The sequence below is a fragment of the Manis pentadactyla genome, chromosome 16, assembly GCF_030020395.1.
Source record: "Manis pentadactyla isolate mManPen7 chromosome 16, mManPen7.hap1, whole genome shotgun sequence".
Classification (NCBI taxonomy): Eukaryota; Metazoa; Chordata; class Mammalia; order Pholidota; family Manidae; genus Manis; species Manis pentadactyla.
In genome coordinates, this window is record NC_080034.1 from 35,828,484 (window position 1) to 35,900,572 (window position 72,089).

The window sequence follows — 72,089 nt, forward strand, 5'->3', positions numbered from 1 at the left end:
ATAAAGTCAAAGAGGTCTTGCACAGGCTCGGGCCTCTCCAGGATCAGCACGAAACTGTCGGCCCTCTCGAACCAGTCCAGGAGCCTAATGACGCCGGAGAAGCCCGAGCTCACTTTCTTCAGCAGGACCACTTCCATGGGGACTCGGGTGCCATTGGGCTGCAGGGCCGAGGGAGTTGTGTTAGGGCTGTCGTCGGAGGATGCCCCCCGCCCATCCTGGGGGTCGCTCCCTCCAGGGTACACTCACCAACTCTCCCCAGTCGGAAATCCGGTCCTTCTCCACGTGCTTGACGGCCACCTGGAAACCCCCCAGTCTCCGTTAGGTCCCCTCGCCGGGGCCAAAACACACCCGTGCGCCCTCCCCACGGCAGGGCGTCCACTCACCGGCAAGTTGTCGGCGACACGGATGCCTGAGTAGACCGAGCCGAAGCCGCCGCTGCCCAGTAGCGGGCCCACCTGGTACTGCGACTCCAGGGGCTCCTTCTCCTTGCCTAGGAGAGAGAGGAACAGGGAACTCAGTGCCGGCCCTGAGCCCCCAGCTCCCACCCTGAGGGGATCCAACCGCTCCTCCATCGCCGGGTGCGGGGGGGGCACTCACCCGGCGCCAGTTTGGTGGCGTGCAGGTCGTTGCAGGGCGCGGCGCGCAGGTGGGCAAGCGAGTTGATTTTGGACAAGAGCATCCCAACCCCTAGGGTGTCGGCGCAGGGACTGTGTCTGGAGGAACTGCAGCAAGAGCTGGGGCCGGGGTTGGGCGGGTAGCTATGTCTATGGCCGGGGCTGAGGCTGCGGGTGGCGTTGCGGTTGCGGCTGCGGCTGCGGCTGCGGCTGGCGAGGAAGGCCGAGGGCAAGTCGGAGGACGACTGGGGGCGCTGCCGGAGCTGGCGGCTGGCGGGCACGCCGGCGGGATCAGGCAGCGCGGAGGGCGGCGGGGTGGGAGGCTCGTGGGGCTCGTGCGGCAGCGCCGCGACACAGAGAGCTCGTAGCTGCTGCTGCCGGTGCCGCCGCCGCCGCCGCCACCAAGTCCTGTCGGGCCTCCTCCGCCACCGCCGCCGCTGCAGCAGACGCCGGGCTCGCCCAGCCGCCAGGAGTAAAGGGGCGGAGCGCGCCGGCGGGGAGGGTAAGCGGGCGGGCGGGGACGGGGCGGGGCCTCTCCGGGAGGCCTAGGTAGGGAGCTGGTTTGCCTGGCAGGCCGTGGGAGGAGAGGGGGTGGGGAAGCGGCGGGGCAGGGCGACTCCCCTTGGCCTCCGCCCCGCGGGCTCTGTCGCCGCTCCCCGGCCCCGCCCCCGCCGGCGTGTCTCCAGCCAACCAGAAGCCGGCTGATCTGCATAAAGCGGCGCGCCCCGCCCCGCCCTCGCGGCCAGAATGGTCTACACCGCCACGACGTGGCGGGAAGGAAAAGGCGCCAAAATGGAGGAGGAGGGGCGCGGGGCTTAAGGGGGGGCGGGAGCTGGGTGTCGAGCCGCGAGGGAGGAAGGATGGGGAGGGGCGTATCGATTCAAACCCAAACAATAACAAAGCCATCAAAGGCCGCCGGAGGCCGGCTCTGAGGCTCTCGGTTGCTGGGAGGTTTTTGGGTCAAGGGCTCGAGCTGGAGCATAACAAGTTGCGCACAGAAGCTGGGCCTTTGCGTGTCAGGCTGGGAGGCCAGGCAGCCGGCGCGCCGGGATGTGAGGGACTGTGTGGGGATGCCGACGAGGGTGGTCTTTCTGTGTGACTCAGACCCGAGACCTCCAAGTCGGCTAGGGCGGGCTGACGACGCGCTGTAGGCTCCGGATGGATCGTTGGGGTTTGTGTGTTGGGGGCGCGTAGGGGGCGAAGGCTGTGCAAGATGTGAGTCACAGCGGTTGCATGGAAGGAGTGGAGGTGTCACAGGTCTGGAATAAAACTGGGGGAGAACAACGCTTATTTGGGGGAGGGGTTCGGATCGCGGTACTTATAGCCGGTGAAAAGATCGGTCCCCAGACTCAAGCAATTTTTTATTTTAAAAATGCAGAAGGGTACCGGTGAGTCCGGATTCCTAAGAAGTGATGTGTGTCAGAGTGCCCGGTAAAGAGGAAATCACGAAACAAATGTTACTGTTAGGATGCCAGATGCTCTCTCAGCCCCTTCTGTGAGGGCGGGAGAGAGAGGAAAATTCCTCATCTAAAACGAGGGTGGGAGAGTGGGCTTGATTTAGTCAGCTTTCGCGTGGTATTCACCTTTTCGTTAGCGTATTATTACCAGGCAGGCAATACTGCCAATTATTGGCTGCCTCGACTCTTATCTCAAAGGAAATCCCCCTCTCCCCCACCGGGCCATGGAAACGACCCGGAAAACTGACCAATTCGACTTTTCATCCTTTGTCCTTTTAAACTTGATGTAGAGTTGATAACGACATGTGCAATGAGTGAATTAAAATTATATGTAATCCATAAATTGAATTGTCAGTGGCCTAAGTAATTGAAAGCTAGGTACTGTGCATCCCATTTAAATTTTTTCAAGTTCCTGCCACTAAGAAAAATGGGGTTCCAGGATCTGTAGAGCTGCAGTTATTAATTAATTTAAATGTTTCATTAAAAGTTTTCTATAATGATTGTTTTATAAAGATGCCCAGATATTTTACACCTTTTGTGAGTTTATAAAATATTACATATTTTCCTTTTGTTTGTGTACAGTGGTCCAACTCATTTTTTGATGACTAGGAGAAAACCCAAGGGAACAAGAAGTGTTGGGAGCCACACAAAGACAACAAGATGGCCACAGTTCATGAGGTTCCTGCTTCACTTCCTGGAGATTAGCTGCGAGCCCGCGCGCGCCAACAAGAAAGCCCGCGCGCGCCAAGAGATACTCTTCTCCCCCTCCTTCCCCATTATCATATGCCAATCAGAATAACTCGCTGCGCCATCCCTGCTGTGCAGCCAATCCCCTGCTTACAAGTATCCTATGGCCCACTCTGCCCCTGAACATTAGTATATATGTACCCCCGTCTTACAATAAAATTTGAGGGCTTGATCAGAATACTGTCTTGCCTTCGCTCTTCTCTCGCCCCCATTTTCTTTCAGGTCGGATCCCCCTCGTCCCCACAAATAACTAGGTCCCGCTGGACGGGACAAGTGGCGCCCAACGTGGGGCTCGAGGCGCGGATCCTTCGCAGGCGGACCCCCGAGTAAGATATCGTCTGGCCAGACCCCTTCTTGATGAAACAATAGGAGACGCCTTTCGCCGCTCACGGAGGTCGTCGTCCCTGGTGAGTACCGGCCGCCTTACAAGAAAATGGGAACTAAATTAAGTAAAGAAGCGGTCTTCATAAGAGACCTAAAAAGTTCACTTAGGGAGAGAGGAGTTCGAGTTAAAAAGAAAGACTTGGTAAAGTTTTTTATTTTTGTTGATGAAGTCTGTCCGTGGTTTATCATTAATGGCCCCGAAATTCATCCTAAAAAATGGCAGAAAGTAGGTAGAGATTTAAATGATTATCTTATCAAAAACGGCCCTGACTCTGTTCCTGTTTCAGTATTTTCCTATTGGGGTCTTATCAGAGATATTGTTGAAAATACTGACCCTGATAAACGTCAACTCTTGTCAGTGGCAGAATATTGCCTCCGCCCCCTATCTCGGGCGGCCTCAAAATCGTCTCTTTCGAGTGATCCCCCTGCCCCAAAATCAGCTAAATCCCCCTCCCCTAGCCCGACACCATCTTTGCTCGGTGCCCTCCATGATACCCCTCCCAAATGTTGCATTTATCCGCCTCTCCCTCGAGATTCGGACTTTGTCGATACACAAAAGGTTTTTCCAGTCGTGACTAAGAGCCAAAATGGCGAGCCTTTAGATCCGAGAGACGCGGCTGAACTAGAAGACGAAGCGGCCAAGTATCACAACCCAGATTGGCCTCTTGCCGCCCCGTCGCTTAACCCCCCTTCTTACACACCCCCAGTTTTGAAAAGAGCCTCTTACACTCCCTCTATTCAGCCTCCCAATGTTTGCGCCCCGGCCTTTTTGCCCCCGTCGGCCCCTCCGCTACCCCCTCCGGCTCCCGGTCCTGTTAGCCCCCCTACCAGCACTGAAGACCTAATAGCACAGATAGTAGAACAAAGAATAACTTGCCATCTCCAAAAATTAGTTGTCTCCCAACCAGTTCGTCCCGCATTATATTCGCAAAGGGGCCTCTCTAAGAAACCGCTTACAGCCACAAAACCTAAAAAACAACCTAAAAAACTGCTCTTTCCTGTTCTTACCCGGGCCTCCGCCCGCTCTGGCCCCACCTCCACAACACATAGCCCGGAGGAGGGCGATCTTGAAAGCGACGGCGAAGACGCCCCTGCTGCTCAGGAAATAGAAAGTGAGGGAGAGGAGCAGGCTGAGCCAGAGCCGGCCGAGCCTGCTGATGGCCCTAGAGAATTTCACAAAATCCATTTCAAAAGCTTAAAAGAGCTGAACGCGGCCGTTAAAGCTTATGGCCCCAATGCCCCTTTTACCCTTTCTGTTCTTGATTCGCTGTCTCGAAGAGGACATTTACTCCCAGGTGAATGGCTGCGTATAGTCCAGGCTGTGCTTACCCGTGGTCAGTTTTTAACTTGGAAGGCAGATTTTGCTGACCGCTGTCAGACCATCGCTGCTGCCAATGTAAAAGACCCTCATTCCCCAACAGCGTCCTAGACTTTTGATAAGCTTACGGGACAGGGCAGATATATCTCTGAAACCAGGCAGCAGCGCCTTCCCCTTGGTCTTTTATCTCAAGTGAAAGATGCCGCTTTGGGCGCTTGGATATCACTTCCTGCTTCCAGGACTGCTAACACTCCTCTAACTAAGATCACTCAAAGCTCGCAAGAAGACTATAGCGAATTTGTTAGCAGACTGTTAGAGGCCGCCGAAAGGACCCTTGGTTCCGCGGCTGCCAATGATAAGATTGTAAAACAGCTAGCCTATGAAAACGCCAATTCGGCATGTCGAGCCGTCCTCCGCGGTAAGACTCGAGACAAAACTCTTGATGAAATGCTGAGAATGTGTAGAGATGTCGATCCTTTTACATCTAAAGTCCAAGCCCTTTTAGCTGTAGGTGCCGCTGTTCAAACTCCCCCGGCTTCTTATCCTCCTTCCTTCCCCAGGGGCGCACCGCCTATGCGTAACTGCTTTAAATGTGGACAGCCAGGCCATTTCGCTCGCCAATGCCCTACCACAGCTCCTCCTCCTAGAGTTGGGTCAGTCCCCGGTATTTGCCCTCGCTGCCATAAGGGGCGGCACTGGGCCAAAGAGTGCCGTAACAATCCAACAAATCCTTTTTACAGTACCACAAATCCTTTCACCCCCCCTTTTCAGGGAAACGGGCTGAGGGGCCAGCCCCGGGCCCCCCAGCCAATTCCATTTCAGCCGGCCTCGGGGAACAGCCTAGCTGTAGCACTCCCGCCCTCTATCGGGCCACACCCGGGAGTGCAGGACTTGACCTCTGTGCCTCCTCCTCAACAATATTAACGCCTGAAGAGGGAATTACAATTATTTCCACAGGAATTTATGGCCCACCTCCCAAAGATACTTATTTTCTAATTTTAGGGCGAGCTTCCACCACAATAAACGGCCTTATTGTCCACCCTTCCTTAGTTGACAATGACTATACTGGAGAAATAAAAATTCTTGCTAGTGCCCCCCAGTGCCCTGTCAGCATTATGAAAGGTCAGCGCCTTGCGCAGGCGCTCCCCCTCCCTTTAAGTACATCTCACCCTGCTATTCATAAGCAGCGAGGCTCCTCTACCCCAGGTTCTTCAGACTTATATTGGATCCAAGCTATTACTAAAGAACGCCCCACTCTTAAACTTAAGATCCAAGGAAAAGTATTTGAAGGAATTTTAGATTCAGGGGCCGACTCTACGGTCATATCTCAGGCTTCATGGCCCTCCAGCTGGCCCTTACACGCTTCCTTGACCCATCTACAAGGAATTGGGCAGTCAAGAAACACCTTACAGAGCTCACAGTTATTAAACTGGGAAGATGAAGAAGGAAATACCGGATTCACTCAACCCTTCGTAGTTCCTGGGTTGCCGGTAAATCTTTGAGGAAGAGATATCCTTTCTCAAATGAAGGTCATCATGTGTAGCCCTAATGAAGTTGTAACACAGCAGATGCTTTCACAGGGTTACCTCCCTGGTCAGGGGTTGGGCAAACTAAAACAGGGAGATCCCAACCCGATACTGGCCACGCCTAAGATAGACCGCTCAGGTTTAGGGTTTGAAAAACATTTTTCGTAAGGGCCGTTGCTCCTCCTGCACTCCAGGCAGACAAGATTACTTGGAAAAGTGATGTTCCTGTCTGGATCGATCAATGGCCCCTTACCACTACAAAATTAAATGCAGCCATAGAGTTAGTGCAGGAACAGCTGGCTGCTGGACATATTGAACCTTCTACATCCCCTTGGAACACCCCAATCTTTGTAATCCAAAAGAAATCAGGCAAGTGGAGGCTCCTACAAGACCTCAGGGCAGTTAATAAGACTATGGTCTCTATGGGCGCATTACAACCGGGAATTCCCTCTCCAATAGCCATCCCTAAAGGGTATGTCAAATTAGTAATTGATCTAAAAGATTGCTTTTTCTCCATACCTTTGCATCCTGATGATTGCAAACGTTTTGCCTTTAGTATACCCATTACCAATTGTGTAGGGCCTTCTCCCCGGTTTCAGTGGAGAGTTCTCCCACAAGGAATGGCCAACAGTCCCACTCTGTGCCAAAAGTTTGTAGCCCAGACTATAGACCCCTTTAGGTTGCTCTTCCCCACTTTGTATATTATCCATTATATGGATGATATTCTTCTTGCCGGTCCTGACCAGCAACAGCTCTATGCGGCCAGTCAACAGCTAGTCACTGCCCTCCGAGATCGAGGACTACAAATTTCCCCAGAAAAAGTCCAGGTCCACCCCCCCCAACTTTTTTTAGGCTTTGAATTATTTTCTAATAAAATCCTCACTCAAAAAATTCAGTTAAAGAGAAGCTCCTTAAACACTCTTAATGATTTTCAGCGTCTGCTAGGAGACATCAACTGGCTCAGGCCTTATCTAAAGCTGACCACCGGAGAGTTAAAGCCCTTGTTTGATGTCCTACGTGGAGACCCTGATCCTTCCTCCCCCCGCTCGCTTTCATCAGAAGCACAAAGGGCATTAACCATTGTAGAGCGGGCTATTTCTGAACAGACCATTAGCTACTTCTCTCCACATCTAAGTTTGTGGCTGCTCATTTTCCCTACCCCCTTCTCCCCTACAGGAGTCCTTTGGCAAAACCATCCACTATTTTGGGTTCATTTGCCAGCCTCCCCCCCTAGAGTCTTAGCTACCTATCCTCAATTAGTTGCTGCCCTCTTACGTTTAGGCCGAGAGGCAGCTCTCAAGTTGTTTGGGAGAGACCCTGAAGTTATAACCCTCCCATACAATACATCTCAATTACAATGGCTTATTCAACATGATGATGATTGGGCAATTAGCTGCACCTCCTTCCAAGGGACAATAGACAATCATTACCCTGCAGACAGATTAGTCCAGTTCCTTCAAAAGACCCCGGTTGTCTTTCCCAAGAGGACTAAAACCACGCCAATTGCTGGGGCCGTAATGGTGTTCTCTGATGGGTCCTCCTCCGGTATAGCCGCTTTCAGTATTAATGGGCAAGTTACTCGAATACAGACAGACCTCTCTTCTGCACAACTTGTTGAACTAACTGCAATAATTAAAGTTTTTGAGCTTTTAATAGATGCCCCCTTTAACCTTTACACTGACAGTGCCTATGTAGCAACCTCTGTTCCCCTATTAGAGACAGTGCCTTACATACGTCCCTCTACAAATGCTTCCCCCCTATTCGCAAAATTGCAAAAATTAATTCTAAACCGCGATGCCCCTTTTTTCATCGGGCACATACGCGCTCACACTGGCCTTCCAGGGCCGCTTGCCAAAGGCAATGACAGAGTTGATCTGGCGACTCAATTAGTAGCCTCTGTCACGTCAGACTCACCCTTGGCTGCAGCCCAACGGGCTCATGAACTACATCATCTCAATGCTCATACTCTTAGACTCAAATTTTCAATCACCCGAGAACAGGCCCGCCAAATAGTTCGGCAATGTCAAGGATGTCTAACTCTCCTCCCAGAGCCTCATAACGGAATCAACCCCCGGGGGTTGGTTCCAGGAGAGATATGGCAAATGGATGTCACTCATTACCCTCCCTTTGGTAAATTAAAATATATCCATGTGTCTATTGACACATGTAGTGGTTTCCTATGTGCATCCTTGCAAACGGGAGAGGCAACTAAAAATGTTATTACCCATGTTCTCTCATGCCTGGCATATCTACCACAACCTAAAATCTTAAAAACTGACAATGGGCCTGGATACGCCAGCTCTAGCTTTAAACAGTTCTGTGCGCAGTTAAGTATTAAGCACATAACAGGAATTCCCTATAATCCCCAAGGCCAAGGCATTGTTGAAAGAGCCCACTTAACCCTTAAAAACATGTTATTCAAACTTCAGTCGGGGGGAGAAGTACTCTATCCGAAAACAGGTAATGCAAAGACACTCCTAAATCATGCACTGTTTGTTCTTAATTTCCTTACTTATGACTCCGCGGGTAAAACCGCTGCTGATCGCCTTTGGCATCCCTCCACGGCAGATAATTATGCACAGGCTATGTGGAGAGATCCGATGACCAACGCATGGCACGGGCCTGACCCTGTGCTCATATGGGGGAAAGGACATGCTTGCATATATGATGCTAAGGCACAAAATGCCCGATGGCTCCCAGACAGGCTCATTAAACTTCTAGACACAAATAAAAGCAAAAACAATAATTCTAGTCCAGGGCATATTAACCCCTGAGAAGCCTTCCCTTTCTGTTTAATTTCAGGAGGCAAGGCCAAAAGACCTCTCAGTGTCTCACCAGTTCCAAGCAAGAGACCTAGTCTCTGTGAAGAAAGCGCCTCAACCAGACCCGGACTGGCAAATAATTTGAACTGATAACCCTCTTAAATTTCGCTTGTGTAAAAATGATTGTGTCACTAACAATTCTAATTCTAATGACCCAGTTACTTCCCACCTTCCAGAACCCTAACCCCCATGAACCCAAGATACTCACATGGCAAATCATCACCCCGGCTTCCCAACGAGTAGTAGTCCAGTTAACAGGACAACACCCTAGGGGAACTTGGTGGCCTACCCTCACTGTGGACCTGTGCACTCTCTTCAAACAAGACCCTTGGCACGAAGGTAGAATAGGGATACCAGGATGCGGTTCCCAGAATTCCATGAAAGAACTCCAAAAAACCTGCTTCTATGTATGTCCAGGCCCCCAAGCTGGCAGTGCCAAGATCTCACAGTGTGGTGGGTGGACAGATTTTTTCTGTAAATATTGGGGTTGTGAACAAACAGGGACATGTCATTGGCTGACAGGAAGTGCAAAGAGATCTCCTCTAGGCCTCATAAATATCCAGCGGAAGACCTCGCAGAATACCGCTTGTACCCAATACCCGATCTGCAACCCTATTGACATCTCTTTCACAGATGCAGGAAAAAGGGCAACAAACTGGGAAAACGGGCTTATGTGGGGACTGAGACTCTACCAGAGTGGCTATGATAATGGAGTCTTGTTTATGCTCAGGCTTAGGGTAGAGCCTCTTCCGGCTGTCCCAGTAGGACCCAACGCTGTCTTGCGAGACCAGCCGCGTCTCCCAGCCCCACCTGCGCCGACCCTAGCCCCACCTGCAGACGCTGCCACCCCTTCCCTCGTCTCCACTCTTAACCAAACCGCCTTCCTTCCTAGCACCGGACAGCGCCTTCTCAACCTCCTTGAAGGAGCTTTCCGAGTTCTAAATACCACCAACCCAAATACTACCAAATCCTGTTGGTTATGCTTTTCCTCTTCACCTCCTTACTATGAAGGACTAGGATTGTTAGGCAATTTTAACAATACGACCAGCCACGAAGCCTGTAGCTGGGGCATGCAGAAGTTAACCCTGACTGAGGTAACTGGAAAAGCTACATGTTTAGGAACAATTCCCTCAACCCATAAGAGTCTGTGTAATAACACCATACCCATAGTTACCTCGAGTGAATCTAGATATCTAGTCCCTCCCCGTCAAGGATGGTGGGCTTGTAACACTGGACTAACACCGTGTGTTTCCACCTCTGTTTTCAATTTCTCCCATGATTTCTGTGTTATGGTTCAACTAGTGCCGAGACTTATATATCATGATGATCCCTCATTTGTCACTGAGTTCGACCCTAAAAATAGGTACAAGAGAGAATTAGTCTCGTTGACCCTAGCCACATTAGTGGGAGTAGGAATTGCAGCAGGAGTAGGAACAGGGACAGCTGCCATCATCCAGGGGAACCAAAACTATGAAGGGCTGAGAACCGCCATTGACGACGATCTAAAAACCATAGAACAATCTATTACCAAACTTGAAGAATCTCTGACTTCCCTTTCTGAAGTCGTCTTGCAGAATAGACGGGGGCTAGATCTACTGCTCCTAAAAGATGGAGGACTGTGTGCAGCTTTAAGAGAAGAATGCTGTTTTTATGCAGACCACTCCGGAATAATAAGAGATTCAATGTCAAAGCTTAGAGAAAAGCTAGACCAGAGAGAGAGCGAGAAGCTAGCCAAGGTCCCTTTGAGTCCTGGTTCACTAAGTCCCCATGGCTCACAACTCTGATCCCCACCATCCTTGGACCCTTGGCAGGACTCCTCCTTTTAGTGTCTCTTGGCCCTTGGGCCTTAAGAAAACTAACAGCCTTTATTCGAGAGCAGGTTGACCAGCTCGTCAAGCCAGCGGTTGCTGTTCATTATCACAGACTTACAGCCTGTGATGAAGAGTCTGACACCGAACCAACCAGTGCTCCCGGCCTCCAGTTCTCAACCTTACAGACGCCTCAACCATGGTACCATCAATTCTGGCATCGTAATTAATGTGGCCCATATGCTGGTCGGCCAGAACCAGACAGACCCCTAACTATGAGGGTATGGGCATCGAGATGAGTGCGAGACAAAGTACCGCAAGGGAGGGTTCTTCCTAGAACCTCTCTGGTCCTCCCTGAGAATATGCCTGGCTTGCATAGAGGTTGGTATCCATATGTACATAAAGCCTTGATACATTAAGATCAATTTGGCTTTCAGCTCTGCCTCTCCTCCCTAAAAGATACCGAGAGCATTTGCGAAATGTTACCCTGCTGGAGGAGCCAGGCCTCTATTCCCTCACTCGATTAAGGCCCACCTTTCTGAAATAAATAGAAAGGGAGGAGATGTTGGGAGCCACACAAAGACAACAAGATGGCCACAGTTCATGAGGTTCCTGCTTCACTTCCTGGAGATTAGCTGCGAGCCCGCGCGCGCCAACAAGAAAGCCCGCGCGCGCCAAGAGATACTCTTCTCCCCCTCCTTCCCCATTATCATATGCCAATCAGAATAACTCGCTGCGCCATCCCTGCTGTGCAGCCAATCCCCTGCTTACAAGTATCCTATGGCCCACTCTGCCCCTGAACATTAGTATATATGTACCCCCGTCTTACAATAAAATTTGAGGGCTTGATCAGAATACTGTCTTGCCTTCGCTCTTCTCTCGCCCCCATTTTCTTTCAGGTCGGATCCCCCTCGTCCCCACAAATAACTAGGTCCCGCTGGACGGGACAAAGAAGTATTCCCTTTTTACAGATAGGAAAATGAAACATAAGTAGAATGACAGGGTCATACAACAGCCAAGGGAGGAAGAAGTGAAATGACCTAAATTCAACTCCTGAATAGTCAAAGTTTTCCTTTTATCAAGCTCTAAAACTGTCCTTGGTACTAAGACATCAAGTAGAAATGTATCTGACCCCCCTCCTTTCCTTTCTCAAGCTCTGCTAGACTATTCCCCTTGTTCCCAACACCTAACACTTTCCAGACTTTTTGTGTTTACAGTCAGTCCATCTATTCTGACAGTGCCCTCATCGCTTCGCTTTTATTTAAAGCCTTTCCTGCCTTCAGCACACAATTGTAGTTCCACCCCAGATTGCTAAACAAAATTCAAGTATTCGTTCACTGTCCGCTGTCCAAATATCCATTGTCATTTGACAATCATGGTATTTTTTTTTAATCTCCTTGTTGGTTAATTTTTAAATTATTTATACCTTGTATTCATTGACTATATACTTTATCCAATATTTGGTGATGAAGGGGAAGACCAAAATGGGTCCCAACAAAAGATTAAAAGACTAAGATTCGGGTCAATTTATACCAAATTTAAGTGAATAAGTGGGCTTAGGCAAGATAAAGTAAAGGTTAAACAAGGGGTTTAAACTGAGCCTTATTTCAAGTCTGGGTTCTCACACCTACTAGTTATGTGACATTCGTAAAATGACTTGGCCTTTCTAAGCTTCAGAATCGGAAGGAGATAGTAATAGCACCTACCTCATAGGGCTGTTTGTACGACGCAAATAAAATTCTGCATGTAAAGCACGTAGCTTAGCACAGAGTAAACTTCTAATAACTATTAGTTGTGATGACAATAATGTTGATTATGATTATGAGAATGATGATGAAAAAGAAAAATTTTGGAATCATCTTGCACGTTGGAGATCCAAAGGCTGAAATGCTGGATAGTTTTATTTTAATCATCTTGAGAAAGAATTGGATTCAAAATCCGAACAATTGTATACATTAAATCAAGTTCGACCTTTTCCACTTTCTCTAGATCTTTGTAGGATTAAATATTTAATAAGTTAGAGCTAAAGTGATTAACATTTAATATGTCAGCTTTTTATGGTGGGTGCTTCACAGCTGGAAGTTACAGAACAGGGACCTTGCTTAGCAAAGAGCTTTTATTTACTTTAAACTGCTTTTAAAGGTAATTACTAAACATTCAAGTGTGTTTTGCGATAGAAATTACACTTCCAGGGTAGGGAACTTGATGTTTTGATTCATCAAAATGTAGTTTGAATAATAAAGACAAACATTACCTGTGCTGTCTCAAAGAATCTAACAAAGAATCAGAAAAATCATTCTAATAATTCAATGGCAAGTGCTTTTGGAAGGATAAAGGTCACGATTATGCTAACCATTCTCTAGAAAGGGGAGAATTGTTAATGTTAATTTGAACAATAGCCACATTAATCCTTAGGTGGTTTCCATATTCTACTTCAATGAATTTAATCACATCATTGTCAAAAGAAACTTCTGCAATTTCTGTAATCACAGAAGTTTAGAAGTTTGAAAGGGATGCCTTGTACACTTAAAGTTCGTCCAAGTCTAGTTGATGCACTTATATGACTAGGTCTGTATAGCTTTTTCTCTGTAAGCTATTTGCAATTAATTGAGTGGAAATAAAAGAAAGAATTACCGCCCTTTTTAAAGTCTAAAGTTTAATTTAAAAAAATTCACGATCAATTTTTTATCTTACTCTCTTCTTGTTTGTGAAAGTGAAATAAAAAGGGGAATATTTGGAGAAAGCCAACTGCAATGCACTTCTTTCTATACCTTAAAATATCCCAAATTACCTTAAGAGTTGTAAGTTTATTTAGAAAAATTTTAATTTCACATATATTTCATATGAATGGAATATATGTGACAATCCACTGCAGACTTTAAGACATGAAACAGTCTAAGTTTAAAATGACTAAAGCCTTTTTTTAAGTTGTGTTCATTATGGTGGTGGACAGCTAGGAAATCCAGTGTCCCAACTTTAGAATGGTCAGGGGATCTATGTAGCCAAGTTAGAACTGGTTCTTGTCCTTGGTAAGATGTGATATTTGTTTAAATCTCTTTAGCCAGTTTTCAGTTTCCTTAGCAAGGTTGGAGAAATAAAAGTTTTTTTTTATTTTTCAGTAAAGCATATTTAAATTCATTACCCAATTCATTAATTTTCTTTAAAGAAGTAAAAATAACCTAGATTTATTTTTGGAATTTTACATATTCAGCACTGACAATTTGAGTAAAGATAATCAATATTTACTGAAAGCACTATACCCAAAGATTTTATAGTTCTAAGTAGTTACTGGATAGGTAAAAACAAAAAGGAGTCAAAGTATACAAAGTCTACAGAAAGCCTGGAGACTGCTGTAAAATACCTTAACAGAAGACTAGGAAAATGTATACCTCAGATAAAAAAGACCAGGCACAAGAATAAAAATCCTACATGTCTAACTGATAAATGTTTGGGAGTTGTTGAGGGAATTGTCTGTCGTCTTTTACAGAGTAGAATAAAATTGGAATTTTTGTTGATGTGAGACTTGGAAAAGCCACAAAATGCAACTAGGTAAATGGGAAAAATTCACTCAAAAAAATTTCATGGAACATCTTACTAAGCACTAAAAAGATGCTAATGAAAACATTTGTTAATTGTAGATCTCATTGGTCATTTAATAATATACAGCCTTACTTATCTGTACTTGTTCAGTCTCTACAACTAGATTAAAAACCTTCTGAGGGCAGAGATCACCCTTCAATTGAACAGAAAGCTTAAGTGCTGAAAATGGGTCAGGTGAAAGGGACAAAAGAGACACAGCAGCCAACATCAAACTGAGCATCAAAGATGTGGTAGGCATTCTTCTAAGCACTTAATATGGATCCTTATAGATCTTATGACATGGGCAGTTTTACTATCTTTACTGGATTTCAGATAAACTGAGACAGATAATTTGCTCAAAGCTATATAGCTAAGTGGCAGAGCTGTCTCCTGCTCACCATGCCATTCTGCTTTCCAAATAACACATGATTTTAAGGGATTTAACAAGATATTCCATGAACAAGTTCTGAGTGTATCATCTACAAGGGCAGGGTTCAAAGGAGGCTGAAGGAACCAGGAAAGGCTCCATGGGGGATGCAGACCTTAACTTAGATCTTAAAGGATGAGTAAGATATGAATACACAGAAAGGAGAGAGGGGATGGGGTGAATAATGTCAGGAATTGAAGCAAAAGATGCTTTGTGTTATGTTCTTTGTATTCCCCCAAAACACAGGAAATAAATGAGTAAAAATTTCTTTAAATAAATGAAAAGCAGAAAGTCAGAGAAATAAGAAGGACCTCCTGAAGTCATGATGCAAAAGGTGAAAGAAAGAGATGAAAAAGATGGTAGACTTTATTTCAGCCTTTATTGAAGAAGAAACTAGGAAGATTTTGTATCCAAATAATCTCTTGAAGCTTATGGTTTAGGAATAATAGCTTATATTGTGGTTAACACATAGGGTGTTCAAGATCCAAATGACAAGATATGCATTAACATGATTGCATGATATCCACTCAATAATTTGGAGAAACTTACATTTTCAACATATACTTCCTCTTTTCCAACTTTGTTTTAGTTCTCTTTTTTAGGTTGGGTGCTGCTAAAACAAACATGGACAGCTCACCACAGCCAGAACTAGAACGATTGTACTATGAATATGGAACCATTTTTTACAGCCTTCAGTGTACAACTTGGTCAAAGATTCTTTGAATGTCAAAGTACAATCTTGCTCACTCTGGAGGATTAGTGAACTGTGTTGTCCTCTTTATAGAAATGGTGCTACTTTTTCTTGGATAATTAAGCTTGCTTTGGTGTTCAGAAATGCTGCTTTATTAGGGGACACACCCACTCACTAGATGAGAATCAAACTTACCATTGGCAGTCATCAAAATTATCTCTGAAGTCACTGGTAGGACTGGGCGTTATATTGGCAAATAGCCAGTCCTTTTGTGCAGGACAACACAGATTAATACTTCAGCCCAAATTACGTATATATCCCGAAGTTTAGTTTGTCCTTTCAGAGCAACTCAAGGTTATTTGGACTTCTTGCAGATTTTCCTGATCATTCCAGCCAAGTTTGTAAACCTACAGCCATTATTTGTACTACTAATCTAACACAATCATATTCTTTTGTTATCTTAAGTGTTCACTGTCATCATAGCATCATCTTTAGGAGCAGCAAGCATTAACTGAGTGGCCGTCACTGGTCCCCCAATGAGACCATAGATCTTCAAGTGCAGAGACTGTATTGTAAATTTTAACACCACATAGATCCCTTTGGCAGGTACTAAACAGATAATTTTTAAAAGCTGAATTGAATTAAAACCAAAAAGAACATATTTAAAATCCTCTGAATTTCCCCTGCCTTAACCTTTGCCCCTTGTCTCTTTTATTATTGTATTCTAATGAAAAGACAGGTGATTGATTGCTCTTTTAAAAATACAGACTTCAGAGCAAATTTTTGCCTTTCTCAAAAAAGCACTTTTATGAATTAAGATTGCCAGTTCCTAAGCTAAAGGCTTACAAAAGTTGGTCCAGTCTAATTTATAGAGAAAATACCTAATATTAATTGGGCGTTTACTTTATGCTAAGCACTATTCTAAATAATGACTTATGTGTCATATATCTGGCACATACGTATTATACATACGATATTCATATGGCACACATATTTATATACTTTTCTTTAATCCTTTTAATTATCATTATACCAGAGAAGATAAATAACCTGTCCAAGGTCCATAGGTAAGAGAGGCCCAGCCCTAATTCATGGAACATACCCTGATCAAGAGATAAACAATGTATGGGGTAGCCCTTTGTGTGCTAGAGGTCACACTCAGAGCACAAAGGGCCACGAGCCAGATTACATAAAATCAGGAAGCAAGGTAATGAATGGAAAGACAATAGAGTCAGTGGATAATTTTCTTCAATATTGTGCCCAAGAGACATGAATGGAGATTGGAACAATGTTAAAACTTAACAGTGTAAGTGAGTGTAAGAGGAATGGCTGCTGAAAATGAGAGGCTTTGGCAGCAAAGCATATGGGGTAAGGGTTAGCCTTCGGGTGAGGGGAAGCTATAATCTATAGCAGTAAAACAAGAATCTTTTGTATCTTACATTGGTATTGACTGATTTAGTCAATTAATAAACATTTGCTGAATAGCTACTATGTTCAAGGTACTGTGTTAAGTACCATGGAGATACATAGAGGCAAAAAACATAGTCCTTGTTCCTGCTTAAGGATTTTTTTCCTGATAAGACAAGAAATATATAATCACAAAGACCGAGGTGGAAGGAAACTTAAGAGATCTTCTCATCTAATCTCTTTAGTTCTAAAAATGACCAAAACCAAATCTCAGAGATAATGATTTGCCAAAGATCCCACAGCATTTTCAGAGCAAGGATAGAACCCAGACTTGATTGCTACCCCAGGCTCTATTTTCTCATAGAGACATAATTAGTAACGAGAGATAATGGTATAGGTAATGCATTGCTGCTTACCATAATATGTCTACAAGGTCAAAGTTTAAATGCTAAAACTTTTTGGGGGGAATTTTCAGGTGCAAAGGGACTTTCCCGGTTGTCTCCTCAGCTGCTTTAGCATGAAAACAGAAAACGGCCACCCCTCTGTGCTCTCTGAGCACCTGTGCCACCTCAGTCATATGCATCATATGTGATCTTGATATGTCTAACTCAGTAGTTCTGAAAGTGTGTGGTCTCCAAACCACCAGCACCTGGAAACTTGTTAGAAATGCAAATTCTTGGGTCCACTCCAGACCCACTGATTCAGAAACTCTGGGGGTGGGGCCCAGTGAACTGTGTTTTAACAAGCCCTCCAGATGACACTGATGTGCCTTTGCACTTGAGAACCTCTGAACCTCTGGTCTCTCTAACTGAGCACCTTGAAGGCAAGGAGCATGTCCTCCAGTTTTTGTTTTCCTAGCTTAGCACCAAGCCTTGAACATAGTGAATGTTCATAAATATTTTTTAAACAGCCGTAGGAGTGAACATAGTAAGGCACAGCATCCCATTATCCAACTTTCTTCATGTGATTAGCACCCTATGTCCACTTTACGTTATGGGCTGAACAGCATCTGCCCCACCCCAAAATTCATACATTGAGGTTCTAACCCCACAGTACCTCAGAATTTATATTTGGACATAGGATCTTTAAAGAGGTCATTAAGGTCAGGCAGAGAAAGACAAATACCAAATGACTTCCTCATTTGTGGAGTATAACAACAAAGTAAAACTAAAGGAACAAAACGGCAGCAGACTCAAAAACTCCAAGAAGGGACTAGTGGTTATCAAAGGGGAGGTGTGTGGGAGGGCAGAGGGGAGAGAGGGGGTTGAGGAGTATTAAGATTAGTACACATGGTGTGGGGGGATCATGGGGAAGACAGTGTAGCACAGAAGACAAGTGGTGATTCTGTGGCATCTCAGAACACTGATGGACAGTGACTGCAGTGGGGTATGGGGGCAACTCGGTAATATGGGTGAATGTAGTAACCACGTTATTTTTCATGTGAAACCTTCATAAGAGTGTATATCAATGATGCCTTAATAAAAAAATGAAGGAGGTCATTAAGGTAAAATGAGGTCATAAGGGTGGCCCTAATCCAATATGACTGGTGTCCTTATAAAACGAGGAGATGAGGACACAGGTGCAGAAGGAAGGCTATGAAGGCCAATGAAGACAAGAGCTGGTAGCCATCTGCAAGCCAGAAGAAAAGCTTCAGAAGAAACAACCCTAGCAACACCTTGATCTCAGACTTCCAGTCTCCAGAATTGTGAGAAAGATAAATTTCCATTGTTTCAGCCACCAGACAGTGGTACTCTGTTAATGACAGCCCTAGCATACTAGCGCTTTATAAAAAGTTTTACAAAAATACCGGTTCTGAAATCTAGGAACTCCTATCCAATCCTGTGACAAGATGATCTTATTTCTAGATGACTCTATAACCATCTTTAGATGTTAACCATTAAACTGTTTAAGAAATTACTCTCATGCTTAATTTTGGAGTTAGAGGTCAGTTTGAATCCTTAGCCACTCAGAAGCTGTGTAATCTTTGTATTATTTTTTTTTATTTTTAAATTAAGGTGTAATTGATATACAATCTTACGAAAGTTTCACATGAACAACATTGTGATTTCAACATCCTCCCATATTATCAAGCCCCCCACCCCTCCCTGCCGCCCCACTGCAGTCACTGTCCATCAGCGTAGGAAGATGCTATAGGGTCATTACTTGTCTTCTCCGTGCTGTACTGCAGAAACTGTAATCTTAACCTCTGAAGACTCAGTTTCCTTTTCTGTAATCTGGGACTAATAATAGTTTCCTCCTAGACATAACTCAATAACTGGCAAGTATATTATAGGCACTCAGTATAGAGTGACTTAAAAATGATAATAAACCAAATTATTCATATTGGCTTTTTCTAACAGATGGAATTACTTTGAAATTTTACTGTAATGCTTGAATTAGTTCAACATAGTACTGTGGTGACTTTTTAAAAGGCTATATACGATGACAGATTAAGTATTTTTCAAGAAAAATGAATTGAAGAGTCAAAAGGGATAAAAGAATAAGAATGTCAGAAATGTAGTAGAAAGCTGCAACACACAAGGATAGTTAAATGTCTCCAATTGATGACTAATTGGACTGCATGAAGGTAGGCATGGCTGATTTTGTCTTGTGTCCCTAGAGCCTAATACAGCACCTGGTATGCACTATAAGCTCAACGCCTTTTGGTTGAATGAGAGAATGAATGGTCTTCTAACAAGGGTGATTATACAAATTACACAGATATTTCAATCCAAGTATATTTACACTCCTGTAACATTTTGGCATTGTGCAATCAAAATTTTGATTTTAACCTGGGAATTTCACGTTGAGGAAATAGCCTAAGAAAATAATCCCAAAGGGGGAAAAAGTATTCTCTTTAAAAATGTCTTCAACTGAAGTAATAATCAAAATAGATAAATCTTAGAATAGTGTTCAGAGCCCATCCAGCCCAATTCTACATCTTCTATCTTCTGCCTTTCAACTGCGCTTTCTCTGCTGTCCTCAAACTGTCCTGACCATCCTCACAGCCCTTCACCTGACTGCCAGTGCCCCATACTTCTGACCCTTTGAGATCAGCTTCCCCAGGTAAAACCTATTTGCCTTGTGGCTATTTATCTTTGGGACTCTGCTTAACCAACTAATCTGATAACTGTATTTAAACTGAGGAGCTAATGAATGATAATGGTTGAATTTGAGTCAACTCCTGGATAACAATTGCATTTCAGGAACACCTTATTCTGCAGAGCACATAATACATTTCAGGCATGTATCCCAGCTATTGGGGGATGATATTTTAAGCAGGGGGACTTCCTCAAACCCCTCAAATTACACCATGTAGACAGCTGCCTATCCCACATGATCTGGGCAACTCCTTGGCATCCAGTTATCGGCACTCAGGGAACTTTAGAGGAAACGGGTCTATTCCTCTTTTTAACAGAGCTTGGAAGCAGAGATTAGACTATTTATGTCACTTAAAGGAAAAGGGCATCTACTTTGGAAGCTACCCAGAAAGCACACATTCCCTGGGTTTGGAGGTAAATTTCTCTGCCTGATCTCTGGGGATGCTGAATGACTGGTGCCTAGATTAACCAAAATGAATGAACCAGGACATGCAAACACTGAGAAGGGACTAGTAATATACAGTTAAGCTCCACAGGTGAAAAGATCCTAGACATTGATATGAATTTATATGAGTACACATGAAAGCACATGTAAACTAATAAAAAAAAATAGCTGCCTTTTATCAGGTGTTAATTCTATTAACTGTGCTCAAGTATTTACATATTTTGAAAGATCTACTCTTCTGATACTGATACTGAGGAAAATAGGGGTTGTCATCCCCATTCCAGATAAGGGAACTGAGGCAAAGTTAGGTTAAGTGACTATCTCACAGCAAAATGGCAAATCTGTGATTTGAAGCTAAGTCTTTGATTCCCAAATGCATGGTTATAACAGAAGCTTAACAGCTTTTCATATTCCTGAATTCAGAATCTTACAGCTGAGGATCCTAGGATGCCCTTTTTGATTTATCCAGACCCTGATAACTGCTACCAAAAAGTTTACCACCTCACAAGGCAGCCTGTTTGATACAGCTATACTTGTTGGGAAGCTTTCAAATGTTACATTAAAATCTGTTTATCTGTAACTTCCCTTCATTTGGTCGTAATAGTGCCCTCTGGAGAACTCAAAACAAAGCAGCTTCTCTCCATGAAGCCATTTTGTTATGGAGACAGACAACTGCACCCCTTGTCACCACCTTCTTTGCGTTAGTCTCAGTCCCGGAAAGGACTATTCAACTGTTGGCCTCATCAGTAATATAGAAAAGCCCCGAAGTACCACCTATATCTTTCAGGGATTTTGGGACCAAACTTGGGTAATAGGTTTGATCCCAATTACTTACATCCCTGTGAAATACCACTTTAGCAAACTATCACTCCCCGTAAAAGCATAGAATTAATCTAATACAGCAAATAATGGCTAAACATTTATTGAACCCTTTCAGTGGGCTAAGAACCATGCTAAGTGCCTAATATAATCCCCTCCCCCCCATTATGAGGCAAGTCCTGTCATTAACCCAGCTTTGCAGATGAGGAAACTGAGGCCCAGTTATTCTGAGATCTTCTGCTCAAAATTGCATGTCTTTCCCTATGGGTGTGAGGGGAGGGTAAGAGCAGGATAGAACTTACTGTCCCCAGCATGCGACTTGTTTTTTTCCACCTCTTTTTACTTACACAATGCCTCTCCATTTTGACTCCTTTCTTCACAAGCGTTTAATAAACATCTCTCTCAGTTAAACACTTACTCTACAGTGATTAGAGTTGAGACAAAATGTGCAAAGAAAGCTCTGTTATCCCCCAAATCTGATCTCTAGGGTCAAGGAAGACTTCAGAGAGGAGGTAGCACCTGATGTGGGCTTTGAAACATAAACAGGAAGAGAGGAATTAACCAGTCAAAGGACTGAGTGATCAGTAGACAGTAATTTCCCAGTCGCCCTCCACAACACTCCCCCCGAAGAGATCTGTAGTCAGCCCCCATTTAAGAAATGGGGAGGGTGCTTATTAGAGGATTAATTGTCAACTGCAGTTCATCTGAAATTCACATTATCACGGACTTTCACCTCGTTGACCCAGTACAGAGTAGAGAGAAATCCAATTGAACAGGTAACCTAGGTGATCATAAAAAGCTGTGTGTGCCATTCTGTCGAGTATGAATTTTATCTGAAGGGTGATAGGAAGTCATAGAAGGATTTTAAACAGCCCCAACTCAAGTGCCTCCTTGTGTAAAAGCATTATCTGGCCACCACACTAGGAGGGGAATTTCTTTTAACTCACGTGTTTTATGTTATTTTGTCCCATCTCCCTTTAGGTTCAGTGCCCTGTCTTATATTTTTTGTATGTTATCCATATAAACAATATGTGCTCCAAATATATTTGCTGTTTGAAGCAAAGAAGCAAAGGGAAAGGAATCATTTGGATTCCCCTTATTTCACAATTCAGTCCAAGTTCACAGATTCAAGTTCACAATGTGGATGACCTAACGAAGTTGTGTAGAGGCAAAAACAAAAACATTAATGTGTTTATAAATATAAATGTGATTATACAACCACAGTTATTCAAATGAAACCTTTACTTTTTCATTCGCTTAATTCTATTGAATTCAAAAATGCTCAGGACTATGGGGAACACAAAACAAGTGTATACATTCTACGCATAATGTTAATCATGGTTGGAATTGATTTATCAAGTTACTATATTTTGTAAAATATGTGAAATTGCTACGATTCATTAGGTGAGCTAATTCCACTGTTAAAAATCCCAGTCACAGCCCTTAAGCTTCCAAATTTTCATACCTCACCTTGAGAGAGAATGAATAGATTCTACAGAAACCCAACTGGGTTGTAGAAAGAGCCCCACCTCCAGGCTAGTGGCTCTCAAAGTGTGGTACCTGGACCAGCAACAGGTTTGTACCCAAGGACTTGTTTAAATGCAGAAATGCTAATATCAGGCCCTACTCCAGCAAGTCTACAGAATCAGGAATTCTGGGGATAAGGCCAAGCAATCAGAGTTTTAATAAGCCCTCCAAGTGGTTCTGATTCAGGAAGCTCAAATTTCAGAACCACACTGCTTCCGATGACTCTGACTGGCTGCCCTTTGCAAGGGAACCTTGGAGAAGGGGCGTGCGGGGAAACTCTTGCCAAAGCTTCAGGAATCCTTGTGATCTATTGGTTTGCCTTGCCATTACCCTAATACGGATGGATTGTAAAGCCCTTGAGACAAACTAGGAACCAGACCTGTTCCACAGAACTGTGAAGTCAGTTTTCCTTGGCTTTGTCTTTGGTCGTTTAAAAAAAAAATTATTGCTTCATGAGCTACCCTGGTCTCTGAACTTTTCCCTTTTCTAGTAAAAGTACAAATTCCAGCTGGAATTCTTGACCAACAACATCTTTCCACAGAAGTTGCTGTCTTCAATGCTTTGCTGAGTTCCAGAGATAAGATAAATAATTTACCAAATGTAGGTTTCTGATTACTCACTCTATTAGCATTTAGAGCAGAGAGCTGCGGCCCCTGGGGAGTTTGATTCGTTCAGATGCAGCCCATCTGCTTTTGTTTTTTTGTGGAGAGTTTTGCGGGGGGCGGGGTTGCCTGGAAAAACCAGGGAGCTCCCAGCATCCCACACATACTTTAGGGAAGAACTGCCTAAATCTTACGGGTTTTACTGGAAATTCTGGGGAATGCTGTTTTCTTATTATTAAAAAAAAGAAAAATACACAGCTGCTAAGACTCTTTTTTTTCCTTCCTCTCTCTCTTTTTGTTTAATGCTAAGTGAAAACAAAACTCCACAATTCATTTCAAAAATTATACGAAATAAGATAGCTGAGAGAGTATTTTCAATCTTGTGCAATTTATTTATCCTAAATTCATGCTGTACATTAAGTAATTTTAGGGAGTTTTATAGAAGGGATTAAGTAGAGCTTCTCTTAAATCAAGTGACACTGGGGAAGAAGGAACAGGCTGGCACGTCCAAGCATCATTCCTCACTCACAATTTCTTTAGTATAGTAGCAATATCAATAGTGAGAGATGCAGTGGAAGGTTTGCATCTGTATTAATCTGTGGGGTCTTTCCTTTATGGTAAATACATATTATTATTTTATAGAGTTTCTGAGAGTAAACTAGGGTACAGAAGAAATCACAGCAAAAAGCTGATTCTGTGGATTGTTGATTGCAAATGCAGAGAACTTTGAGATAAGCCCAAGGAGCAATATGTTGGATATGTAATACATGCTCTTTCAATTTCAAGATAACTTGATCAGTAACTACTTTATCCCTTTTGAAAAGAAATATTGAACTATGTGTCTGGATGGTATAGTAGTAAATGGGTTTTATTTTTGTAATCCCTAAGAAAGAGAGATTGCATTTAGTCTCCCCATGTAAGAATTTTGTATTTTCATGGACTTCCTTAGTGCACAGTCAAGATTGCACATCCTACTTGTTGGGAGAGAGGTGTTGTGTATTTCCTCAGTCCTTGCACGACAAATAATTGAAGGGCAGAGACACAGTAGTGAAGCAGAGTAAGTTTTATTTAAAGTTATTTAGAGAGAAAGTGCAGACCACCTAAGAGAGAGAAAAGCACCCTGAAAGGTTGGGGGTTCCCCCTTTTAAGGATTTTTCAGGAATGTGACAAAGGGTTAGGGGTGTTAAGACTTGGTTAGGACTTGTTAAGTGGTCTCAAGTATCTCTGATGAGACACTAAGTTTCTTATCAGTCCTCTAGGTAATTCTGCAAAATTAGCTTAACACAAGAAATTACTGCTCTGGTCCCCTCCTAGGATAACAGCTTCCAGGTTTAGGAGCATATCAGTCTATCAAGACTGTCTGCCCTTTCTCCAAGGTGGGCAGAGTTATTTGTTTGCTAAAGAGTACGCTAAGAATCTTTCTTCTTAAACTTCCTGTTTTTTGTTTTTGTTTTTCCAAAATATAATTTTGGCTTTAAGATGGGATCCCCCTGTCTTTATTATGCTGTTTATAGCTGGGCCTTTTAGCCGGCTGGAGTAAATCTTACAGTGGAATGATCTAATTGACACAATTAAGACATGGGCTGTGCTTAGATACTTTTCCTTATCTGGGGAATATTCAAACATTCAAGGCCAAGTTGCTCTTGACCTTTTGAGCTTTAACTGATTAACTCATTAACTCTGAGTCTTTTCTGGATTTCTGGTTTTAACTGGTTAACTGAATCCTTTCTAGGGGGCTTTACTGACCCTGTTCTCTATACACCCTGCTCATACCTATTTTGCTGCCTAACACTACTTATCGTGAGTACCCTGTGAATAGGCAAAACAGTAACACTATGACATCTTACTACAAACCAGTGTTTCTGTCAGTGATTTAGTGAAAATTTTCTCCCAATACCAACATGTATTCAAAGTCCCTTGCATAGAAATGAAAGTTGTAGGTTGGTATGGGGAGTGCACCTAGCTGAGCAATTAGCAAGGGAACAACGATATTTTAGAACAGGGGCTACTCCTAAAAAGGTGGAGAGAGGTAAGGTAAGGACACAAAAGGAATTCCTTGTACTTCACAGCTCTGGGTTTCTTGAAGCAATTAAAGAGTGAAAGGTGTAAAAATGCTACTTGCTACCTATTTTGTGTTTTTCTGAGAGATTAACCTACTTCCTTGGCTCATTTTCTTCTTCCTACATCAGTTGGTATAAAAGCTGTGGTCGCTGGCAGCCTCAGCAGACTCTGTCTGCATCTGTTGTAGTTCTGGGCCTCTCAGAGCCACACAGAGTCATTTATCTCTATTTTCTTTGCTTTTTCCCCACAGCAGGTAAAAAGTCTGCCCCGATTTTAGGCACATTCTCCTTTGTCCTGAGAATCTGCTACGCTAAGGTTGGGAAGTTAATAGTCGGAGCGTGTGCTCCTTCTACCTTGTTCTGTTTTCTGACGGATCCAAGAGGCCGGATCCGTTGTCTGAGAAAAGCGCCATGTAAGTAGCACGCACACACACGCACGCACAGACTCCCCAGAACTCGGACCCAGTCACTTGTTCTCCACTTGAGCTTGCCGTATGCTGCATTTTCCAAGGTTTCATATTGCTCCAGCAACATTTTTTTGGTTGGTTGGATGGCTGAATGAAACACAACCTTCCCTGCAGACATCAAAGCAAGTCTCCAGCCTAGCAAAGTCTCCATCCAGCCTTTCGTCTCTCCGGCTACATTCCAATTTAACCAGGGTTGCCTTGCATGATAATCAGGCCTAATTACCGCTTTATGCCTTGATTATTGTGCTGAGTTTTGGAACTGCAGACTTCGCTTCTCAGTTTAGTCCTGTCTTTCCTCACTCTCACTTCTGTTATACAGCATACCCATCCAAGTTCTCAGATTTAGCCTTTATAATAAGCAAATAGGTGAAAAAGGCAGGACTGTGCCTTTAGGGTATCAGCACTCTGTCCACTTAGTAAACTTGAATTCCTTTCACAACTATGGGAAGACCGTGCAATGTACAGGATACTCTGAATACCACAGGAGCTTTAAGAGATTTATTACTAGGTTAGAGAGTAAAACAAAGGCCATGAGACGATATCCTTATTTCCCAGAGGTATTTTCCTACCTTCTCTCTTACCACACACACAGAAACACAACATCTTTTATAATATGTTGAGATCAGAAAGTAAGGGATGTCAGCCTGGACTGTCGGAAATTTTTTCCTGATTCTTTAACTTTGTAAGATGCGTTTTGATGCCTTAGTGTCTCTAACTGAAAAAGGATTCACAGACAAAGAGTTGAAAAAAAATGAGAGAAATAATCCCTTTTACCTCCAGTTTAAACCACCCAGGTAGATCATAATTTATATTTCACTTTAAGGTTTTAAAAAGTGTATTATTGTATTCATTTACCAAGTGCCCGTATGTGCCAGGCACAGTGTTCGATACTGGGGGTTCCAAGACTATATGACACAACTCATGCACTCCAGGAGAACAAGCTGAGCCTTAAGGGACTATGAGCAGTTAGATGAATAGAACTGAGAAGACTGGGGAAGTCTAGATGGGAAAGTTTTTCAAAAACATTATTCGAATGAAACAAAATTGGCTTTCAGTTGATAATTGTTGAAGCTGGGTTTTGAAATACAATTGCTCATTATTGCTGTTTGATCTACTTTTTGTATGTTTGAAGTGTTCTGTTATAAATAGTTCTAAAAAAAAATGTAATCCAGGGATTACCTGTAGAACCATCTGGAGGAAACTGGCTGAAATGCAGATTCTCTGGCCCCACCTAGGTCCTACTTAGTGCATTTCATGGTATTTAGGAATCTGCATTTAAACAAGCTCGGCCTGCAGATGCGAAAACTACTAAAACTTGAGTTCCTTGGTAGGGGAGGCAGTGCCAAGAGTGGAGGCATAAGAAAGAAGAAAAACCATTTATCAGAGAAAATCTTCCCTGGAAAATACTTAATGAGTTCAGACAGTTTCAGAACTAGGAAGAGGGTCTCAGAGATCCCAAGTCTAGGGCCAGAGCATCTCAAATTATATTGCACACAGGAATCACTTGGGGGTTCTGTTCAAACACAGTAGGTTGGGGTGGGGCCTGAAGTAGGGCCTGAAATGCTGCATTTCTAGCTAACTCCCAGGTGAAGCCTTGTAACCGTCTGGGGTCATGCTTTGATTCACAAAGATTAGTATTTTACAGATATGAAAACTGAAACTCAGAGAGAATAATGCTTGTTCCAAGTTGCAGGCATCAAGCATGTTGTTTTGGACAGCTATTGTCCGAGGAGGCTGAGCCCATGTAGGAGCCTGTTACCAGTTGGTATCAGGAGCAGGCTGCACTTACATGAGGATTGCAAACATGGGCCAGTTCTGGAGTGGAGCTACAGTACAGATTTCTCCTCAACACCATAGGGGAACTCTAAGGAGCTGCCATATGGCCGTTCTGCTACAGTCTGTTATTTCTTATCATTACTGTATCTTCCACGTCTGGCCTCAAGAATTCTTCTTGGAATTCCATGAGACTTCTTGGGTAATAATTAGATTTATTGAATGCATGACCCAGCCACTAAGATGTGCCCAGACGTTAGCATATTTTTGGTCCAGTGCTAATGCAATGAGCTAATTAGCTAACTATCCTGAGTTGCAAAGACAATATGGATTAACAATCTACTAAAAGGACTCCCTAATACCAGGACTGGGGAGCATTCTTTTAAACAGGAAATCCTATTTCACATAGTGACTAGTAAATTCAAGGAACGGATTATCCCAGAGATGGTACAGATTCAAAATAGCTTTCACACCTTCCCTGAAGGATGGGTAGGATAGTTTATCATCTTTAATGGAAGGGGATGCTTGGGAGGTACTTCCTAATCTTTAAGGTTGAGGTCAGAGAAGCTTTCCCTGCCCTCTGTTTCTCTGTGACACAACTCAGGATAGGACAGCTGAAGAGCTGACCCAAGGGCATGTTTTGTAACTGCTAATTTCCGGGTAGTGAAGAACTATAAAAGGATATTTCAACTTAAGAAATTTCTTAACAAAAATGCTACCAGAACCCCCTTCCACAGACACAGACACACACACACACATTCTCTACCTATCCCCTCAATAAAGCATCTTTTTCCTCTAGCCTTGAAACAATTTCTGCTGGAAGGAAATGTCTCTGGGTTAGAACAGTCTGTGATCTTTCCTAAAGACATGAGCCTGTCTCCTTGAAACATCACAAGTTACATTTATATCTTTTCCCTCTGATCCAGCGCGCATTTTCCCAGAGCCCTCTTATCTAGAAATGCTAAAGAGGGCACAGATGAATGGCACTCAGAATGTCCTATCCGTTGTAATCCCGATCAGAGTGAAATTTGAAAGCTTTTCTCAGGATCAGAGTCCAGGGAGAAGTTAATTTTTGGTTCTAGGCTTGTGGACTTAGGCTTTGTGCTGGTGGGGAATAAAGACGGGGAATGAGTAAACTCTTTGGAAGTGGGGGGTGGAGAGGGGAGTACGGCCTCTCCTGGAGCCTCCAGCCATTAGTAATCTGCTTTGTGAATGGAGCTAAAGGGGGAGGGGGTGCACATACTTGGAATTCCTTTATCTGGGTGGGCTCCTTCTCTACAGACTTTCAGGATGTGGGAAATGGAAGATGAAAGAAGCACATTTCCAGCCTATCAGGTTTCAGTGTGTAAAATGGAGCGGGAAGGGGTGGGGGCAGGGAGGAGGAGGCTAACGGGAGAGGGCTGCTAGAGAGGGGCCCGGGAAACCCAGTTTGGGAACTGGCTGGGGAGAGTGCGAAAGAGAGTGCCGGGGCGTGCAGATCACGTTTCACATCACATCAGAGCTGTGGAATTTCCTCTGTTCTGGGGGGAGGCCTGTGAAGATGAAGTTGGTTTAAGGTTCTTCGTGATGAATAATAGTCCAAACGCGTCTGATTGAGGGTGTTACTAAGTGACTGGTGTTTACCAGCAGAGTTTTCCTGGTGGGGAAGGGAGGTGGGAGTGGGGGCCATCTTCGGCCTGAGTTGTTAACCAATTCTGTGACCCGAGAGTGGAGTCCATGTATGGATTTTATTTGTGCCTAACCCCTGTGGTATGCAGAGCCCTGAACTGCAGGCTGAGAAGGGGAGCAAGAGGAATGGGAAGGTAATTAGAAGAGGCGGGAGTACCTCCTCTGTGGGTGAGGGATCCGGGCCCTGCGGGCACAGTCTGACTTCTGCTTTGTGTCTCGGGTGTCCCCGGGGCGGTCCTGGCAGGATCTGTTTCTGTTCTAGTGAAGCCACGTGCTCCACACCACACTTGTCTCCGGCCCCCTCTCCGAGGCACTTCCCAAGAGATGCGTGTATTTTAAAAATTCTACTCAGGCGAGTGTCCTTCCTTGTTGCCTTATGAGAAAGAGAGCACCCACTTCAGGACCTCCACCAGAGTGTGAAATAGAAGTGTGAACCCCTGCGGGCAGGGTAAATGGTTCCTAAGGCCAGGGACACACCCCTATTTAGGGAAGAACAATAATAGCGGAGGACCATCAGGTCGAGTTCTGGCAGAGACAGACTTAAAGGACAGGGGTGAGAATGTGGAAGCAGGCAATGAGAAAGCATGTTTAGAAAAAAATGCGGATTGAACCCTGATACCAACCATAATCAGGCAAGGTGTTCTAATACCATGATATGGGTAGAAAGTTATTAGATGGCATATATATCACCATGTACTACACATGACAAAAATACTGCTTGTTTTGGAAAAAACAGAATGCAATAGAACACACTTGTCACAAAGCACACCATGCATCATTTAACTTTTTTCTCTTGTTTCAGAAAGCTGTTTAGGGTTTTGCAGTCTATCAAGGTCATCATTTTCAAACATCTAGTGCCATATTATAATCTTGTGAGAGGTTGAATTAATAAAGATTTCTGGTTGATAGATTGCCAAAGCAAACAGACTTTTGCACCATCTTCTTTGAATTACTACTGAGCTGTAACACTACACTGAGTCCATTTTTTCATTTTACAAACCATTCACTCACGTTCTCTTCTTTCTCTCCTTTCCGAACACCTTCCCCCCCACAAAAGTTTTGTAAAGAATAAACATAAAGTTTCTTCCTCTGCTCTCTGCCACCTTTTTCCAGTGTAAGCTGCAGCCTTGAACCTTGCCAGACTAAACTGAGCTTCTGGAATCCATGAGGTTCCTTTTTGATACCACAATCATTTTCTAGGTTTGGCTTTTTTTTTTTTTTTTGCAAAGTTTATAACACTTGGGATAGGCATTATTATTTGAACTGGTCCTTCTGGATTTCTTAGTGGTTTCCTAAGAACAGGTAAAGGTAGTAACTCAAGTGATATTTCCTGTGTGCCCAAGGAAAATAAGCCAACACGGCATGTTTTTCTATTCTTAGTGGAAATGAAAATTAATTTTTGACAATCCTATAGTTAGCTTAGTCCATCATAACCTGCTGTTGACCTTAGTGGTGAAGGGATCTGAAGACTTTAGAGCTTACTTTGAGTACTGGCCCTATTTACCAGCTGAGTACCTTATTTTTATTAACTAACACTTATACAGCTTTTACTATGTGCCAAGCACTGTTCTAAGTGTTTCACAAATATTTGCTTGGCTAATCCTCATAGTGGTGTTATTATTATATAATACTATTATGAAGTAGTAGTATTATCCTCACCTTACAGATGAGGAATCTGAGACTTGGAGATGTGAAATTATTTGCCAACCTGTGAACTTGAGTTTAAGCTGGCCTCCCTAGCACATCCCCTATTAGGTGGGAGATAGAGCTTTGTTTCCACACCCACCACCATGCAACCCTGGACTAGTCACTCAGCAGTGCTGGGGCCCTGTGAAGGGTGTGAAATCTAGAGAAGCAGGGAGACAGGGCATATACACATACATGAAAAATCCAAGAGCAGAGCCAGGGGAAAGGAGATTTCTCCAGGGCTGCTCTTTCTACCCCCATCCACGTTGAGCAGCATAGCAGGTCTCTAGTACCTTCTTATAATTCGATTCACAGCCTCAGTCCTGTACCATTTCCGTTTCCTTGAACTGCATCTAGACATGATTCTGGTCCCCACCAGCTTTTGACCTCATTACTCATTCTGTTTACAACTTGGCCTCACCCTTCAGACTGCCCTGATTTCCCAGATAGGAATTTGGCTGCCCTCATTGACTATAATTCAGATTTTTTGCTCCAGCCACAATGCACTAAGCCCTCCTGTGTACACAGCCCTCTGGTCAGACTGGTACCCTGAGACTCCCTCCTCCTTCCCTCCCTGAAAGTCCTGTCATGGGTAAGGCAGGGCTCTATGAATATATCCCACTCGAGAGGGTTAGGTCAAAGAACCTTGAATGAAACCTGGGGAAAAACCATTGAATGATGTGGAGCTATGGGAGAGAGGCGGGGCATGTAATGTGATGAAGGGGTCTTCTGAAGATGTAGTTGTGCAGGATAAGTTAGAAGATAAGGCTGGAAGCAGAGGCTCCCAGGAAGGAGGTCCCAAGAATGACAGACAAGGAAGGGCTGAGGCAAGGTGCCCTGTGGAAATGGAAAGGGAGAAGCATGTATGGGAAACAGAAAAATCTCACAACACTTGATCACTGCATGCATTTGAGGAGCAGGAGGGTGGTGAGAGCCATGCACTGTGATTCTTCAAGGTTTCCCAACTGAAGCATCTGGAAAACTGATGCCTCAACCCACAGCTGACAGGACATTTGTGAGAAAGTGGAAGGGCCTAGAGCAGTGCCTGCTGATTAGGTATATGCACAAGAAATGTTTACAGAATGTAGTATATTTATGTTGAACCTCTAAATCTTGTCTTTAATATTAATGCCCCGTGGAAAGATAAAACCAAGAACCTTGAACACCTTTGTCTTAAGGCAAAGAGGGAAGAGTGGTCAGAAAGGGCTGAGCAGGGCAGCCCTAGAGAATGAGGTGTTTACTGCCAGGGCCTCCCCCAGTTTGGGGACTGCAGGGATGGTGTGAGAGGAAAGCATCACCTAGAATTCCGCTGTGTCCGGAGGAGTGAAAGAGAGGCAGGATGGGTAGGAAGGGGTGGCCTTCTCCACCCCTGACTGCAGGAGTCTGTGTCTGGGGGGTGCTGAGGCTGCCCACGAGGGAGACATGCAGGCAGCATGCGCTGGCACAAAGAACAATTCAGGGCATGCTGTGGCTGTTTTGCCATTTTCTTTCCAAGTCTGCTCTTTACATTTGAAGTAGAGAACTCATCTGTACTCCCTTCCAATTCTAGAGAAACCCACTGCTCTCTCATTACTCAGTTCAGCCTCCTCCTCCTTGACATCACTTCAATTTCCATCTTCTGTCTCCTTGTCACCCCAGTTAATCCTTTCTCTCCCACCTAACTTTTTCTTTCATCACTCTCCTCTTCCTGGAAAGAGCCTAGAATTGAAAACCATTCCCCAAAGAGAAAAAATATATAAAACTAATTTAAAAATTCTTTTCTGTGTTCATGTTTGACCACACACTTGTTTTTTATATATCTCCTCTTTAACTCTGGATTACGACGTGTAGAGTACCAAGGAGTTTGTGAGACTTCGAAGAGGTGCTTTTATAATGAATACACTGGGCCTTCCCTACAAGTCACAATGACTGATGGAGATAATAGTTCCAGCAGCCACCATTTATTTTTCCAGTGCTAGGTGCTAAGTTAATTGCTTTATATTTGCTCTCATTGAATCCTCACAGGAAATTAATAAGACTCGGGGGATTAAGCAACTTGTCCAATTATAGCACGATGTGTTGGTTCCAGGCTGGCATTTATTGAGCACTTACTACATGGCAGGCTCTGTACCAGTGCTTCACACTGAATCTTCAGGAAAACACTATGAAGTAAACATTATCTTCATCTTCCAGGTCAGGAAGCAGGCTCAGAGAGATTAAATAACTTGCAAATATCACACTACTAGGAAGAAGTGGGAGCACCCTGTCACCCTATGCAGTGGGACTCCTAGTCTTTGCCCTTTGAACACTTCATTTAGTTATTAAAATACCAAAAGAAACTGTGCAATTTGGCTTTACCCCTGAAGTGATCTCAGGGAAGGACCCTCAGGACAGCATTGTATCAAGGTTCCAAGGTCCTCCCTGACTATCTTCAGAAGAGTGGTGGCAGGAGAGGGCGGGGAGGATGAACTGATTAATGTCTGAGCAGGGAAGGGCAGAAGCAGCTAAGTGGTGCTACGATTGCCTCTGTGCATGCCCTGGAAATGCAAATAACCCTGGCTTGGCTTCCCTGGCTGGCCCTGGTGGCTGGCTGGCCCGGGTGATTGGCGGCCAGCCTGCTGGAACGGAAGCCCCATCTGAGGGAGCAGCCACAGGACCCCGGAGCAGTGGCTTCCCCCTCTCTGACCTTTAGCTTGAGCTGATGAATTGGCAGCAACTGTGTGACATCAGGGAGACATTTTCTTCTTTGTGAGCTCAGAGCTTCCATTTAAAAATTCCTCAGTCACAAGACGGAGGCTGCAAAAGCCCAGGCACACTTGTGGGGGCAGCAGGTGATGTGCACTTGCTCCAAGTCTTCCAGGAGGCTGCGTAATCCCAGGGATTCCGGGCGGCCTTGGGATGGCCATGTAAGGGGCGATCACTGGCCTTATTTATCCTCACTGCACTGCCAGCTCTTAGGAGCCTGCAGAGACGTGATCACAGGGGCTGGGTGCACTGGGCAAGCGCCTGGGAGCCCCTGGCCTCCTCCGGCCATTTCTTTTGTGTGACACTCTCTTGCCCTGGTGAAAACTAGCCCTTGGTTAAAATTAAGTGACCTCAAAAGTTATCCAGACATGTTGTTTTCTTGAGTTATGTGTGTGAGACAGGTGTGGGGGAAAGGGCGATTGAAGAATCTAATGTCTAAACTTGAGGGTGTGAAAAGGAACCACTATTTTAATACAGCAAAAGTCGGAGTTGAAGGGGACTTAGATCTCCAAATACTGTAAACCCCTCATTCTACAGAGGAGGAAACTGCTGGCTCAGAGCAGGGGAAATGACTTGCCCAAGGCCTCACAGTACTCTAGTGACAGAGACAGGACTAGGATAATGACCTTAGGCAAGTTAATCTCTCTCCAGGCCTCAGTTCCCTCACTGATAAAATGACATGATGGAATTTCACGATGTCCAAGATTTCCCTTCAGATCTTAAAATAAAAAACCATAATTGAGTGGCTGTCCTAGGCTCCCTGGGGGATCCTAGTAGATCAGTGGAGCGGGGCCCTGGACAAGGCAGGATACATGGGTAAGAAGGTGGGGCCTGTTAGGTGGATAGATAACACCTGGACTTGGGGCAAGACTAATCCATTTCCCTTGACACCTACTTTCTCTGCTTCAGTCCCTCCCCTGACCCTTGCCTTTGGAAACCAACATTCATCCAAAGCAGCCATCTTTCTTTTTCCCCTACCTTCCCAACCCACAAACATACATATTCCCTAATTTCTGCATACTTACTGGCTCCCTTCTACTCCAGCTTATATTATCTCTAGTATTCCACTCTCTTCTATTGAGGAGTCACTCATTGTGTGCAGGGTACTGCGCACTTACATTGTCACATTTAATTCTATTTTCATCCTCAGACTCAGGTTATCATCCCCGTTATGTAGATGAAGAAACTGAGGCTCAGAGATTGACATACTTGTGTATTCCTGTAAATCCGGGGAAAGGAAATCCCTGGGCAAAATACCTCTAAAGACCAAAATCAGTCAAAGGGAGAAATAAAGTTTAAAACCTGTTTATTGCTTACAAACTGCAGTGCGACCACGTCTCCTGTTCCAGCAACAGCAAAACCGGGGAGCAAGCCAGCGTCCTCCCCTTCACGTCTCAGGTTCAGACACGCCCTCGGTTGCCCAGGTAATTACCCATTGATATGGAGATGAACTCTCCACCCCTGAGGAATGATGCAAATGCCCTAAAGCCATACTTCTCTCCACCTTTGAACACCTATTGATATGCAGATATACTAAAGCCAGGCGAGATATTCTGGAAATATTACAATTTTACCCACAATACCCATAGCTAATATGTGATAAATCCGTAAAGTGACTCAAATCTGACTGAAAACCGAGCTTCATTCGTTACTTTACCTCTCTGGCATTGCCCTCCTGCATCACCTCTCAGGCAGCCCTGAACCTCTGGCTGTGGCCCATTGTTCACTTGTATGTGATGGGGACTAACAAGATGAGGTCACTGGCTTCCTTCCTGTGAGGACCCAGTATCTTTTCCTATTCCAAGACTACGGACTGAACCCTTGAATTTAACGAATACTTGAACTGGGGCTCAGGATAGGGAGAAGAACCAGGATCATTTCTGTCTTTCATGACTACTGGACAAAAATTCAAACTAATCTGTTATCATTTTGTTCTTCTGCGCTTCCTAGGACTAAAGAGGATGCATGCCCACCATGTTAGTACTGAAAAACAACATTTCACAGATCAATTTGCAGACATTTCCTAGAGCAGCCGGGTACTACCTTACAAATGAATTCTATAGTTTTGGAACTAAATTATCTTGACCACCCTGAGTCATGTTCCTTGTGGCCTCTCCATCTGGTCAGCAGGTCACACAAGGTGGGGGGGAGGCCAGCAGCTGAAAACACAGTAATACTCCTTTAGGTCCCAGGGATCATCCAAGAGTGGTGATTTTCTCAAACAGGTGCTCACCAAGGGTGTGAGGGTGGAGAGGCTAGGTGGGTGGGATGATTTGGTGTGACCTGTTGTAGGTACCCTCAGGGACAATCCATTCCTTTGTTCATTACTTCCACAACCACTTCCTGAGCACCTATGTGGGCAAGTTAGATCTGGGACTGTGCTGGACATGGAGAATTCCAAAGCTAATACTCAAGAAGTTAATATTCTAACTCTGGAGATCAGCACCTAAGCAAACCATTATTATACAATGTGAGAAATGCTGTCCTAGGGCTATGGTGCCTTAATGCAGGTAGGAATTAGTTCTGCTGGGCTGGGGGTGAGGTGCTGGTCTGGAAGGTCTCTCCAGGAAGGTGTCCTTTGAGCGGAATCTCGAGATATGAGAAGGGGAGGAGAGTACATTCCAAACCCAGAGAGGAGCTGGAACAAAGGTACAAAGGCCTGAGTGAGCTCAGCCTGATCAGGGAGTTTGGAGTCCAGCATGTTCCACACAGAGCCAGCTTGCGTTTTTCTGCAAAGAATAATTTTTGCAGATATCAGTCCATATCATCCTCCTCCTCAAAGCTGACATGTGTGCCAGGCAGTCTGCTAAGTGCTTTATTCACATGTCCTTTTCTAATCAACAAGGCCAAGAGGTAGATATTAACACCATGTCACAGGTGAGGAGACAGTGGCTTAGACTTTGCACTACCGCAGTTTTGGAAGCCCCTGTTCTAAATCACTGCACTCTATATTCCAAGTTTGTTCTTTTCTTTCTTGGTAAAATTCTTTTTTTCTCTGGAGGAGTGTGCTGTCTTCTTTAGTGTGTGTTTGTGTATGCATGTCCAGGCCCCTCCTGTGCGGCGGGCACTCTGGGAGGTCACACATTGGCTTTGGTTTTCTCTAGCTCTTGTCTCCCACAAGTGATTCTACATAAGCTGAACCAAGCCTGCAGTTCTGATGGTTGTTTTTTTCCCATGAGAAAATTAAACCCAAAGAAGAAGTGACACATACTCAGAAGGGTTTATTGTGTGTCCGCTACTGCCCGAGGCATTTGCCTTGAGACCGTGTTGGCCAAGATGGGGTCGTTACCGGAAGGTGGACTTTTAAATATGGGGTGTGTGTGATGGGGAGTGTCACAGATGGAAAGTTAATAAAGTTCAGATTTTGGAGAGCTTTAAGTGCCATCTAGGGAGTTTGCACTTCATTTTGTAGTAATAGAAAGAAAAAGGGAAGGGAGAAGAGTACCTGCTGGGGCGCCACGGTAGCACATAGCTTTTCACATGCAGCCTTGGGGAGCAGGGAACGTTTTGGGGTTAGGGCACAGATACACTCAGTTTAAGGAAATGAACCCATGTTGGATGCAGGATGGACTTGCAAGGGAAAGGATTTAGAAGTGAAAATCACAGTTTACAAGTTATGATCAACTCTGGGGGTAAGGGATGGGGAGTTAGGGTTTGAATTCAAGGTAGTGCTTGAATCATGGCGATAACAACCAAAAGGGGACCTTTTATTAAGACGTTATTAACACAGGATGAATATAATTTTAGATATAAACTCTGATTCATCAGTTTTCCAAAACCGGTTTCCAGATACTGTTTTTTTACTGTGGACCCCACTTGTACCACTAGAACACATTCTCTTACAGATCTTGCCTTTGAGTCCTGAATGTCACTTGTTGCCTGTACCTGAATGAAACTCAGATATATAAAAGCTTGAATCTGAGTGTAAACTTAGCTCCCTACTGACTTGGAGAAGAATCTAAACTTGGCAAAATGCCTGCAACTCTCTTCAAGCAGCAGTCTAAAAAGGAGCTCTCTACACCCCCCCCCCCCAACTAATGAACTATATCTAATAGCCTCTCTTTAGAGAGTCCTTTGAGAAAGAGATGGCGTTTGTTTTTGACCTCATTATCCATCTCGGCCTGTCCTTGATGAAAATAATCGCCCCTTAGGCAGGTACATTCTTCACATTCCTCTCTCCGCTGGCCGCTAAGACGGTGTTAACCCCAGTGACCATGGGAAAATGCTGCTGTCTGCTTCAGAGTCTAAAGGGAGTGGGCACAAGATAACAAGAGGTGAAAAGGTCAGAGTGGAAGCCCCTTTCATCTTTTCAGGCTGTTTCCAACCCAGACAAAGGATTCTGGCCAGGGATGCAAGGCCCACGCGGCTTTATTTTATGGTCTGGCCCTGAAAGAGAGTTGGGAGGGCCGTGTCCTATCTGGATATTGTTTTGGAGGCAAATGCCTGGCCCCCGGGAAGTCCTCGACTCCTGGGGGAATGCTAAGTGGAAGGAAGGGCAAGCAGGCCCAGCTTGGGCGGAAGAGACCACCCAGCTACTCAAAGGAGAGTGTGAAGGGTTGAATGGAGTGAACTGTCCCTCAGGATTTATCATTCAGACAGTGAGATTAAGGGTGTGAGGCTGTTTAGCTGCTTCAAATCGGGGTTGCTATAGGATTTGCAGCAGAAGAGAAAAGGGGAAGAGGAGAAGTAGAGGGGAAAGGGAGGCAGGGGGTGGTGTGGACATGAATGGACAGGTGAGGGTAGTTTGGAAACCTGTGTAGGGTGGGGGGAGGGAGGAAACCCAGATTTCCTCCCAGTTTGCCACTAACCTGTTTTACGACTTTGAACAAGTCACTTCCTTCCGTACAATGAAGAGACTGGAAGGATGCGGAGAAGGCTGTCAAGGGGCTGCCTTGGACTAAGGGGGGGTGGGCCTTGCGGTGCCCCACCTCCTCCACCATACACTTCCCTCAGCTTGCTTCATTAATTGTGTTTTATTAGAAATGCAATGTAGCCACATTATCAGTAGTTGAAAGTCAACAACTCTACATCTCGCCAATATCCCTGGGCCACTGTCTAACACCTTCATACAGTGATCATTGCCTTTTGTGTAGATTTCCCTTCTTATTTCAAATGTATGTATAGATACATAGAAACCTCTTTGGGGTACACCTACAATTTTGCATCTCGGTTTCCCCCCCCACATCCTTCCCAGTAAATTTGTGGTGCTGGATAGCTTCTGTTGGCCGCTGAAGATTTTCTCACCAACTGCCTCCATCTTGCTCTGCTCCACAAAACTGCTGTGTGCTCCTTTGCCCTCCTCCGGCCCCTGGTTGGGTTTAAGGGATATTTCATCCCCACCTCCCTCCTTTCTGCATCACTGCAGACTAGCTGAGTCCCTCTACCAAAGGCCACACGTCCTGGCTGGGGACCCTTGAGGACCTCTCCATGCAGCTCTTCTTTCTCCATGTTCTAAGAGGGCCCCACTTACCCCTTCAAGCTTAGCTTGGAAGTGGAGACAGCTTTCTGAGTTTGAACAAATCACTTCTTCCTTTGGCACAATGAAGAGACTGGAAGGATACCAAGAAAGCTGTCAAGGGGCTGCCTTGGACTAAGGTGGGGGCCTTGCGGTGCCCCACCTCCTCCACCATACACTTCCCTCAGATTGCTTCCTTGATTATGTTTTTCCAAATGCTGCCTACACCTTTGTAAATAGCCCCTTTATTAAACTCTTCACACTTCCCAATCGATTATGTCATCTGTTTCCTGCTGGGACTCTTGTCACAGAATGTATATCATCAGTAATTTCCAGATTACTACACATGATCTATATGGATTATGGCTGCTCAGCACTGTATACACACACACACACACACACACACACACACACACTGTAATTCACTTAACCATTACTGGTCCACGTTTAATTTGCTTCCTGTTTTTTCAGTATCAAAACCTCAGTGATCTACTCCTCCGACAAGAAATTGGGTTTCTTTTAATTGCAGGCATTTCCTTTCTAGGTTCACACCCACGATTGATCCTTTCAACACGTATGTTTTCAGTTACAGACCTTGGCTTTCCTCAGGGAAACTACCAGTTGGTCATACAAAGGCGATAAGTGATAGAGTGATGCGAGAACAGCTGAGTCAAATCACTCAAATTCAAAGACGGAGGGATGGAGATGAGGAATGGTTAGGTGGAATAAGGCCTGCTGGCTGGCTGGGTTGTCTCAGGACAAGGCTGTCTCATCATCACCCACGTTAATTTATCATTGTCCAGAAGTGGGCCCTCATCTGACTTTATTTTATTAATATATAAAATAAGGATTAATACTGTTTAGTTAACGAAGAGGAAAGTGTCTGTTGGGTGGACCTGAATCTTTGCGTCAATATGCCCAGAATGTTTTGTCCTGTAAGCAGAGGCCAAGTGGTAACTGGAGTAATAATGTTCGGGGAGCACAGGTTTATTGCAAGGAATGGCCAGATGACTTGAAAACTTAAGGGCATCAGGATGGCTAGCCAGACTCACCCATTGCCACAGTAGGGATGACCTTGTCCATGGGACCTTGATATTCCAAGTCTGTGGACCAAGACCCCCTTCTGTAGGTCCTGAAAGGTCTCAGATATGCATTCTCAACTTAAGCCTTGTAACTCCTCCCTACACGCGCGCGCGCGCGCGCACACACACACACACACACACACACACACACACACACACACATCTTTGATCCTCCCTTTAAGGGATGCTTTACAATTGTAATCTATACAGAAATCACCTGGGGATCTTGTTAAATGCAGATTTGGATTCAGTAGGTTTGGGGTGGGGCCTGAGAGTTTGTAGTTTTGATGATTGTTGCCAAAATGCCTTCAGTCGAGCACAACCTAGGCTTCTGGAGCTACCGTGTCTTTCAGAAGAATGTCTTTCTTATCGCGGCTCTAATCCCTCGTGTGGTTATTTTCCATTTACTAGTCAGATGGGCAATCTTTGGAGTTCTTCCCTGTTGGAGAAGTGGGGCACTTTGTGGTAGCGCCTCACGGCAGCAGGGGGCAGATCTCTGAGGAGGCAGGGTCTGCACCTGGAGTTGAAGGGCTGGTCACTGGCTTAAGCATTCTCCTTCCCTGCTCTGCCTGTCAGACCTGCAGACAGACTATTCACCCTTCACCTTCATCTAAAGCAGGAAAGCCTAGTCACCCAAGATCTTTGATTCCCAGAGAAAGGAAAACAAGACCTATGTAAGTGTTTGGAAAATGACTTAGCTGGGGCCTTCAGAGCCAATGTCCTCATAATCTGAAATGAAGAATTGAATTAAATAGGATGTGGAAATTAATCATAAGCATATTACTAACACCACTTTACATTTTGAAAACACTGGACAGTTTCCAAATCATTTGAATCTCTACAATCTTCTTGGTTTTTTAACACCCCTGGAAGGTAGAGCAGGCATTATTATCCCCATTTTCTAGATAAAAACTGAGCCACAGAGAGGGCAAATGACATAGTAAGGCTCAACCACCCACTGGGTGGAAAGCTCAGATTCAAAGTATTTAAATGCTCAGCTTGGGTTCACGTATGTGACCTTGTGTACTTTCTGCCCCCATCTCTGACATGCACATCACAGTTGTCCACAAAATGATTAAATATTAGCTAAGGATTCAGAGCTGGGAGCAGACTTGGGACTCAGACCCATATTTTCTTAGCCTGGGTTGCACCTTCTCTTGATTTTCTATGTAAAAAAAAATTATCACAATTGCTGCCTCTCCCTCCAGCTTTTCTGTGATTTGACCTTGCCCATTCTCACTACCAGCATCCCCACTGGGCTTTCATCATCACACATTTGAATTATTGCCTTAGTCATCACTCCTGGTTATAAAGACTGGAACAAACACTCCTGGAGCCCTACTACTTACCAGCCTTGTGCCAAGCTCTGAGAGTGGGGATGGCGCGTTTTGGTCCCTGCCACAGGACAAGAGCAGCAATGGGAGATGTGCAGGGACCTGAGGAGGGACTGGGTGATGGCAGGCTGTTCCTTCCCACTGGTCTCCTGGCCTTTCTGTTCTCTGTCACTGGCACTCTGTTCCTTGGTCAAGACCCCGTCATACTTCACAGTGCCAAGACTTCAGCTTGGCCTTCAGTGTCCTCCATTATCTGGCCACTGCATTTTAGCATTCTTCATTCTTCAATACAACCCTCTGTGCCAGTCACAGTTTTCTCCTGCCCGGCCTGGGCACTTATTTGCTACATAGCCCTATGATTCTTGTCAAAGAAGCGTAATCTCCAGGGCCACTTAATGCTTGTCTCTTTCACTCTCCTCAGCACTTTTCTGTGTTGTTTCATGTGATCCTCACAACTCATTGTGGTGGGTATCATCTTTCCCATTTCACAGATAAGGAAACTGAGGTTCAGAGAGGTTAAGTGACTAGCCCAAGTCACATGGCTAGAACATAGCCAAGCAGAACTCAGGCATCTAGGTCATACCCAAAGTCACCCATCTCTTGCCATTCCACTCCAAGGAATTGGGCAGAAAATGATATCTATTAGGGATTAGTAATTTTGTCTGCTTACATTTGATTCTCCCACACCTAAAATACTCACTTTCTCCTTCAGGCACCTCCGTGCACCACAGAGACTCCCTCACCTGGAATTGCCTCCTTGCTTGCCCCCTTTAGACCATGTGATTGTGGTTCCATTGCCCTGGAATCATTCTCTAGTGACGTCCTGGAGGTTCCTTTGAGCTCACCTACAAATGGCTGTTCAAACTGGCTAGACAGCCAACATCCATAATAATAACTAACAATTATTGTTGCTGAGAATGGAGACCTGTCATTCAGAACTAGAAGTATCAAGAAAGCCTTGCAAAAAAAAAAAAAGAAAGAGAAAAGAAGACCTCACAGTATAATTAGCATGGTCATATCATCTGGGCTACGGTTTCCTCATCTGTAAAGTACAGGGGCTCAAACTAGATGGTCTCTAGTTGACAGATATTTATTGTACTCCCCCCATGCACCAGGCACTGTTCTAGATACTTGAGACAAAATTGATAAATCCTTGCTGTCCTTCTAGTAAAAGAAGATAGCTATAGACAAAGTAAACACACAAAGTGTTTATATTATGTCAGAAGGTGATAAGGGTGATGGGAAAGTATAAAGTAGGGAAGCAGAAAGGGAATGTCAAGGAGTGGCCAAGTGTCTGACTTAACATTTTAAAAGGTTCACTGGCTTCTGGTGAAGAGTAGGGTAACAGGATAAGTCAGTAAGCAGGGAGAGCAATTAGGAAGTTATTGCAGTGATCCAGATGAGGGCTGGTGTGTGGCTTGGACAAAGAATAGAGGATGTTAGAAGTGGTCAGATTCTGGATATATTTTTAAGGTAAAGCCAGCATGATTTATGGATGGATTGTATGTGTAGCAGACTCAAGGATGTCTCCAAGGTCTTTTTGCCTTGGATGGAAGGAACATCTGGAAGGATGGGGTTGCCATTCACTAAGGTGGGGAAGACTATAAGGAGCAGGTTTTGAGGAGGCAAACAAGAGGAAGTATGGTATAAGCAGTGGATATATGAGTCTGGAGTTTAAGGCTGGAGATAGAAATAGGAGAGCCATCGGGGTATGCATGATGTATCAGACATCTCTTAGGCACCACTTTCAATCCTCTGGGCTCCACCTCTTCCTCCAGCTGATGTAATGCAGTTGATACTGGCCAGATTTGCAACGCATACAAACTGTGACGGTGCCTCCCTCTGCCTGCTATGTGCACTTCTTGCTTCCTGAACAAGAGTGGCTGTAGGACACCTGTGGGAAACTCACTCAGCACTTCCATATGTAATCCCAGAATTATGGGGGAGTTGATGCTCATGCAGCCACACTTAACCAGTGGTGAGATAAATGCAGACCCTTTGTACCCCATGATAGACAGTTCTGAATCTCCTTCGAAGGTTCTATGGAGAAAAACATCAGTCTTCCTGGTGGTGGTCAGCTCAGTAATGCATTCTTCAACTGGTTTTCCTTTCTTCTGTGCTTCTCTTTCCCTTTTCCTCATTTTTACTCTCTGGAATGTCATTCCTGTCTAAACTACCTGGATGCAAACCCTTTATTAAGGTTCTGTTTTTAGGGGAAACTAGGCTAAAACAGGCAGCATTTAACACCATGAGACTGAATGAGATCATCAATGAATTAATGAAGACAGATACAATAGATACAAAGACCAAGTCCTAAGACCCTCCACAATTTAGAGATGAAGGAGATGAGGAGAATCTAGCAAAGGAGACTCTGAAGAATAACCTAGAAAATGTAGTATCTTGGAAGCCAAGAGACAAAAGTGTTTCAAGGAAGAAGGAATGATCAGCTGATCAATCAGGAAAGATGAAGACCAAGTGATGACCCTTAGTTTTAACCATGTGGAGGGAACTGGTAACCTTAGCAAAGTGAAGTTTGGGTGGAGTTGTGGAGTGATTGAAATGCACTTGAGAGAGAAGCTGGAGGAGAATTAGGGTCAAGGCAGACTTTTAAAAAATTGGGTGAAATTGTAACGTATTTAGATACATTTACATGTTGATCTGAATGATTGAGTAAAGGGGGATAAAGAGATGATGCGGGAGAGAGTGGGGAGCATCGCTAGTGGGAGGGGATGGGATCTAGTGGCCAGAGAAGGTGTTTGCCTAAGATAGGAGCCAGAGAGTTTATCCCCAAACTGCAGGAGGGAAAGCAGAGGCTGTAGGTAAATTCTCATGTCCCATGACTCACTGAGGGCTACTGCAAGAGGTCATTAAGACTTTTGAGTGTGTGCCTTCCACCATCCCCTTCCATTTGACAGAAGAGACCCAGAGAAGAGTGACCTCCCCAAGACACATCATTCATTAGAAGCAGAATTGGAATGAGCACCCAGGTTCCTTCTGTCCCGCCCAGCATGTTAGGGTGCTTTCCTTGGGCAAAATCCTGACCATACTCTTCACTCAGCTTATCTGTGCTCCAGGTAGTGGACATGGTCTAGTGGACTCCAGAAAGAACATTCAAATAGGGAAATGGAGAAATGGGCAAACTTCCACATAGGACCAACAAATCACAAAGTGAGTTAATGTGAAGGTCGACAGATGACTTTAGGGGATTTCCCTGGTTGTATTTAGGTGTCCACTTAAGCACTGTAAGGAGAGCTGTAAATTGGCAAATTGGGCAGGGAAAAACCTGCCAAAATGAAGAAGGAGGACAGAACAAATCCAAGTATAAACAGAAGGGCACAAATCCTTCTGGAATACAGATCCCTGGTTTCAAATATTCTGTCAGGCCTTGTTTCCCTGTTTGGGATTTGGAAATACGGTCCCTTGGGTGAAGCTGAACGCAGCTTGAGGAGCTGGCAGTGAGTTTCCAGGGTGGGAGGCTGTAACAGAGAGGCACGAGTGTACCGGTCCCACAGAAGAGCCACACACCAGGATTTGCTTTGACCTTCAGGGAATTTGTAAAACCACTGCATTCTCTATTCCCTAATTCCAACCGTTTCACAAACATTCTCTGCACTTTTGTGCAAGGTGCTGTGTGAAGTGCTTCAGGTATGTATGGTAAGGGAGTGAGGGAATATGTGGAACAGATACACTGAAAGAGGTCCTGCCCTTAAAGTTTTACAGTCTCAGAGGAATAAGCTAGTCATTCACTGAACTATGATTTCACGCCCACCACTCAGCCTCCGGTTTCTGTTATCTCGGTCCTGGACAGAAGGAGCTGTCCAGTTGGGGAGACTGTGCCTCTAGTCACTGCATAGAACTCCCTGACTGTGGACTCAAAAGTATAAATTATACACTGCTCTTGGGTACAAATTACTCCCATGTGAGGTTGTTGAGCATGATCCACTTATCTCTAGGGCTGATCGCTAGTTAAATCCTGCCCAAGTAGCTGAAAGCTTGTTTCTTTTATGAAAAACAAGAAAAAGAGGCCCTCGCAGAAATTCAGGCCTAGGATAGATCCTTGAGCCAATGCTCTAGTATGTTTCTTTGGGGAATACTTAAGCTGGTGGAGTCTGTGACGCCTCCCCTTTCCACCAAAGCAGTATTTGAAGCAACGCACAGGCCCAGGTTCTGACTCCCACCACTTGGGGAGCTGAGGGCAGGCTGGGGAGATGAAGAGCCCGAATGGTTCCATGAGATAATCCAAGAATGCTGCTCTGAAGACATAATCATGATCTCTCCATTTCTGTCGCCCTATGCAGCTGTTTCAAAGCACTGGCAGTATCAGTGATTTCATGGAATCCGCACATCCTCCCGAGAGGTAGGTGGAGCACGTTTTATTATCACCGCCCCTGCAGCTGAATCGGCGAGGCTCCAGGAGGCAACCTGACTGGCCCAGGTCACGCGGCTCATAAACAGCTGAGCTGGAACTCAGTGGAGGTCTCCTGAGGGTGAATCAGATGCCCAGGTGACACGGAGTCTCCTCAGCCCCTTCAGCGCTCTGGTAAAGGCGAGCTTTCCCTCCTGGACTGCCTGGCTTTGAGTGCCAGCTCTGCCCAGACCAGCTGTATAGCCTCGGGCAGGTTGTTTAAAGGTATCTGTGCCTCTTTCCTCATCTGCAAAATGAGCAAAATAATAGTACCTCAGCCCTACATGGTGTTTTGGAGGAGAAAAGGAGATATCAGAGAGAGCAAAACATAGCATCTGGCAAAGTGCAAGACATCAATAAATGTGATAGATTTCCCCTTGCCCCCAGCCAAGATCTTTTTCTCTAAGACACGAGAACAACAAAAGGGTATTTAAGAATCCTGCAGAAGTCTCCTTGCTTTCCTGCCCTTTCGTCTTCTGCAATAATGCCATCACACCACAGCTCTTTGTACTTTTCAGAGCGCTTTCCCACCCGCACCTTTTGAGATCCTCCTGAGGGTCCTGCAAGAAGACGGAACCCAAATGAGAAGAAACCAAGCAAGAGCCCAAATGAGAAGAAACCAAGCAAGAGCGCATCGACTGCCCTAAGGCAACACCTGTGTTAGCTGGGAGCGGGAACTCTGCCCCTGTGTAGTTTCAACTCTCAGATACTGGAAATCTGTTTTTGGAAGCTGCAGCTCCAGGACCTAATGAATCTCTGCAAGCTCAGGATTACCTTTCAGCGTGCAAACAGAGGAGAGCCAAGTGATTTTCAGGCCAGTCCCCCTCCAGCCCCAGAGCCTGCTGCACATCAAGACCTGGGCCTGGGGGGTTGGGAAGGCAATCCAGCCTAAGGGGTGAATTCCTGCTGCCTTCCCACAAGTGGGTGAGAGTTGAAAAGGTCAAAAGGGCACTGCTCAGGGCCTGAGATTCTGGCGTCAGCTCTGCCACTGGATATCTGAGAACACCCTGAACAAGTCAAGGTGCACCTCCATTTCCTCATCTATAACAGGAAGAGTGGATTAGATAACATCTCAGCTGCCTTCCTGATAACCCAAAGGGGACTGGCTTGAGGACAACCGTGACACATTATGGGCAATTTTTAAAAATGTTTTTATTATGAAAAATTTCAAGCAAGTTCAGCATCAACAAAACACAACCCACCATATCCTTCTTTGCCTAGCCTAGCGGCTATAATCATCAGCATTCTGCCTGTCTGGTTTCATCTGTACCTCTACCCCCTCGCGCTCAATGGTTATTTTGTATAGCTGTTTTTAGGTGAAGTTTACAAGCATTGCACTGCAGAAATCTTAACTGTGTAATATTGACAAATGGGTTCACTCTTGTACACTATACTTCTATTACAATATAAAATGTTTCCACCTTCCTAAATGTTCTCTGGTTTCCACCAAGGGCAAATGTATAACTGAACTTACTAAATAATGAGTTGAAACATAAATGTGAGTTTAGCTTCATTGAGGTCTAGCAAATGCTCTTTCTGGGGCTGGCTAAGTCAGAGTCAGATCTGCAGTCCCAAACTCCTATTCTCTGTCCTGCTTCTGTGCATTCCTGTTATCCTGTGTGTCCTGGAGGTTATGGCCTTCTCTTGCATGTACTTGGTGTCCAGTTATTCTATTGCGAGACCTTAACTAACATGGCTGCAAATTCTTAGAGGCTCTCTCTTCTTTTTCCTATATAGGCATTCTTTGGGTTTTTTCCTTCTGTTCTCCCTTCTTTCTTTCCTACCACTGCTTCCTCATAACTCTGCTCTTTCTCTCCTTGGGAGTGTTCTCACTTTCTGTGTTCAGGCCATCTTCTCTGAGCTCATTGTCCTTTGTCTTTTTGGTCTGTTCATATCCTAGACATTAGACACTGGGCCACACCCTAGGGTCCAGCTCCAGGCCAGGCACTTTGTTAACAGTGAGTGAGTGAATGTGAAAGACTGCATGCTCTAGAAACACCAGCCACCTAGTAACTGTAATGTGGTCCACTAAGGAGCCCCATCCTGTCAGCTTTGCCATTTCTGGACCACATCTTTCTCCCAGCATTGAGCAAGAAGCTATTTATCTGTCCCTTTGGAAGCCCCAGCAGTTGAAAGGAAGGAGGCTGATTTACTGGCAAAATGTGACCCAAAGGACCATTCTTCCCCCACCCCCTATCATTAAACACACACACACACACACACACACACACACACACACACTAACACACAGAGACACACAGAGCAAGCTGGGCTATCAGGGACTTCCTGTTTTCCTCTCTTGAAAGCATCCTGGATAGATGAAACTAAGGGATCAAAGGGACTGTCTGCCTCTGGAGCTTGGGGACTGACAGAATGGCTTTTAACCCTCTGCTGTCTCCTCTGTGTAAGTGGCATAGGCAGTTTATGACTTATATTTCCTGGGTAGATATAACTTCTCAAGTGTAGGAGCCTTGCTGTTCATTCATTCATGAAGCATTAGTGTAGTCTACCAGATGCCAGGCCTTGTCTGAGAAAATGGGGTTACGGGATGAACATGATAGTCCCTTGGCCTCAGTCATCTAACAGCAAGGACTGTAAGTGCTGATGTGATGAAGCACTTCCTCTGTCAGGCACTCACTACATGTATTAGATACTCATGACAAGCTTAGGGGGCATTATTATGCCCATTTTACAAATAAGGAAAGTCAGGCTTATGGAGATTAAATAACCTGTCACAGGCACATGAGTAACAAATGTCAGGGCTGGGGTTAGACAGCAGTGTAGCATCTACCCCACCTAGCCTGCCCCACGGAGAAACGACGTCCATATCTGAAACATGGTGGCGACTAATTGCAAGTAAGTTTTACAAGTATAGTTTATCTCTGGCCTTGGTCAGGTGGCTTCAGATGCCCAGGTTTGCTTGCAGCCCGCTTACTGTCCTGTCTTGGACTAGAATGGGGGTGAGTCAGTTTGCAGCCCCTGAAGACTAAAAGCAAGGCTTAAGAAACCAAGAGACCACATTTGGCCCTGTTTCGGGGACACAGATTGTGTTAGTGAGAGGCTCCTGCTTCCTCGTTCGTATTTCTGGAACAGATCAGTTCCCCCAGGATTTTTGTTGTTGTATTTTGTTTTTTTCCTTTTTATTTTTGGTATTTTCTTCAAAGGATCGAATGAAACCCCGAGGAAACGTTGATAGGTAATAGTAGAATCCAAGTGAGCATATACTGAAGAATTATTCTTGCCTTTGCTTATATTGTCTCTTGCATCCTTGCAACAATAGAGAGTATTGTTTTGTTCCATTTCTGGGGAAGAACTGAGGCTCAGAGTGGTTAGTTAACATATTCCAAATCACACAGACAGCTAGGATTTGATTCTAGGTTTGACTGACTTCAAAATCTACACTTTAATCATACTGTCTCCCTGATGCGGAAACTTGGCAGAGAGAAGGAGAACTTCCTGCTAAGATTCCTGACTAACCCTAAGTGGCAGGTGAGGACATCTAGTAACCTTGAGAAACGTTGGTTAGGGATGCCTGGCACAAAAGGACCTTAAGGTGCTTCTGACTATGCAATTCTATCTCTTTAAGACCCAGAGCTCCCATGCCAGGGCTGCTGCATGATCCTCAGAGATTTCAGGGGTGGGGAAACTGGAATGAACGCGCTGACATACAACAAGCAAAAAAAGACCTCAGCATTTTTGCCTCGCCTCGTTGGCTCCGGCCTTTTCTCTCTCTCCTTCTCTCTCTCTCTCATTTATTACTATGCTATTCCCTGGCCCTGCTGCTGTGTCAATACTGATAAAAGCAAATCTCCCCACAAACAGGTGCAGCCAGAGCTGCCCCTTGGACAGCTGCCAGGGAATGTGATCGCTCAGCTGGGGTGACCTGCCCCTGCCCAACCCCCTTCTCAGGTTCCAGCCCAGGGCGTGTGTCCTTGGGCAGTTAATGTCATTCTGCGGGTTTAGAGCCTGGTATCTCAGTTGGCATCATGGACAGGAGATGGAGGTTGTGGTTGGGGTGGGGTGGGCATGTATAGGACAGAAGGGGCCTTTAGGAGTTACCTATTTACTTATTTTCTCTTTCGGTTTCTTCTGAAATGCAGACCAAGTCCTTCCTGCAAGTTATTTGAAAATATTTCCTAATATCACTGCTTGATTTTTCTTGGTAAGAATATTTTTTCCAGGCCTACCTATTCCCAGATTCACACATACACTTGCAAATTAATGATCCAAAAGACATTTTCTGAGTACCTCCTAGGGCTTAGCTGAGGTTCACCTAAGTAAACATTTTGTGAGCCAGCCAGTTATCCAGAAGGCATTTTGATGCTACCAAGACATGTGACTGACTTTGGTTTGAAAAAGATTGTATTTCATCCCCCCCTCCCCCATTTCTGTATTTTGTCCCCAAGCATCATTTCCCCACTTCCCTAGGGCACCGGCCTTTCCGGAAATGCCCTGGCTCAGCGAGCAGCCTCCACCTCCCCGAGAGGTAAGACTGGGGCAGTAAGGCGGTGACAACGCGGAGTGGGCCTGGGACAGGGGCTGGGCTGGGCAGGGCGGAGGGCAGGGGCTGGAGCCACCTGGCCTCTGGGCTGCCGCAGAGCAGCGCGCAGATCGGGGAGGGGAGGACGTTGCTATGCAAATGACGCGGCAGCCCGAGGCCCCCTTTACCCAGGGGCCCTCTGGTTGCCAAAACAGACCATTCCCCAGAACAGTCGCCTAGAGACGGGCGCTGTCATAGCAGCCGCTCTGTAGCGGCGAGCCCGCCGAGCTGCCGGGAGTTGCTGGGTCGGGGTGTTCAGACCTCCTCGGCACCCTTCCCCACCCAGTCTCCACCTCAGGGAAGGGAGTGGTGGCTTGGGCTCCTCCTTGGAGCAAGGGAGGGCGCTAATTGGGTTGGAACACTCCAGAAACACATCAGCTGCTCCTCCCTTGGGAAAGGGGGTGGGGGAGGGCTGCAGACCGTCTTTGTGACGGGTCTCAGACGCGCCGTCTCTGCAGCCTCGCCCTGACCTAGTCTTCACCCGTCTCTGCCCACCCAAGACCTTCCTAGGGCACAGTAGCCAGCTTCCTTTGGAGTGGAGGGGCAGGCATCGATCAGATAATCACCAAAATGAAGTCCAGCCCTAAGGAGTAGCATGTGATACTGTAGGAATTGAGGTACCGGATCTGACCTGCTTTGCAGGGTTTAGAAACTGCTACAGGTTTGCTGCGGCTCCCCAGCCAGTACATCACCTAGTCATCCCCCAACACCTCCTTCTCAGCAGCCTTCCCTCATCTCGCCCAGCCGATGCTGACCTGGTTGTCCCTGAACCCCGGGAGCAGGGACTTTTTCCTACCTCACTGGGCAACAAGAGGGCTCCTTGTCATTTGTGTGTTTCTGGCCTCTTACCAGTTAAACTACAGCATAAATTTCTCAATGCCAGGCCCACCTAATTCTGTGACGGTGCACCTTGACCATGAAGAACTAGACGGATTCGAACAGATCTGCTTGAATTTAGTGCCAGTGATCTTTATCACCCTGGGAAGCCTAAATGTTGACTTTGCAACAACTATTTGAAGACAGGCCTTCAGAGACTACTAAAACCCTCTAAAACTAGGACTGGGGAGGGAAGGAGACTCAGTGACAGCCTGAGTGACATGAAGCCAATAAGTAGGCTAGGGAGAAAGTGAGGGACTACTCAGGACACAGCATTCCGTGGGACCCGTGGGCTGCAGTCCACAGGGAGAGGCGTTATGTGAGCTGGTGTCTGGGTGGAGGGGGGCAGCTTTGTACTGCTGTGCTGGGTAGGGGGCCCCCTTCCTTCAAAAGCCACAAGAAGCCTTGGAGAATCTTATGGACTCAAACATAAAGTCTCTTAGCTGGTCTCAGTAAGGTAACATACCCATGTGTAATCTCTCCCTCTTCTTTCTCCCTTTCCTTCCTCATGTATTAAGTGCCTACTGTGATCCAGGCATTGGAGATCCAGAATATGATTAAATTGGTATTTTATATTTGTAAGGAGAAAAACAATGTATAGCGTAGGGGGACATTTGTCATGCCTATGGTCACCAGGACCTTTTGATAAACTTTCCTGTGGTTGTGTGTTTTCCACACATCATAAACCCCACTTCTCCAAAATAAAGGCCAGAAATGTGCTTTCCCAGACTCCCTTGCAATTAAGGTGTAGGCATGTGACTTTGGTTCCACTAATCAGATGTACCCACATGAGATTATGATTTGAAAGTGAGCAATTAAGGAAGTAGACTTCCTGGGGAAAGGGTCTGGAGGAGGCATCTGGCCTTTAGAGTGACAGAAGGAATGTTCTTGCATCCAATTTCCACCACTGTTGGGGGGATAAGTGAGGGAAGTTGCAGAATTGTGCTGATTGACAGCTGCTGTGATGGCTTGGCTGGAAAAGTACCTCTGAGTGGTCTAGGCATCATCGCTGAATACTGAGCCTCTGTGCCTGTCCTCCTGGATTCTGTGAACCTCTTAATATCTTTTTTCTTATTATCAAATGTATGTCACGGTGGACATATCCAATAAGGGGTTGACATCCAAAATATACAAAGAGCTCATGCACCTCAACAAACAAAAAGCAAATAATCCAATTAAAAAATGGGCAGAGGAGCTGAACAGATACCTCTCCAAAGAAGAAATTCAGATGGCCAACAGGCACATGAAAAGATGCTCCACATCGCTAATCATCAGAGAAATGCAAATTAAAACCACCTCACACCAGTTAGGATGGCCAACGTCCAAAAGACAAACAACAACAAATGTTGGCAAGGATGTGGAGAAAGGGGAACCCTCCTATACTGCTGGTGGGAATGTAAATTAGTTCAACCATTGTGGAAAGCAGTATGGAGGTTCCTCAAAAAACTAAAAATAGAAATACCATTTGACCCAGGAATTCCACTCCTAGGAATTTACCCTAAGAATACAGCAGCCCAGTTTGAAAAAGACAGATGCACCGCTATGTTTATCGAAGGACTATTCACAATAGCCAAGAAATGGAAGCAACCTAAGTGTCCATCAGTAGATGAATGGATAAAGAAGATGTGGTTCATATACACAATGGAATATTATTCAGCCATAAAAAGAAAACAAATCCTACCATTTGCAACAACATGGATGGAGCGACAGAGTATTATGCTCAGTGAAATAAGCTAGATGGAGAAAGACAAGTATCAAATGATTTCACTCATCTGTGAAGTATAAGAACAAAGCAAAAACTGAAGGAACGAAACAGCAGCAGACTCACAGAACTCACAGAACCCAAGAATGGACTATCAGTTACCAAAGGGAAAGGGACTGGGGAGGATGGGTGGGAAAGGAGGGATAAGGAGAAAAAGGGGCAGTATGATTAGCACACATAATGTGGAGGGGTGCACGGGGAAGGCAGTATAGCACAGAGAAGACAAGTAGTGATTCTGTAGCATCTTACTATGCTGATGGACAGTGACTATAATGGGGTATGTGGTGGGGACTTGATAATGGGGGGAGTCTAGTAATCATAATGTTGCTCATGTAAGTGTATATTAATGATACCGATAAAAGAAAGGAATGTACATCACAGTCGTTCAACAGTCCCCCTCTCCCTCCCCCCTTGGTAACCACTAGTCACTTCTCAAAAATGCTGTTTTGCTTTGTTTTTATATTCCATAAATGAAATCATATGGTATTTGTCTTTCTCTGCCTGGCTTATTTCACTGAGCATAATATCCTCTAGGTTCATCCATGTTGTGATAAATGGAAGGATTTCTTTTCTTTTTACGGCTGAATAATATTTGTCTATATGCACCACATCTTCTTTATCCATTCACCTATTGATGGACACTTAGGTTGCTTCCATATCTTGGGTATTGCAAACAGTGCGGTGATAAACACAGGGTGCATATGTCTTTTTGAATCAAGGATTTTGTTTTCTTTGGAGCCTCAATTTTTTTTAATAGGTTCCTTTTCTGTTAAAGTAGATTCTGTTTGCAACTAACAACTTACAGTGAAAGTAAGATGGATGGATGGATGGATGAGTAAGTGGATGGCTTGGTAGGTCGAAGGGTGGGTGGGTACATAAAGGATGGATGAGTGGGTGGGTGTAAGGGTGTGTGAAGGATGGGGAAAAGGGTAGGTGGGTGGGCAGGCACCAAAATATTAAGTGATTTGGGGGGGACATGGGATTATAGGCCATTTTTTCTCTCTGATTCTCTGTATTTCCCCCTTTCTTTTTCCTCTTTTCCTCCTCTTCTCCTTATTTTCGATGAAAACATGTTATTTGTATAATAGTAAACTTTCAGAAACTCAGACCTAGAAGAGCTCACAGTCCAGTGGGAGATCAGTGCAGGGGAGACAGAGGCTAACTCTGAAAGCTGGGGTTTCTAAGCCAGTATAAGCTCTGGAGGGGCCCTGACTGTGAACTCGGATCCCACTGTCTCACCAGGCCTGCCCTGACCACCAGCAGAAAGCCGTCCTTCTCTTTCCCTCCCTCCTCTGAACCCCACACCCCAGCCTGTGCCCATCACTCAGAAGCATGCACTTGGTTCATCCTGCCTTGTGACATTGTTCCTATTGTTACCCAATGATCCTATTTTACCTTGAGCTAGGATGACACACACATTTGTGACTCATCCCATGTTGTTTTGCCCTCCCCTAGCTCTGGCCTTCCAGTGGCACTGATTGTCCCTAGGCTGGCAAGTACCACAACTCTTCTGCAGCTGTTGTTCACATGGGCATGCCCCATTGCCCCACATTGACTGTCAACTCCATGGAGGCTGGGCTCACAACTTATGTAATATTTGTAAACCTCATTCCCCAAAGTTTTGCAGGAAGTAGGATTTTATGATATGCTCACAGAAGATGAGGCACATATGGTTTCTTCTCACCTTGATGATTTTATCATAGTAAAATTATAAGCTTTTGCAGGCAGAACCCTTTTCCTCCCCACCACTTCCTCCTTTCATTTATTCATTCATTCAGCACTTAATTAATATCTGTGATGTTTCAGGTGTTCAGTTGAATATCAGGGAACAGATATATAGTCAACTAGGTGGGAAAAATGGTGGATGAGCTCAAATAGCCAAGTGTGCAAGGGAGAGAAGAGAGACCATTTGGGGGCAGAAAAGCTTTCTTCATAGGAATAGTAATCAAGTGTTCAGTCAAGGACAGTTCTGTTCTCAGAATTTAACATATTTTCATCAACTTAATCCTTAAGCAGCACTAAGGCAAGTACTGTTACTACTTCCACTTTACAGGCGAAGTAACTAAGGCCCTGAGAGGTTCATGTCTTACAGGGTTGCTGCAGAGCTGGGATGTGTACCCAGGCCTCAGCTAGAACGTCAGTGAGTGTAACTGCTGCCCTTTACAGCCTTGAGTAGATTCTGGAAAGGTAAGAACAGAATCACCAGACATGGAGGCCTCCTCTATGGGCCAGGGTGTTGAGTGGTTGCCTGTTCTGTTGGGCTTGTATGTAGGAACACAGGGGAACGGTATGGTGTGGGGGGCGGCCACTACCACCGCCTTGAATGTCACTGTTCTCTTTATTTCTCAAAGGGTAACTTCATTACTGAAGAGTGGAGACCTAAACAAAATTGTGAGGTTGGCAGAATGGGCTTCTCCCTCTCAGCCCTGGGTTTGGAGTCTCTGGACTGGGGATCCAGGCCCAGCCGTGTCACTGAACAGCTGAGTGATCTTGGGCAAGTCACTCAGTGTCTTTGAGCTTCAATTTTCTTGACTATTAATTGAGGATAGTAACCTCATAGTGTTGATATAAGATTAACAAGATAATGGTCAGCACATAGCAAGCACCTACATAATTTTAAGTCCCAATCCTGTATCCACAACTTTGGAAAACTAAAATCTCTGAAAACAGAATGCACTGGGCAACAAAACTTGTCCTGAACTAATGCAAGGCTATTCACAGTTTTTCTTTAGTCCTACCTAGTATGATGATTCATAGACTTCATTGCAGAAATATTTAATATGTTTGACCATAGGATACTGTCCACATCCCTCTAGGGGCATTACAAAATATATGGTACAAACGCTGTGTTGCCTTTCTAAAATCCAAAAAACTCTGAATTACGAAACACATCTGATAAGGAGTTTGGCTTGCTTGTCTCCCCTTAAGAGCACCCTCTCCATTTCTGGTCTGCTTCTCACCCCAACTGCTCAAATGCTCTTGGATGTCTAGAATCAACCTTTCCTGGTTGTTTTTCCACCATGAATTTCTCCAGTTGACTAAAACCCAAAATAACTCCTCTCACCTGCAGGATTGCAACAGTTTCCAAAGGGAAAAAGGAAGCCTCATGTTGGAGCAGGTCAGCAAGCGCTGAGCTGGGCCCTGGAGGCAGCCCGTCATTCCCCTTCCGCAGAGAGGGCATCCTGAGACCTGAGGTCAGGTGCCTGCCCCTCTGCGGGATGGTTGGGTGATCTTGGGGCAGCCTGTGTGACTTGGAGCGCTTTGGTTTCCTCATCCTGGAGCAGAGATCATGAAAATTAACTGGCAGGACTGTCAAGAAGATTAAATGAGATAATCAAAGGGCTTTGAAAACTGTCAAGTGTTGTGCAAAGGTAAGGATTATTGTCATCTTCTTGCACATATTGTCAGCTTCTTAAGGGCAGGGGGACAGTGTCTTCAGTTTTCTTCTTCAGTTCCCTCGGTGACACCCCCAACTCCCACCACCTCCTGCACTCAACACTGGACAATTAGAGATGACCTTATAAAAACACCACAGAGGGACTAGCTCAGTGGCTCAGCACCTAAACATTGCTTAACAAATGGTGGCTAATACGTATGTATGCCTGTGCTGTTGTATGGCCTCTAGTGCAAATCTGCTCTCCGCCACTTGCTGGGTTAGTGAGCATGTGAACAAGGTTAGCAGTAACATGCCCTAGTGTCTTCATGTATCTCACATTCTATCATGAACCATAACTAGTTCATGAGTGGATATGAAACCTGAGATTTAGTCTAGGTAGCAGAGCCAGGCACAAGCCAGCATTCTGTAGCCATCCGCTGTTACTATTTTACTATTACATGTTGAATGATTCTTCAAGAGGTGATATGAGAAGATCACCAGACTGGAAAGCAGAAATCTAGCTCCTGGTCTTTGTTTAGACTCACCAAAGTCTTGGAAGACAGCTAGATGCTCAGGCCAGCCTCTCAGGGTTGGTAATGTAGCCGTGAGTATGGGTGGGTGTCCTTTCCCCTGGTGTGGGCTGGTTGCCTAGACCAGACAGTATTAGGTGAAAGGTGTGTGTATTCAACATTTGGATAAATACCACAATTGTCCAACATGAAAATGTTTTGGTTTGCATTCTCTCCCATCAGAAAAAAGAGGGCCTGTTCCTCCATACCCCAACCTACCCATATTTTTAAGTTAAATTTTATCCACGTTTTGACTGGGTAGTATTTACAGACAGCACAAAATTTAAAAGGAGCATACAGTGAGAAGTCTCCTAACCCCGTCCCAGCCACGCACATCCCCTCCCAAGAAAACACAAACTTTGATCTCAGCCTATCTTGTAAGTGAAAAATGGTATCTGGCTAAATAAATTACATTATTTTTATGTGGAAACTAACCAGAATATATTTTATAGTAGAACGTTGCATCTGAATGAACTTTAAGGTAAAACCAGAGACTTCAAAGACATTTTATGCTCAGTGGTGGGGTAGGGTAGGGTGGGGTGGGGTGGGGAGTTGCTTTTGGTTCTGCCTCCTACCTTCTCTTGGGGGATAAACTTGGTACAGCTCTGAATTAATCTATAAAGTGCAAGCTTGAAGATGCCCCCTGCTCCTCTCAATTATGTTGGAGTTTCCTTCATAGCCCCAGTCACCTGTGTACAAGCCATCCCTTGTGCCTCTTTCTGCACTTGACTTGTCCACCACCTTGCTGCCTGACCTTGAGTCAGTCACCTCTGCTCTGTGCTTAGGTTCTCCTCACTAGGAAAAAGAGGGATTGAACTAGGCCCATTCAATGTGTAACATTCCAGGACTGATCAACTAATTCAAATGAAGGTGTAGATGAATGATAACAGCTTAGTGTATTACCTCTTCTGTGAGTGGGAGCATTTTAAGAGATGCAGTTTCTCATCCCAAAAGAATGAAATGTGCATAGCGCAATTTCAGGTGCGGTCACAGGTGGGTGGGGATGATGTCTGTGTGGGGCACCTTTCCTGCTTTCCTGGCACACCTCCAGTGGTCCCGGGGGTGGGCAGGGCTGCTCCAGCCGGGGTGGTGTCCGCCCTGAGCCGTGTGCCTGTTGGTTTCCCTCCAGAACTCACACCACACTCACTTCTCTCTGGCAGTGGGCAAGGGCTGCTTTTTGTCATAAAGAAAAATGCTTCATCAGGGAAATCCACATGTGTGGCCTGGAAAACTACCTTGTCCCTGGGGCAAGGGGTGTAGTGGAGGCGTTTCCAGGTCAGTTCTGATTCTGCGTGAGTGAGGAGACCTCTGCTGCAGGCCCGTGAGCTTTCTGCCAGAGCAGGTGGTCCTACTACACCTGCATCCAAGACGTCTGCTATTCACCCAGGGAGAGAGGCTGAGCCAAACACTGTCTGGTTTCGTTTTCTGTAGGAGGTTTGGTTTGGCTTTGGAATTTTTAGGACAGGTGTGAGAGAGGGGGTGTCCTGCAGCCACCATTGGCCCATCAGAAATAAGAAAGGTGTTTCTCGGGCTGGTGAAGACCAAGCCAGCTGGCATTGTACAGTGCACAGTGCTATAACCCCACACATCTTCCCATCCAGCCCACTCCATTTGGAAGAGGCAGTCTGATCCAGGCAGAATGGTGGTAGGTGGCAGTGGAAACCACGGGCAGCGGTCAGTGGTCTCCACTCTATTGGCAGTGCTGACAGGCTCAGAACAGACCAGGGATGGTCATGCCTCACTCTCCGACCCCATGTCCCCCTCTTCAGCGCAGGGAAGTTTCTCAGGCTCTGTTGATGCTTAGCCCATGAGCCTCATCATGGAGCGCTCAGAGCTCTAGACCTGTCCTACTCCAACTGTGGTCCGACACTAGCGCACTGACCTCACCTGGGAGCTGGTTGGAAAGGCAGAATCTCAGGACTAACCCTACACTACTGAATCAGAATCTGAATTTTTACAAGATACCAAGAAGCTGATTATATTGATGCACATTATTGTTTGGGGAACATTGGTTTAGATGCTGCATGCCTTGGGGAGATTGGAAGGAAGGAAATAGAAGTCGCCTTCACCTCTGGGGGGGCCTCCTCTGAGGTGAAGGCTCACCAACAAACCTGGTTCAGTGGAGGGAGGTGGACAGAGGAAAAACCTAAGGTAGGCACTTTAGGAAGCCAGGCGGAACTAGGCAGCCCCTTTGATGTTTTAGTTTTATTTTAATTTCATTTTTAATAGGCAAAATTCATTTACACAGTTAAAATTCTAAGGGAACAGAAGGGTATATCAGACGGTTTCTTTCCCACACTTGACTCCCAGCCACTTCCCCTCTGAAAGGCAACCTATGTCACTAAGCTAGAGATAAATGCAGTATTATGCAAGTGAAAGTGTGTGTGCGTGCATGCATTTGTGTGTGTGTCCATGTGCACATATGTGTGTTTCTACTCACCAGACCCCTTTAAAAAATTCAAATGGTAGCTCACCATACACAGTGTCAAGCCCTTGCTTTTTTCACTTAATATATCTTGAAAATCATTCTGTATCAATATGTAAGGAATGCCACAGATTGCATTTCAGCTGAATATTTTTTCATTCTAAGAATGGACCTCAATTTATATTGCCAGGCCCCTATTGATGGACTTTTAGGTTTTCAAAAAAATGCAGCTTAATTTTAGAAACTTAGAAACGGGAAGGTTATTTAGCCCAAATTCTCACCCAGTTTAGGAATTCTTTCACAGTGTCCTTCGGCACTTCTGAGACCCAGGTCAATGTCACTTCCTCTGGGAAGCTCCATCTCCCTCTGCCTCCCATCACCCTCACACAGAGCTTTCCCAGAGCCCTAATCACATGGTATCATTTAGGCAAAAGCCTGAAAAGTGCGACTTGGGAGATGATAAGTCCTTCAGTTTTATTAACATTTTTGCCCCTGTGTGCTTCTTCAGGAGGTTTTCAGAAAAGACCTGTGTTACTTTCCAAGCCATTTTGGAATCCTGAGCTTTAGAATGCTGTCACAGGCCTTGAGGTGACCCAATATATCTGGATTAAATTTGCAAAGTGTCTGCCTCATTGCAGGGGCTCAACAAATGGTCCCAGTTATTATTCTGGAAGGGGACAGACCTGGGAGATGGAGAAACGAGAGCTGGCTATCTTAAAAGAGCAGAGAGGACACCTTCCTGAGATACCAGTCCACTGGGCTAGGCTCCAGGAGTATTAGGCTCCTTACCCCTCTCAAGAGCTGCACTGTCCAATGTGGTTGCCAGTAGCCACATACAGTATTTACATTTACATTTAAACATTTTAAAAAGTAAAAATCCAGTTCCTAAGTCACACTTAGCCTCATATCAGGTGTCCATTCTATAACCACATGTAGCTAGTGGCTACCATACTAGACAAAACAGACATAGAATATTTCTATCAGCACAGGTACTTCTGTGGTATTAGCTCTAGAAAGATGAGGAAAAAGCCCAAGTAGGTCAGTTTATTTGTGTATACTCTGACTTGTTCCTAAAAGGATCTGAGGCAGCTGAGGCCAGCCTGAGGCCATCAGACCAGAGTCCTCTGGCTAGAGATAGGAAGGTTAGTGTGGGGGCTGAACCAGGTCATGAGTGGAGTAGCAGAGAGGAGAGGCCCCAGCTGGGAAGTGGGAGGGAAAGGCGGAGGTGGGGATGTTGTGGGAGTGAGTGTCAAAGGACAAGGCCTTGAGCGGTCAGATGTTGAGCAATGAGAGCTATGAGAAATCAGTTCTTCATTCCTCTTAGCAATATATGGTTTTCTGACCTGTTTAATCAAAGAGTCCCCTGTGCCCTTCTGTTCTCAGATGTGAATTCCAAATTCTGGCTAATCAGATCCAATTAAAGGATACTGTTGGCTGGGTACAAGTTCTGACTTGCGGCGGCTTGGGTAGGATGCCAGGTCTGGATCCGTGTTCCTGCCCAGCTGGTGTGTTTTGAGCAGCCATGCCGGAGGCTGCAGAGCCAGAAAACATCCTTCCCGGCAGACGATGTGAGTGGAAGGGCTCTCACCAAAGGGAGCCAGGCCTTGAGCGGTTTCCTGCAGTGCTTTCAAAGCAAAGATAGGCTCTAGGGACAGGTTGGGTTCTCTTTGAGAGCAAACCCAAGTTGAAAAAATGTTCGCTCAATTTGACTTTTGTGTTAAACTCATTTCTTGGGATTAAACACAAACCAAATGTATATTAAGATGATTTTAATTTAAGCTTTGCTAGAAAGTTCAAAACTATCAAAGGCTGGAATGGGGTGCCAAGGAGAGCAGGTTCTTATTGCTGAATTTGAGGTAATATATTCCCACACATTTTTTTAAAATTTTTATTTTGGTATCATTAATCTACAATTACATGAAGGACATTATGTTTACTAGGCTCCCCCCTTCACCAAGTCCCCCCCACATCCCCGTTCACAGTCACTGTCCACCAACATAGTAAGATGCTGTAAAATCACTACTTGTCTTCTCTGTGTTGCACAGCCCTCCCCGTGCCTCCTACACACTATACATGCTAATCATAATGCCCCCTTTCTTTTTTTCCTGCCCTTATCCCTCCCTTCCCACCTGTCCTCCCCAGTTCCTTTCCCTTTGGTAACTATTAGTCCATTCTTGGGTTCTGTGCTTCTGCTGCTGTTTTGTTCCTTCAGTTTTCTTTTGTTCTTATACTCCACATATGAGTGAAATCATTTGGTACTTGTCTTTCTCTGCCTGGCTTATTTCACTGAGCATAATACCCTCTAACTCCATCCATGCTGTTGCGAATGGTAGGATTTGTTTTCTTCTTATGGCTGAATAATATTCCATTGTGTATATGGACCACATCTTCTTTATCCATTCATCAACTGATGGACATTTAGGTTGCTTCCATATCTTGGCTGTTGTAAATAGTGCAGCAATAAACATTGGTATTCCCACACATTTTATGTTTACTTTTATTTTGAGGTATAACATACAACAAAGTGTAGTAATGTTTAATGTGCAGCTCGGTGAACTTATGTACCTGTGTAACCTCTACCCAGACCAGGATACAGAACATTTCTGGAAGGTTCCCTCATCTTCCCTCCTGGTCAATTCCCCTCCCCAGGGGTAGTTGCTATTCTGATTTCTACCACTGTCTATTAGCTTTGCCTGCTCTTGAACTTCATATAAATGGAATCATATTGTACATATGCTCTATCTGGTTCCTTTCGCTCATAAGCCCATGAACTTTTTTTAGGAGAAATTTTATAAATACAGATCCACAATCCTTTGCCTAAAACCACTGAGGTCAGATAGGCTTCAGAATTCAGAATTTGTCATAGTTTAGAAAGGTATTATGATGGGCTCACTTACACTGTATAGTATAAAATACCCGCAGCAGGGTCTGGGGCCTCACCTGTAAACATAGAAACATTTCTGAGCAAAGTCTATGAATATTCACACACTAAGTGGTATAAATAAAGGCTGTAAACAGCCTCCCAGCAGTTGAGGTTGGTTTTACTCTCAAATGAGTTCACATCAGGTCAGGCTTTGCAGTCAAATGACTTATGATAAAAATGGTTTTAGCATGAAGCTTTCAGAGGTTTGGGGAATAAGGGATAGTGGACCTGTTAGTTCCAGAAAATCCATCGGCTCTGTGGGAGGCAAACTTACTGGGTAGGTGATTGAAGGTGGCAGAAAACAACCACTTCCTGGAGCGGGTGCCAGGTTGGGTCCTCCAGGAACAGGCTGTCTTGGCCAGGGGAGCGGAGGGGCCACATGGGCTGACACTGAAGGCACGTCTTTGCCTGGAGCGTATGCATTTGAGCATTTTCCTGGAATCCCTATCTTTGCTTAGATTTTCAAAAGAAATGTGCTATACAAATAAGGTTAAGAGCCCATTCAGAAGGTGCCCTTGAGGATCAAAGCAGTGCTTAGTTAGAGCCCCTCAGCTGTGGGCCTGGGTTTCCAAGCGACCTGTCTCTGATGACAGACTCTCAGGGATGGCCAAGGGGGAGGGCGCAACAGCACAAACAGCAGAGTTGTAGGTGCGGAGAAGGAGCAGGGAGAAGTTAGGGTGAGTGTGAGGGGAGCCAGGAAGACAGCACATGCAGACCCCATGCAGGGCTGAGCCCGGGAGAGATTCTGCCAGCTGAGGGTTATGTCTTTGGTTTAGGAGTCTGCGTGGAGCGTCTACTTTACACCTAGCTCTGGGGCTATAAGGATGAATCAGAGCTGCTCCTGTCCCATGGGGCATATGGGGACCTATTGCTACTCTCCGACAAGCTCCTTATTCCTCTCCTGGCTCTTGCTCCCACTTGCAGGGAAAACACACACCAGGAGTGGCCTCGCAGTGCCGTGAGTTGAAAATAACCATAATGTCTACCTACTGAGGGATGCTGAAATGAACTATGGTGTATACATGCAACAGGCTTCTATGCAGGCATATGAAGAATGTCGTAGAACAGCATTTCCTACATGACGCTCCACAGACCCAAGCCTCAAGTGGATCCCTCAAGGGATTTCATAGTAAACTATGTTTAGGAAATGCCAGTCTTCTCTTGATGATTCAGAACACACATTAGTAAATGAAAGGCTCTGAGAAGTCCTCAGGAAAAGCCATTTAAGATGCCTTCAGCCAGTGTGTCCCGAACACGTGGGAAGGACTCCTTTATTAATAGCAAGCTGTTCCTGGTGTTCCGCGGGGCCGCTTTGGGAAACACTGTTATAGTAGACTCACGTGGAAGGAGCTGAGTGAAAAACATAGCTTCTGAGTCTGCAGCATGATTTAAATGAACAAACACACGTATATGTATTGTTGGTATTCGAAAAAATTTGGCAGGACAAATCCCAGAACTTTAATGGTGGTGGGGATAGTGGGATTACAGGTGATTTTTATTTTACCTTTCTTTATTTTCATCTTTCAGCTTATTTGGGTTTTCTAAACTGCTTTTCGTTTTTGTATGTAACTTTTATAATTTAAAAGAAAGAAAACCAAAAAACCAATTGGTAAGAAAAGGATCCAGGCCCAGCCGACGGCGTGTCCACAGGGCTGCCGCACCTAGAGGGGCTGCGGCCTCCAGCTCGAGGAGAGGCCAGGCCCTTATTTAGGCAGAGACATCCCAAGCTCGCGTTCCAGTGGGAATCCTTCCCGGCGCATTCCTCCCGCAGCACCCGGCCGCGTCCAGCTGCAGCCCCGCTCCTCCCTCCCGGGGCCTCCCTTTCTTTGGTAGCCGCGCCGGCCCGGGCCAGGCTGCACATCTGGACCTCGTTAGGGGCCGCCAGCACCAAAGCCGGCACATCTGGCCGCCGAGAGGCGAAGTGCGCGGCAGGGCAGCAAAGGGGAAGGGGCACGTCAGGACAGAGCCGCCGGCGCGCTCCGAGGCATCTGGAAGTGGGAAGTGCTAGGCGGCTGGCCGCAGACACTGCACTGCCGGCGGCTGGCTCTGGCCCCTGAGAGCCCAGCGGAGTAGTGTCCTCACTGGCCGGGGAGCCCAACCCCACCCCTAAAGCCCTCCCAGGCTGCAGGGAGCAGGCCCCGAGGGAAGGGGGGTCTCTGGACTCCGAGCGCGGGGCTCTTGCCCTCAGCGAGGCCTGCGCTGGGTCCTGGGGGCCAGCCGGGATGGGAGCAGAAGGCAGCTTGCAGACAAGGAGAGGGCAGGAATGCCTAGGCTTGTGGCGGTTGGGCCTTACGGTAGCCAAGGCTTGGGGCCGCCGGCCAGGAGGTGGGGTCCTCTGCGTCAGGATGGAGAATACTCCCGTTTGAAATGAGAAAGGAGCAGGGGCAACGAGGTGATCTGGAAACAGAGCATCACCACTCTTGTCCTTACACAGGACCACACCCATCCGCGGGTCTATCCCTGTGGGGCCATTATTTGTCCCCTTTGGGGCCTGCTTATCTAAGGCTTTAGCAGCCCTGCCGATTCTTTCCCTGAGAGAGCACAGATGCTCTTTAGATTCTTTCCAAAGTGAGGCAGAGATACAAGTAAACAGCCAGTCAATAAAATGGAAAGCCTATCAGCTCAGCCCTAGCCCCTCCCCTTTGTCCTGGCTCCCACCTGGATGGTCCCCCTTATCACAAGAACCCCCAGATTCCCCTGTCTTTGCTCTCCATTTCCCTGCCTTCTCTCCACCCACTAGCCCCTGCCCATGGCAGTGGGTGGCTCGCCAATGGGCCTCCACCCACCCTAGTGCCCTCGGAAGAACTCTCAAAAAGATCTAGTGGTTGGTGCCAGGCATTAAAAGAGAAACCAAGGAAAACAGCAGAGAGCTCAATGACTTTAGCCCCAACAGACAGGCCTAAAAATCCCACTACTTATCCCACTGAGCACCGGTTTCCTCATCTATAAAATGAGGATCATCTCTCTTAGACAACTATTTAAAGCTCTGTGGCAGAAATATAATAGTATTATATATTTCTCCAATAGAGAAGTAATGTAATCACATATGTAATGGAGGAGTATTTTACGCTTCTCATTTTGGAATCATTTTAGGTTTATAGAAACATTACAAAGATTGTGCAGAGTTCCAGTAAACCCTTTATGCTGCTTCTTCTAAGGTTCATGTCTTGCATAACCAAGGCACTTTCGCCAAAACTGAGGAATTAACATTGGCGCAATGCTATCAGCTAACTGCAGACTTGATTCAGTTTTCAGCAGTTTTGTCCAAAATATATGTAATTTAAAATTTTCTACTAGCCACATTTTTAAAAGAGTAAAAAGAAACAGAATGAATTTTAATAACATTTTATTTAGCCCAATATATGTGAAATAGTGTCATATAACTATTAATCAATATAAAAAACATTACAAATGAGATCTCTTACTTTTTAAAAAAACACTAAGTCTTTGAAATCAGTGTGGATTTTATACTCACAGCACGTCTCAATTCAGGCACTAAATTTTCATTGGGAATGCTTGATCTGTAGTTAGGCGTACCCAAAATTTACATTTGAAAGAGTCCACTCATATATTCAAATTGTCCCAAGAATTCTTATGAGTTTTTTGATAACTGAATTGTGTCAATTTTAAAATTTTGAATTAAGTTAAATAATTAAAAATGTGCTCTGTCAGTCATGCTTTCTGTTTTTTAAGTGCTCAGTAGCTGCATACAGCTAGTGGTTCCAATACTGGACAGCTCAGGTGGGAAGGGTTGACTGACATAATGTATGAAGAACAGTGCCTTGGGCATAGTGGGCATTCAGCAAATGGTATATATTGTTGTTATTAAGGCCTAGAGTTGCTGCTGGTAAAACCCGATTTCCAATCACGTTATCAAGACTTTTGTGCTCATCAATTCAGGTGTAATGGAAGGAAGCAGAGGAAGATAATTGGTCTGAGACAGAGAAAACAAGTTGGAGGGACCAGCTGGAAGGATCCCATACTTCCTTAAGCCCTCCGCGTGCCGGGTTCCCATGACACCAGCCCCTTCACCCCTGCTGCATTAAGTAAATGAGAGTGAGGTTACTTTGGGTTACTGGGTCCATCAGGACATTTTAGAATTATTCAAATAGGGGACATTTGGCTGGCCCTCACTTCTCAAAATTCCCCCTGCTGATTTGTAAATAAGCAAAAAAGATAAGAGAGAGAAAGAGAACTAATTTTTCAATTCACAGTGGGTATGGGGCGAACCTGCCATGTAGTTTGTAATATTGTGTCCACAGGTTGGGACACCCTCTCCCAGTCTCAAGGTGCCTAGGAAACCTAATTAATTATGGAATTATGGAGCGCCGCTTGTGCTAATATAGAATCAGGGCTGAGGGAGTTAGGTGTCTCAAGGGATATTTATAACGAGCTGTGGCAATCTGGTGAGTCACTGCTCTGCTCTCCAAGAGGACATACCTGCCTCCCAGGAGGGAAGGCTGCTGCTCACTGGTCAGGCCCCCTTCTCTGGCTGGAGACACACATACTGTTGGGGAACCCTCGCCAGTTCCCTGGGCTCCCCTGATCAATACATTCCTTCCTCTTCCCCCATTTCACCAGAATTTCCCAACAGCCTTCTAAATCTCAGACGATCTGTGCTGTCCACCACTGATGCCACAGACTGGCTGCATCCTAGGAACATCTCACTCCAGAGGGATTCTTTCTGGGCAGGTTTTCTAAGGTCAAGCCCAGCTGTGCAGCCAGGCTCTTGAACAGCCTCCCTCTAGGGCCAGTCCTTCTGGGACACAGGCAAAGGCTGGAGTTTGAACCCCTTCTCTGTGCCGAGCCTTGGGCAGGGCCCTTGGCACCCCTTAGCTCACCGAAGTATCACAGTAAGCTGTGTAATGGCTTCCTTTGCTCACATCTACAGAGAAACCGAGACTTGGGAAAAGCAGCTAGGAAGGAGCACATAGCTAAGAAGAGCTAGAGTTGGGGTTCCACCCAGGCCTGTCTAACTCCAGTGCTCTTATTTTTATATGATTGTCTCAAGCTATTGGACTAGTGGTTCAAGACACTTTCATATATATATATATATATATATATATATATATATATGTATATAATATAATCCTCAAAATATTGAGGTCGGGGCCAAACAGAGAAAGAGGAATAACCTCCAAACTAATAGAGGGAAACATTCACTAGCAAAAAATATAACACATCCAAAAGTGGGAGGAGGAGGGTGGAAGGAGAGGAAAAGAAACATAGAACAGATGGAACTAATAGAAAGCACAGAGTAGATTTAGTCCCAGATATATTCATAATTACATTAAATATAAATGGACTAAATACTTTTGTTAAAAAATAAAGGTCAGAATGGATTGACGACAAATCCTAATTCTGGCGTTTACAAAAGATGTATCCAAAACAGAATAAGGACTCAGAAAGGTTGAGTCCTTTCTGTGCACTCACCCTGCAGGCAAACAACACTCAAGCCTTTGCCCTGCTCCGTTCCAAGCCCGGCAGGCTCTCCCCAGTGTCCCCACCAGGGCTGCCCTACCTCCTGTGTCATCCAGGCTCACACTCCCTTTGGCAGGGCCAAAGTCTGAACCAGGGGTCTGTGAGGCTGCAGGACATGCTGCCTCTCCCAGATCTCAGCCCTCCTACTTGTCCCTTTCTTGCCTTGGCCTGAGCCATTCTGTGAGCATGTGTTTAATAGGAGGCATTCAGGAACTGGCAGTAGATGAACTGACCATGTGACTCTGGACTTTCTTAGGTGACCTGAGTCTCAGTGCCCTCCTCTGTAAAATGGAATGATAAATACCGTACAGGGCTGCTGTGACAGCTAGAGACCAATTGTTCATGGCACCAAGCACACAGTCGAGTTCTTATCATGTTTATTCTTTGTTTATATCAATTTTATGTGCCTGTGTAATCAGTAAGACCCCACCAGCTGCCCCTGACAGTCTGGTAAACTATTAAGACCTTTCTCTTGAGTGTTTTTGGTGAGGGCAGAGGGTGGTGGGCAGGAAGTGGGAGCGAGCCTACTCTTCCTTCCATGCTGGGAAATTCAAGTGGAGCCAAGGGGTAACTCCAGGATGCCCTTTTCCCATTTGTTTGCCAGCCTGACCGATCTGTCACTCTGTCTTTGATTAGGTCACACTCCTGCTCAGGCCCTGACCTTGGCAACTTCCCAGGGTCCGTGTGTCAGGGTCCCCTGTCTCCACACCCCCAATGGCTTGCTTTCTGCCCTCTCCTTCCGCCTGTGTACTCACCCTGCAGGCAAACAACACTCAAGCCTTTGCCCTGCTCCATTCCAAGCCCAGCGGGCTCTCCCCAGTGTCCCCACCAGTGCTGCCCTTCCTCCTTTGTCATCCAGGTTCACACTCCCTTATCTGCAGTTCTGAAATCTGAAAGCTCTAAAAACCAGACTTTAAAAAATAAGTTTGATACAAACTGGTCTGCCCTGACATGAGATCATTTAGAGTTTTTATTATGTCTCTTACAGCTCATATACTTTGCCACCGAAACTTTGCTATGTTTCATTAAAGGTGCTTCTCCAGACCCTGCTGGGATGTTATGTAGTGTCAGCACATGCACCATGTGACCTTTGTACAATCCATAAAGCTCTGAAAACAGCGTGCATCTGACCCGGGCTTTAGATGGGCTGTGAGCTTGCAGTAATGACAGCCTGGGGGCCTGCCCTCTACAGGCGCCTTATGTGCTTATCTCTCATCCTAGTCACAACCCTGTAAAGTGGGCACTAGCCCCTCTGTTTCACAAACGAGGGTTTGGAGGCAGGAGGTTATACAGCTGGGAAGTGGCTGAACCAAGTCCTGAATGCCCAGCCTCCCACACTTTGTCCTCTGTACCAAGTCTCTCTGCGTTCCTCAGGTGCTAGCCCACCCTGCTCCCAGCTCTCTGTCCTCCTAATGCTTCTGGGACTTTGGTATACAATAATGCTTAATTTTGTTCATTTGGCAGTATTCATTCAGGGCTTCTCGTGCTCTGATGCCCACACAAACTATTAACGATGCTGGTTCAGATTTAGACCTAGGTGTGATTTGCTGCATTCCTAACAAGCTCCCATTTGCTGTTTAACCCCACTTTGAGGAGTAAGACTCAACCCCTACTGTCATCACTCTCATGTGTAAAAGCATTCTACATACCTGATCTGGATGTGGGTGCTATTATTCATTTGACAGCTAAGGAAACAAGCACAGAGATTAAGTGACTTGCCCAAGGCCACACAGCTCAGAAGTGGCAGAGCCAGGACCTGGACCCAGTAAGCCTGGCTCTAAAGTTCATGCTGTTAGCTACTACAGAACACGCAAGTCGGAGAGGTAGACCGTCCCAGTACAGCGTGATGAGACAGTCAGTGCAGGCAGGACTGCCAATTCCAGAGCCCTGAGGGGAGGGCTGGATTCTATTTCAGCACACGGCGAATTTTTAGGGTAGCAGGAACTCTTCCCTTTAAACACCCAACCTGTTTCTTTCAACTCTCTAAAATGGATTGTACATCTTCCTGCTGTACGTAATTTAGCCTTTTCTTGATAGCTCACGGCCACTATTATGATTACTGATGTTTGTAACTATTCTAAGACTATTTCTCAAACCATCAGCTTTCAGTTTCATACGGCTGTTCCTATGACTGCTTCCGTGACCAACTTCATTAGAACCATGTGTAAAGTAAGGGCATATAGGTGCAGAGTAAGGCTAGAGGAGTTTCTCTAAGACAAGCATGCTTCAGCTTTTGTGCATGGAATATATGAGATTCAGTTAGGTTGATCATTTATATATTTTTACTTATTTCCTGGTTTACAGATGTGTTGTTGAGAGTTAAGGGGTTGACTAAGCATCCTATATATCTGATTTTCAAACTGGAATGTGATCAGACTCCCAGGGGAATTTTTTAAAGCTGCCTAGAGTCCTCATCTCTATTGAGGCCAAATAGAGAAAGAGGAATAAACTTCAAGCTGATAGATGGGAATATTCAATGGCAAAATGATAAATCCAAAATAAGGGGAAAAAGAAGGGAGAAAAAGGAACATAGAACAGATGGAGCCCATAGAAAGCACAGGGCAGATGTAGTGGGACCTCTACATTCTGAAAAATTATATATGAAATCATCAGCACTTATCGAGCACCTATTGTATCCTCACAAGCGCTGGGCACTATGAACCAGAAACCCTTCAAGCCCAGTCCTCATGCATTACAACATCAAGTTGAGTGGACGAGTCTAAACACAGGAAGTCAACTATGGCTCGCTCACCTTTGGAGAGGAGTAGTGACAGTAGTACTGCAGCAGGGTGAGGGCATCTGTGGGGAATGAAGGAGAGGCCATCTGGTGTAGTGAGAACAGCCGGTATGAGAACAGGAGGGTCAGCAAGTCTGACTGTGAGTTTCTGCTCCCTGACCCGCGGGGGGACCCATGTCCTCTCCGAACATCAGTTTCCTCATCTGTGAAATGGGGATAAGCTATTCTCCCTTCCAGGGTTGTTGTGATGAGAGAATGCCTGGGAGAGCACTGTGTAAACTGTAAAGTGCTGTCCACTCTTGAGCAGTGAGACTCCTGCAGGCTGCAGGGAACGCTGACCCACGCTGGTTACTTCCAGCAATGAGGCTTTATTGTCAGGCTGTACGGGGAAGGTGGGAGGCCTGGGAGGGATTCTTATCAGACAGACAGTTGCCCTCCAGGACAACTCCATCCTTGTTCTGGAGTCTTTGGACTCTTACCCCAAACCCATTATGGACTCTCTCCACCTAATGTCTTCTGCTGCCTCCTGGCTTCCACCTCCTGGCTCCTGCCCACTGTCTTCTCTTAGGTAGCCCTTACCTTCTGCCCATTTAATGGTCCTCTGCTAATCAAGTAGCCCCAAAAGAGAGAGCTGGCTCTGTGAGCCACAGTCCAAAACAGAAGGTCCCTACTGGGCACAGTTTTAATACTGGACTATCCCTCCTATCTGCCCCTTGTGAATATCCAGCTTATAAACAGCTGCCTTTGTGTCAGGACGAACGTTGGCCTGGGAAGTTGCGGCCAGGGTGTGGGCCCCTAGGCCACAGCAGCACAATGTTGAGCCTGTGGGGTCTGTGGGTGTGGCTTGCCCTCAGAGAGAGCAGCCCAGACTGTCCATAGTAGAATTCAAGCTATTTTTATAGAGGATGGGACTAAGGCAGTCAGTTTGGCCAGCAAACAGCACCTGCCTGTCATATTTCATGTGCCACTCAGTGAGGGCCACTGTGGGCCACGCTGTGCAATCTGGGAAGGTTGTGGTGCCCTCAGTCTCCATGTACTGCTGGTTTCCATGGTTGGTGACTCTCCTCAATGGCTCTGCCCTCAGACACTGGCATCTACCTCTGTGTGTGTTCCCCAGCCCCAGGATTAAAACCTGCTCATTGCATTTCTACATGAGGATGTTCACTGTGGCATTGGATATAGTAGAGAAAAATGAGCAGCAGTTTATATGTGTAGCAGTGGGGGGCACTATATTTGGGTATATTTATATGACAGTGTGCATATATGCATTAAGAGTTATGTGATGAAGGAATATTTAGTGACATGGTATAATATTAAAAGAAAGTGCCAGCATGGGTGACGTCTGGATTTATGGGAGAGGGGAGAGTTAGGAATGGGGAGATGAGGGCATTTGCTTTTTAACTTCTGTTCTTTATATCGTTAGAGAAGAGAGAGTGTGATGGGTGATTATTCCGCCTGTATGTGGGCTTTTT

The 72,089-nt window shown here is 45.3% G+C and overlaps 1 protein-coding gene and 1 long non-coding RNA gene across 3 annotated transcripts in view; both read right to left on the bottom strand.

Moving 5' to 3' along the window:
• PIM1 (Pim-1 proto-oncogene, serine/threonine kinase) overlaps positions 1-1,084 on the bottom strand; it is a 5,157-nt gene extending 4,073 nt beyond the window's left edge. The window contains exons 1-4 of one of the 2 annotated variants that reach the window (XM_036916157.2): positions 598-1,084; positions 384-490; positions 247-297; positions 1-158 (exon numbers count right to left, since the gene is read on the bottom strand). The exon at positions 1-158 is cut by the window's left edge and continues 209 nt beyond it. In XM_036916157.2, the coding sequence (XP_036772052.1) occupies positions 1-158; positions 247-297; positions 384-490; positions 598-679 (398 nt within the window). In that variant the 5' untranslated portion in view covers positions 680-1,084. The remainder of the gene's footprint in view (positions 159-246; positions 298-383; positions 491-597) is intronic. The other variant, XM_057494360.1, reaches the window with a different exon arrangement.
• A 44,787-nt stretch (positions 1,085-45,871) lies between these two features.
• Positions 45,872-57,097, bottom strand: LOC118927677 (uncharacterized). The gene is made up of 2 exons (XR_005030915.2): positions 56,171-57,097; positions 45,872-46,175 (listed from the first exon to the last, which is right to left on the bottom strand). It is a non-coding gene; the product is annotated as an uncharacterized LOC118927677 (long non-coding RNA).
• Positions 57,098-72,089: the final 14,992 nt, after the last annotated feature.